This window comes from Eucyclogobius newberryi, unplaced genomic scaffold (assembly GCF_026437365.1).
Source record: "Eucyclogobius newberryi isolate DKJ021-1_F unplaced genomic scaffold, fEucNew1.0.hap1 SCAF_37, whole genome shotgun sequence".
NCBI classification, from domain to species: domain Eukaryota; kingdom Metazoa; phylum Chordata; class Actinopteri; order Gobiiformes; family Gobiidae; genus Eucyclogobius; species Eucyclogobius newberryi.
The window spans coordinates 268855-338593 of NW_027316023.1; the positions used below are offsets into that span (position 1 = coordinate 268855).

Below are 69739 nucleotides of genomic sequence, written 5' to 3' on the forward strand. Positions count from 1 at the left end.
TTTAGTCCTGGTTTAGACCTGGTTTAGTCCTGGTTTAGAACTGGTTTAGTCCTGGTTTAGTCCTGGTTTAGACCTGGTTTAGTCCTGGTTTAGACCTGGTTTAGACCTGGTTTAGTCCTGGTTTATTCCTGGTTTAGTCCTGGTTTAGACCTGGTTTAGTCCTTGTTTAGACCTGGTTTAGTCCTGGTTTAGTCCTGGTTTAGACCTGCTTTAATCCTGGTTTAGTCCTGGTTCAGTCCTGGTTTAGTCCTGGTTTAGTCCTGGTTTATTGCTGGTTTAGACCTGGTTTTGACCTGGTTTAGTCCTGGTTTAGACCTGGTTTATACCTGGTTTAGTCCTGGTTTAGTCCTGGTTTAGTCCTGGTTTAGACCTGGTTTAGTCCTGGTTTAGACCTGGTTTAGACCTGGTTTAGTCCTGGTTTATTCCTGGTTTAAACCTGGTTTAGTCCTTGTTTAGTCCTTGTTTAGACCTGGTTTAGTCCTGGTTTAGTCCTGGTTTAGACCTGGTTTATTCCTTGTTTAGTCCTGGTTTAGTCCTGGTTTAGTCCTGGTTTAGTCCTGGTTTAGTCCTGGTTTATTGCTGGTTTAGACCTGGTTTTGACCTGGTTTAGTCCTGGTTTAGACCTGGTTTATACCTGGTTTAGTCCTGGTTTAGTCCTGGTTTAGTCCTGGTTTAGACCTGGTTTAGTCCTGGTTTAGTCCTGGTTTAGTCCTGGTTTAGACCTGGTTTAGTCCTGGTTTAGACCTGGTTTAGTCCTGGTTTAGTCCTGGTTTAGTCCTGGTTTGGACCTGGTTTAGACCTGGTTTAGTCCTGTTTTAGTCCTGGTTTAGTCCTGGTTTAGACCTGGTTTAGTCCTGGTTTAGACCTGGTTTAGACCTGGTTTGGACCTGGTTTAGTCCCTGTTTAGTCCTTGTTTAGACCTGGTATAGTCCTGGTTTAGTCCTGGTTTAGACCTGGTTTAGTCCTGGTTCAGTCCTGGTTTAGTCCTGGTTTAGTCCTGGTTTATTGCTGGTTTAGACCTGGTTTTGACCTGGTTTAGTCCTGGTTTAGACCTGGTTTATACCTGGTTTAGTCCTGGTTTAGTCCTGGTTTAGTCCTGGTTTAGACCTGGTTTAGTCCTGGTTTAGACCTGGTTTAGACCTGGTTTAGTCCTGGTTTATTCCTGGTTTAAACCTGGTTTAGTCCTTGTTTAGTCCTTGTTTAGACCTGGTTTAGTCCTGGTTTAGTCCTGGTTTAGACCTGGTTTATTCCTTGTTTAGTCCTGGTTTAGTCCTGGTTTAGTCCTGGTTTAGTCCTGGTTTAGTCCTGGTTTATTGCTGGTTTAGACCTGGTTTTGACCTGGTTTAGTCCTGGTTTAGACCTGGTTTATACCTGGTTTAGTCCTGGTTTAGTCCTGGTTTAGTCCTGGTTTAGACCTGGTTTAGTCCTGGTTTAGTCCTGGTTTAGTCCTGGTTTAGACCTGGTTTAGTCCTGGTTTAGACCTGGTTTAGTCCTGGTTTAGTCCTGGTTTAGTCCTGGTTTGGACCTGGTTTAGACCTGGTTTAGTCCTGTTTTAGTCCTGGTTTAGTCCTGGTTTAGACCTGGTTTAGTCCTGGTTTAGACCTGGTTTAGACCTGGTTTGGACCTGGTTTAGTCCCTGTTTAGTCCTTGTTTAGACCTGGTATAGTCCTGGTTTAGTCCTGGTTTAGACCTGGTTTAGTCCTGGTTTAGTCCTGGTTTAGCCCTGGTTTAGACCTGATTTAGTCCTGGTTTAGACCTGGTTTAGTCCTGATTTATTCCTGGTTTAGACCTGGTTTAGACCTGGTTTAGACCTGCTTTAGTCCTGGTTCAGTCCTAGTTTAGACCTGGTTTAGTCCTGGTTTATTGCTGGTTTAGACCTGGTTTTGACCTGGTTTAGTCCTGGTTTAGACCTGGTTTATACCTGATTTAGTCCTGGTTTAGTCCTGGTTTAGTCCTGGTTTAGACCTGGTTTAGTCCTGGTTTAGTCCTGGTTTAGTCCTGGTTTAGACCTGGTTTAGTCCTGGTTTAGACCTGGTTTAGTCCTGGTTTAGTCCTGGTTTAGTCCTGGTTTGGACCTGGTTTAGACCTGGTTTAGTCCTGTTTTAGTCCTGGTTTAGTCCTGGTTTAGACCTGGTTTAGTCCTGGTTTAGACCTGGTTTAGACCTGGTTTGGACCTGGTTTAGTCCCTGTTAGTCCTTGTTTAGACCTGGTATAGTCCTGGTTTAGTCCTGGTTTAGACCTGGTTTAGTCCTGGTTTAGTCCTGGTTTAGCCCTGGTTTAGACCTGATTTAGTCCTGGTTTAGACCTGGTTTAGTCCTGATTTATTCCTGGTTTAGACCTGGTTTAGACCTGGTTTAGACCTGCTTTAGTCCTGGTTCAGTCCTAGTTTAGACCTGGTTTAGTCCTGGTTTATTGCTGGTTTAGACCTGGTTTTGACCTGGTTTAGTCCTGGTTTAGTCCTGGTTTAGACCTGGTTTTGTCCTGGTTTAGTCCTAGTTTAGTCCTGGTTTAGACCTGGTTTATACCTGGTTTAGTCCTGGTTTAGTCCTAGTTTAGTCCTGGTTTAGACCTGGTTTAGTCCTGGTTTAGTCCAGGTTTAGTCCTGGTTTAGACCTGGTTTAGTCCTGGTTTAGACCTGGTTTAGTCCTGGTTTAGAACTGGTTTTGTCCTGGTTTAGTCCTGGTTTAGACCTGGTTTAGTCCTGGTTTAGACCTGGTTTAGACCTGGTTTAGTCCTGGTTTATTCCTGGTTTAGTCCTGGTTTAGACCTGGTTTAGTCCTTGTTTAGACCTGGTTTAGTCCTGGTTTAGTCCTGATTTAGTCCTGGTTTAGTCCTGGTTTAGTCCTGGTTTAGTCCTGGTTTAGACCTGGTTTAGTCCTGGTTTAGACCTGGTTTAGTCCTGGTTTAGACCTGGTTTAGTCCTGGTTTAGACCTGGTTTAGACCTGGTTTTGACCTTGTTTAGACCTGGTTTAGTCCTGGTTTAGTCCTGGTTTAGACCTGGTTTAGTCCTGGTTTGGACCTGGTTTAGTCCTGGTTTAGTCCTGGTTTCGAACTGGTTTAGTCCTGGTTTAGTCCTGGTTTAGACCTGGTTTAGACCTGGTTTAGTCCTGGTTTAGTCCTGGTTTAGTCCTGGTTTAGTCCTGTTTAGACCTGGTTTAGTCCTTGTTTAGACCAGGTTTAGTCCTGGTTTAGTCCTGGTTTAGACGTGGTTTAGTCCTGGTTTAGTCCTGGTTTAGAACTGGTTTAGTCCTGGTTTAGTCCTGGTTTAGTCCTGGTTTAGTCCTGGTTTAGACTTGGTTTAGTCCTGGTTTAGTCCTGGTTTAGTCCTGGTTTAGTCCTGGTTTAGACCTGGTTTTGACATGGTTTAGTCCTGGTTTAGACCTGGTTTAGTCCTGGTTTAGAACTGGTTTAGTCCTGGTTTAGACCTGGTTTAGTCCTTGTTTAGACCTGGTTTAGTCCTGGTTTAGTCCTGGTTTAGACCTGGTTTAGTCCTGGTTTAGACCTGGTTTCGAACTGGTTTAGTCCTGGTTTAGTCCTGGTTTAGTCCTGGTTTAGTCCTGGTTTAGACCTGGTTTTGACATGGTTTAGTCCTGGTTTAGACCTGGTTTAGTCCTGGTTTAGAACTGGTTTAGTCCTGGTTTAGAACTGGTTTAGTCCTGGTTTAGACCTGGTTTAGTCCTTGTTTAGACCTGGTTTAGTCCTGGTTTAGTCCTGGTTTAGACCTGGTTTTGACATGGTTTAGACCTGGTTTTGACATGGTTTAGTCCTGGTTTAGACCTGGTTTAGTCCTGGTTTAGAACTGGTTTAGTCCTGGTTTAGACCTGGTTTAGTCCTTGTTTAGACCTGGTTTAGTCCTGGTTTAGTCCTGGTTTAGACCTGGTTTAGTCCTGGTTTAGACCTGGTTTAGACCTGGTTTAGACCTGGTTTTGACCTGGTTTAGTCCTGGTTTAGTCCTGGTTTAGTCCTGGTTTAGACCTGGTTTAGACCTGGTTTAGACCTGGTTTAGTCCTGGTTTAGTCCTGGTTTAGTCCTGGTTTAGACCTGGTTTAGTCCTGGTTTAGACCTGGTTTAGTCCTGGTTTGGACCTGGTTTATACCTGGTTTAGTCCTGGTTTAGTCCTGGTTTAGACCTGCTTTAGTCCTGGTTTAGTCCTGGTTTAGACCTGGTTTAGACCTGGTTTAGACCTGGTTTAGTCCTGGTTTAGACCTGCTTTAGTCCTGGTTTAGTCCTGGTTTAGACCTGGTTTAGACCTGGTTTAGACCTGGTTTAGTCCTGGTTTAGTTCTGGTTTAGTCCTGGTTTAGTCCTGGTTTAGACCTGCTTTAGTCCTGGTTTAGTCCTGGTTTAGTCCTGGTTTAGACCTGGTTTAGTCCTGGTTTAGACCTGGTTTTGACATGGTTTAGACCTGGTTTTGACATGGTTTAGTCCTGGTTTAGACCTGGTTTAGTCCTGGTTTAGAACTGGTTTAGTCCTGGTTTAGACCTGGTTTAGTCCTTGTTTAGACCTGGTTTAGTCCTGGTTTAGTCCTGGTTTAGACCTGGTTTAGTCCTGGTTTAGACCTGGTTTAGACCTGGTTTAGACCTGGTTTTGACCTGGTTTAGTCCTGGTTTAGTCCTGGTTTAGTCCTGGTTTAGACCTGGTTTAGACCTGGTTTAGACCTGGTTTAGTCCTGGTTTAGTCCTGGTTTAGACCTGGTTTAGTCCTGGTTTAGACCTGGTTTAGTCCTGGTTTGGACCTGGTTTATACCTGGTTTAGTCCTGGTTTAGTCCTGGTTTAGACCTGCTTTAGTCCTGGTTTAGTCCTGGTTTAGACCTGGTTTAGACCTGGTTTAGACCTGGTTTAGTCCTGGTTTAGACCTGCTTTAGTCCTGGTTTAGTCCTGGTTTAGACCTGGTTTAGACCTGGTTTAGACCTGGTTTAGTCCTGGTTTAGTTCTGGTTTAGTCCTGGTTTAGTCCTGGTTTAGACCTGCTTTAGTCCTGGTTTAGTCCTGGTTTAGTCCTGGTTTAGACCTGGTTTAGTCCTGGTTTAGACCTGGTTTAGTCCTGGTTTAGTCCTGGTTTAGTCCTGGTTTAGACCTGGTTTAGACCTGGTTTAGACCTGGTTTAGTCCTGGTTTAGTCCTGGTTTAGTCCTGGTTTAGACCTGGTTTAGAGCTCCTTCTGAACATCACTCACATGGAAGTACAAGGCCTGTGATGTGGCTCTCTGTCATTTTGGACAGAAACTGTTGTAGCACAAATAGAAAAAACGCCTGTGGATTTAGCAACTTTTTATTGTAAATAGTTGTTTATTGCTTGTATATATCACAAGAATACTTTTATATGTTCATATTTGCACCTTGTGGTTCACTTTGAACCTTTTTAAACGCTTGGTTGAGCATGTTTGAGGGTTTTATAATGAAAAAAACATAATTTTTCTAGACTTTGTGTTTTCTGTGTGTGTTTAGGTCCAGTATGTTGAAATAGTATGTCAAAGTGAAAAACTAACTGAACATATTGATGAGGTTGTGCTGGAAAAAAGATACCCAACATTGGTCTGGTAAACATTTCTTAATGTAGTATATCAGGGCAAAATTGAAGGTACCCAAGAACGGCCAAAAAAGCTTCGGACCCCGAAGGGTTAAAGTATATTTAGCAACGGTAACTGAAAAAATACACTAAATGTCAGGAAAACTATTTAATGACAACAATGAAGAAGCACTGCAGACATACAAACCGTGTAAGAGAAGGCAGGTAAATAACACAACAGTTATGGTAAAATAACACAACAGTTATGTTAAAACAACACAACAGTTATGTTAAAATAACACAACAGTTAAGTTAAAATAACACAACAGTTATGTTAAAATAACACAACAGTTATGTTAAAATAACACAACAGTTATGTTAAAATAACACAACAGTTATGTTAAAATAACACAACAGTTATGTTAAAATAACACAACCGTTATGTTAAAATAACACAACAGTTATCCTTAACACAGACAATAACAGTAGAGAACAAACCTGGAAGTGTGAGCTAAAGCTGGTACATTCTACATCACAATTATCTCTAACACAGATACTGTACTGCTCTCAGATCTGCTCTCTACGCGTTGAATAGTTGTGTATTTGAAACGCAGATCAAGACAGCTTACAATGATTTACAATTGTGGTGTGAAAAGTTCGAATGAAACTGAAAAACAAACATAAATAAGTCTACATTAGCATCATAAGTGTATCAACAAATACACCAGGAAGAAGCCAGCGCCACAAAATGCTAAACATGATGCTTATTATGTCGTAAATACGTGTGAATAAAGTTATGGTCGGCACCAGATCATCATGCATGGATCTATTATAATATCTGGATAGGGCGTGGCTCGCTGCAGCATGTCGCAGACTCCCCCAGTGGCCATTTTGTATTGTTTTATTTTGTACATAATATTTGGCCCACGATTTGAGAAAGAGTTTGGTTTGATGGAAACTGTGGCTCATGCAACTTATTCTATATTTTCAAGGCCTGAGGCGAAACTTAACCTCCTTAAACGCTCCACGTGTGTTTGTGTTTAATGGTGAGTCAGTTCAGGTGTAAAGAGAACTACAGAGAACTACAGAGAACTACAGATGACTACAGAGAACTACAGAGAACTACAGAGAACTACAGATGACTACAGAGAACTACAGAGAACTACAGAGAACTACAGAGAACTACAGATGACTACAGAGAACTACAGAGGACTACAGAGGACTACAGAGAACTACAGAGAACTACAGAGAACTACAGAGAACTACAGATGACTACAGAGAACTACAGAGGACTACAGAGAACTACAGATGACTACAGAGAACTACAGAGAACTACAGAGAACTACAGATGACTACAGAGAACTACAGAGAACTACAGAGAACTACAGAGAACTACAGATGACTACAGAGAACTACAGAGGACTACAGAGGACTACAGAGAACTACAGAGAACTACAGAGAACTACAGATGACTACAGAGGACTACAGAGAACTACAGAGAACTACAGAGAACTACAGAGAACTACAGATGACTACAGAGAACTACAGAGAACTACAGAGAACTACAGATGACTACAGAGAACTACAGAGAACTACAGAGAACTACAGAGAACTACAGATGACTACAGAGAACTACAGAGGACTACAGAGGACTACAGAGAACTACAGAGAACTACAGAGAACTACAGAGGACTACAGAGAACTACAGATAACTACAGAGAACTACAGAGGACTACAGAGAACTACAGAGGACTACAGAGGACTACAGAGAACTACAGAGAACTACAGATGACTACAGAGAACTACAGAGGACTACAGAGGACTACAGATGACTACAGAGAACTACAGAGAACTACAGAGAACTACAGAGAACTACAGAGGAATACAGAGAACTACAGAGAACTACAGAGGACTACAGAGAACTACAGAGGACTACAGAGAACTACAGAGAACTACAGAGGACTACAGAGACCTACAGATAACTACAGAGAACTACAGAGAACTACAGAGGACTACAGAGAACTACAGAGACCTACAGAGAACTACAGAGAACTACAGAGGACTACAGATGACTACAGAGAACTACAGAAAACTACAGAGAACTACAGAGAACTACAGAGAACTACAGAGACCTACAGAGAACTACAGAGAACTACAGAGAACTACGGAGAACTACAGAGAACTACAGAGGACTACAGAGGACTACAGATGACGACAGAGAACTACAGAGAACTACAGAGAACTACAGAGAACTACAGAGGACTACAGATGACTACAGAGAACTACAGAGGACTACAGAGAACTACAGAGGACTACAGAGAACTACAAAGGACTACAGATGATACAGAGAACTACAGAGAACTACAGAGGACTACAGATGACTACAGAGAACTACAGAGAACTACAGAGGACTACAGAGAACTACAGAGGACTACAGAGAACTACAGAGAACTACAGAGAACTACAGAGGACTACAGAGAACTACAGAGAACTACAGAGAACTACAGAGGACTACAGAGAACTACAGAGAACTACAGATGACTACAGAGAACTACAGAGAACTACAGAGAACTACAGAGAACTACATATGACTACAGAGAACTACAGAGGACTACAGAGAACTACAGAGGACTACAGAGGACTACAGAGAACTACAGAGGACTACAGAGAACTACAGAGAACTACATAGGACTACAGATGACTACAGCGAACTACAGAGGACTACAGAGAACTACAGAGGACTACAGAGAACTACAGAGAACTACAGAGAACTACAGATGACTACAGAGAACTACAGAGAACTACATATGACTACAGAGAACTACAGAGGACTACAGATGACTACAGAGAACTACAGAGGACTAGAGAGAACTACAGAGAACTACAGAGAACTACAGAGAACTACAGAGGACTACAGAGAACTACAGAGAACTACAGAGAACTACAGATGACTACAGATAACTACAGAGAACTACATATGACTACAGAGAACTACAGAGGACTACAGATGACTACAGAGAACTACAGAGGACTACAGAGAACTACAGAGAACTACAGAGGACTACAGAGAACTACAGAGGACTACAGATGACTACAGAGGACTACAGAGAACTACAGAGAACTACAGATGACTACAGAGAGCTACAGAGGACTACAGATGACTACAGAGAACTACAGATGACTACAGAGAACTACAGAGAACTACAGAGGACTACAGAGGACTACAGATGACTACAGAGAACTACAGAGGACTACAGATGACTACAGAGAACTACAGAGGACTACAGAGGACTACAGATGACTACAGAGAACTACAGAGAACTACAGATGACTACAGAGAACTACAGAGGACTACAGATGACTACAGAGAACTACAGATGACTACAGAGAACTACAGATGACTACAGAGAACTACAGAGGACTACAGATGACTACAGAGAACTACAGAGAACTACAGAGAACTACAGAGGACTACAGAGGACTACAGATGACTACAGAGAACTACAGAGAACTACAGAGGACTACAGAGAACTACAGAGAACTACAGATGACTACAGAGAACTACAGAGAACTACAGAGAACTACACAGAAGTGGAAATGTTACTTAGTACTTTTAAAAGGTTTTTTTTAGATCTTGAGAAGTTTATTTTGTTAATTCAAATACAATATTTAACTATATTTAACAATAGACTAAATGTTTATCTCTGTAGATCAACTCTGAACTTGTGATGCTCATAAACTGAAGCTCAGAGTTGGTGAAATGACACTTGTTTTTCTAAATACATTTCAGTTTATGAGAACAAACGTGTTTGTAATTTCTTTTAATTGAGCCAGTAATTGCTTGAAAAACAGCGTAGGCTTTATAAAGCTATTTATTTCTTATATTTTGTATTGTTTTATTTTTTACGTTGTGTTCGGCCCGCGACCCAATTGAGTTTGACCCCCCTGGTCTAGACCAATCAGAGCGCGTGTAGGTGACGTGAACGGGCGAGGTGCCGTGGGTGAGCCCAAATGCCTCGAATAACCTACAGGCGTAAAACTATGATCCATGAGTTTAATAACTGAACATATCATCAAACTGATGACCACCACGGGCCTGAGGGCCGTGGGTCTGAGGGCCTCTGAGGGCCGTGGGTCTGAGGGCCGTGGGTCTGAGGGCCTCTGAGGGCCGTGGGTCTGAGGGCCTCTGAGGGCCTCTGAGGGCCGTGGATCTGAGGGCCGTGGGTCTGAGGGCCTCTGCGGGCCGTGGGTCTGAGGGCCTCTGAGGGCCTCTGAGGGCCGTGGATCTGAGGGCCGTGGGTCTGAGGGCCGTGTAATAAATGCTATGGAAATGGAATGTTTTGCCAGGTATAAACTAATCGATGTTACGTCCCGTGCTCCACACTCTCTGCTCGCCCGTCCTCAGGTCTTTTACTCGGCTCCCTGAGCTTGGACTATACAGGCCTCTAGTGGCCGGTTGTAAACTCTGCATCCTCACAGTCTGCAAACATATAAACATGATCGATTGACGGACTCAGGCCCGTATCCAACGGCCAGTCTCAGGTTCATAACGTTTGGGCGGGTTCATACTTCCCAACTTATTTACCATCCCGGGGGGAGATAATGCATAAAGAAGCAGAAGATTGTTTTGAGCAGAGGGGGTTGTCTGGGCTGTGACAGCTCTGGATGTGGACTAAAGACAACAGAAAGATGTTACAATGTCTTGGACTCATTTTGGGCCCAAAATCAAGTTATGATTTTGTTCTAATATATTTAGTTGACCAGTACATTCAATATTACCTCCAAGTGCCCATTTTCAGGTTCACTGCTAAAGTTGGTCTTTTCATTTTGTAAATGTCCAGTTACTTCAGTTCAGTCCATTTCATCCATATAATCACCATACAAATGATAAAGGGCTGTGATTTCAGGTACTCTTGAGTCTTGTTTTGTCTTTATATCCAGAAGTTAAAACTGTCTAAATCCAGTTAAATCCCATATTATCTTCACTCTCTGGTGGTGGATGTGATCACTGGTCATTTATCTGTGAATTTAAGTCACAGATAGAGCTCCCATTTATATATATATATATATATATATATATATATATATATATATATATATATAAAATACAATATATATCTGAGACAGTTCATAGCCACGCTGTAGATCTACGGTTTTATTCTACTTTTTCCAGTTTTAATAATTTAGGATCAAACGAGGTGTAACCATGAGAAAAGATAATGCTCTTCTGCACATGTGTGTGGCTCTTAAAAGAGCCGTTGTTGTTGTTGTCGTGTTCAGTCAAGTGTCGTTTAACCTCCGAAGCCGTACAGAGTGCGGCCCTGTCTCTTCAGGGCGTACACCACGTCCATGGCGGTCACGGTCTTCCTCTTGGCGTGCTCGGTGTAGGTGACGGCGTCACGGATCACGTTCTCCAGGAAAACCTTGAGCACTCCGCGGGTCTCCTCGTAGATCAGACCGGAGATACGCTTCACGCCGCCGCGGCGAGCCAGACGGCGGATAGCGGGCTTGGTGATGCCCTGGATGTTGTCACGGAGAACTTTGCGGTGGCGCTTGGCGCCTCCTTTACCGAGTCCTTTTCCTCCTTTGCCGCGTCCACTCATGTTTACTGTTTCTTGGTGGAAGAGTCAGATGTGGCTCTAACGGCCGCTCCAATGGTGTTTATCCTGCTTTTGCGGACGCAGGTGAAGACAGTCTGTGGGCGTGGCCGTTCTTCCACCAATAGGAACGTGCCTCCCAAAGGTCGTTTACGCAGAACAATACTTTTGCTTTTTTTAGTCTTAAAAGAAAAAAACGTACACATTTCTCACGATATTAACAAACTGAAAAACGATGCCCTTTCACTTAAATGAAAATACTGTTCATTCACAGCATACAATTAACTCCACAATAAAGTGCGTAAGTGCTCATCTTTCCACTTTTGAAACATTTCACAAAAATCTAAGTATATACATTATTAATAATATGGGCCTACATTAAATATGCTCATCTACGAGGTTGTAACATTTGTGAATGAATACTTAACATTTCCATTTACAATAGAGTATAACACTCCAGTAACTAACTTTACATATTTAGTTTACTGCTTTATTCAGAGCATGATTCATTTCAAGTCCGTCAAACAATCTTTGAATTTAACCAGACGTTGCAAATTTAGAGCGGTTTAACCAACCTAATTTTACTCTGGGTGGAGACCTCTTATCTAATTATATATATATATATATATATACATATATAAAAGCAAGTGGTAGACGTTCATCTTTGTCAGATGTGGGTGGCCCTGAGAAGGGCCGTTGTTGAAAGGTTGGAGCACACTGGGGTTTACTTGGAGCTGGTGTACTTGGTCACGGCCTTGGTGCCCTCGGACACGGCGTGCTTGGCCAGCTCTCCGGGCAGCAGGAGGCGCACGGCGGTCTGGATCTCTCTGGAGGTGATGGTGGAGCGCTTGTTGTAGTGCGCCAGGCGGGAGGCCTCTCCGCCGATCCTCTCGAAGATGTCGTTGACGAAAGAGTTCATGATGCCCATGGCCTTGGAGGAGATGCCGGTGTCGGGGTGGACCTGCTTCAGCACCTTGTACACGTAGATGGCGTAGCTCTCCTTCCTGGACTTTCTCCTCTTCTTGCCGCCTTTCCCAGCGGTCTTGGTCACGGCTTTCTTGGAGCCCTTCTTGGGCGCGGCCTTGGCGGGTTCAGGCATCGTGAGCTGTTCTGAGGACAGACGGACGAATGACTTGAGAGCGCGCCGCCCCGCGCTTTAAAGCAAGCCTCATGCAGATAAGCTGTGCTGTTCCTCGAAGCTGATTGGTGGATTATAAGAAGTGGTGTTTTCTCTTTTACAATTCCTCTGGGAAATATTGAAATAAAGAACTAAAGGATTTCTAAAATATCTAAATAAAAAAAAAGAAAAGAAAATCTCAGATGAAACTACTAAATTCAGAACTATCATTTAATAAAACCAAAAGTACACATATTGATAATAATGCTCAATTCTTACTAAATCACAAGAAATAATTACAAGGTAAATTCATAGCTTCAATCCAGTTGTTTGTAAATACAAAATATTATGCATTCCCTTTTTCATATATTTTACATTGTATGTTGCACCTTTGATGCCAAAGCATTTCCCAGTCTGTGAATTCTGTAATTGACCCTAACCCTTTCTTAGTTAGAACACGTGTTTATTTTGTTTTCTGATACAGTAAATGTATTTTCAAAGCAGTTGATCTCATCACTGATGGTACTTTACTGTGTATTAAACAACTCAACAAAAATAACTGCAAACCACACAATTAACAAACACAGTTCTTTCACAGAAGTGCTTGTGGGATCTACAAACTTTAACTAATATTATAGTTGTTTTTACTATTGAATAAACACTAAAATCTAAAGTTTAGCCCAATTATCAAAACCTTACAGTCAAGGAGCAAAACTGGGCCTCAGATCTGCACCACTGTAACACAATAAGTCAGTTCACACTTTGTGCAAAACAACACACACAGTGATTTACAACACTGAACACACTTGTATGTATTTAAGACACAGAAGTTTATCAAAATGTCACTTCTTTGCAATGCTAAAGCACTGACTGTCAAATGACCACACCCATGTGCCAAATGACCACACCCATGTGCCAAATGACCACACCCATGAGCCAAATGACCACACCCATCTGGTGTGTAACTGGTGTGTAACTGGTGTGTAACTGGAGTGTATCTGGTGTGTAACTGGTGTGTAACTGGAGTGTATCTGGTGTGTAACTGGTGTGTAACTGGTGTGTATCTGGTGTGTAACTGGTGTGTAACTGGTGTGTAACTGGAGTGTATCTGGTGTGTAACTGGTGTGTATCTGGAGTGTAACTGGTGTGTAACTGGTGTGTATCTGGTGTGTAACTGGTGTGTAACTGGTGTGTATCTGGTGTGTAACTGGTGTGTAACTGGTGTGTAACTGGTGTGTATCTGGTGTGTAACTGGTGTGTAACTGGAGTGTATCTGGTGTGTAACTGGTGTGTATCTGGAGTGTAACTGGTGTGTATCTGGTGTGTATCTGGTGTGTAACTGGTGTGTAACTGGAGTGTATCTGGTGTGTAACTGGTGTGTATCTGGTGTGTAACTGGTGTGTAACTGGTGTGTAACTGGAGTGTATCTGGTGTGTAACTGGTGTGTAACTGGTGTGTATCTGGTGTGTAACTGGTGTGTAACTGGTGTGTAACTGGAGTGTATCTGGTGTGTAACTGGTGTGTAACTTGTGTGTATCTGGTGTGTATCTGGTGTGTATCTGGTGTGTATCTGGTGTGTATCTGGTGTGTAACTGGTGTGTATCTGGTGTGTATCTGGTGTGTAACTGGTGTGTAACTGGTGTGTATCTGGTGTGTAACTGGTGTGTAACTTGTGTGTATCTGGTGTGTAACTGGTGTGTATCTGGTGTGTATCTGGTGTGTAACTGGTGTGTAACTGGTGTGTATCTGGTGTGTAACTGGTGTGTAACTGGTGTGTATCTGGTGTGTATCTGGTGTGTAACTGGTGTGTAACTGGTGTGTATCTGGTGTGTAACTGGTGTGTAACTGGTGTGTATCTGGTGTGTAACTTGTGTGTAACTTGTGTGTATCTGGTGTGTAACTGGTGTGTAACTGGTGCAAACATAGATAAGTCATATGCAACATGTGTGTTTCATATGGTAAAAAAATATGGTTTTGATCAATTAGTGAAGAGTTTTTACAAGAGTGGTTCATTTTGCAAAGGAGCTAAGGTGTTTTGCTAATTGGGTTTGTGGTTGTGCTAATTGTGTGTAGGGTTTTGCTAAATGAAACAAAACAATCAAAATTGTGTTTATTTAATCGTAAAAAAATGTAATATATATATATATATATATAAATGGGAGCTTTGTCTGTGACTTGAATTCACAGTTAAATGACCGTCAGTGATCAAATCCACCACTAGAGAGCGAAGATAATATGGCATTTAACTGGATTTAGACAAGTTTTAACTTTTGGATAGACAAAGCAAAACAAGACTCAAGAGTACCTGAAATCACAGCACTTTATAATTTATATGGTTTAATTCAATTCGGTTGTTGGAATATTTAACAGGCTTTTAGTTTTGGGATTTGACCAATTCATCACTGTTAGTTTTGACCAGTGAGACGTTTGACAATTATTTTCTTTGCCATGTTTGACATATTCTCACCCATTTGTAAGTCACTAAAATGTGGACAAGTTGACCTGCAAACAAGTTTCAGTTAGAAATCAGGCAACAGTTTTGTTTCCTTCTCTGGAGTGGGTGGCTCTTAAAAGAGCCGTTGTGTTGTTATCCGGGTCTGGCTTTACTTGGCCTTCTCGGTCTTCTTGGGCAGGAGCACGGCCTGGATGTTGGGCAGCACGCCTCCCTGGGCGATGGTCACTCCTCCCAGCAGCTTGTTCAGCTCCTCGTCGTTGCGGACGGCCAGCTGCAGGTGGCGGGGGATGATCCTGGTCTTCTTGTTGTCTCTGGCGGCGTTACCGGCCAACTCCAGGATCTCAGCGGTCAGGTACTCGAGCACCGCGGCCAGGTAGACGGGAGCTCCGGCTCCGACGCGCTGGGCGTAGTTACCCTTCCTCAGCAGCCTGTGCACACGGCCCACGGGGAACTGCAGCCCGGCTCTGGAGGAGCGGCTCTTTGCCTTTGCTCTGGCTTTACCGGCGCCCTTTCCTCTTCCAGACATGTTTGTAGTATCAGATGATTTCACACGAGGGAGAAACTGTTCTCTGTGGCCGCTCACAGGCGGTATATATAGCAGCAGTGCTGACTTCTGATTGGTCGGCTGAGCGTTAGTTTGATTCTCCAATCAGAGCACGGACATCCTCTCCGCTTTACCAAAGTAACAATACATGAAACAATACATTCAAGTTCACGACTGTACATTTAGGACAAGAGAACTTACAATGGGGAACAACACTGTGGCTATAACACTACTACTAAATTGTAATGTTGATAATTGTATCCTGTAGCAGATTAGAATTGTTTTTCGTTTTGAGTTTATAAAAGTTGTTTTATCATTGTACATTTTTGTTTTATTTATTTTTTTACTTTTGTTAAGAATATAAGGTTTTTCTTTTTTTCCTTTTGTAAGGGCTCCTCTATTTGCACATGAATTGCAATTACTGTGAAATGCATGTGCAGTCTATGTGCTGTCGTGACACATATGCATGTGCAATTACTGTCGTGATCACATGCAATGGTATTTATGTATTTATTTATTTGTCTATGGGAGTTTTTATTTATTTATAGGAGATCTTCTACTGAAAGTGTTTTTCAGACTTCCTATAAGTGATCTGTATCTACCAACGTTGCACCAATGAAATTTCCCCATGTGGGACAATAAAGGAATATCTTAACTATTAAAAGTGTAAGTTATCTGATGTCTCACTTCTGTACCTATGTTGTAACACTGACATTTCCCCACTGTGTGGATTATTAAAGGTTTATCTTAATCTTATGTTCGTGAATTCAGTTCATTGGCAATGGCAAAAAAAAAAAATGTCTTATAAATATATGATATAACATACGTGTTAGGCTGAATTAACTTTAGGAAGTATGAGAAAAAAAACTTCTTATAGACTAAATACTAATACAGTTACGTACACTCTTACATCAGTTATAGGCACATGAACTTGGCCTTAATTGCTTGAGAGTATAATTGCACATGAACATGACAGTTTCACCTAATTGAGTTGGTATTTAATATGTTTTTTTAAAGGTGGCCCTATTTAGGATTCCAAGCAATGTTCTGGTCAAGTGTGGCTCTTAGAATGTGTTGGTGGCTCTTAAAAGAGCCGTTGCTTTGGGTTCACTCGGGGTCAGTTTAAGCCCTCTCTCCGCGGATGCGTCGGGCCAGCTGGATGTCCTTGGGCATGATGGTCACTCTCTTGGCGTGGATGGCGCACAGGTTGGTGTCCTCGAACAGACCCACCAGGTAGGCCTCGCTGGCCTCCTGCAGAGCCATGACGGCAGAGCTCTGGAAGCGCAGGTCGGTCTTGAAGTCCTGGGCGATCTCCCTGACGAGGCGCTGGAAGGGCAGCTTGCGGATGAGCAGCTCGGTGGACTTCTGGTAGCGGCGGATCTCCCTCAGGGCCACGGTGCCGGGCCTGTAACGGTGAGGCTTCTTGACGCCGCCGGTGGCCGGGGCGCTCTTGCGGGCCGCCTTGGTGGCGAGCTGCTTCCTGGGAGCCTTTCCTCCGGTGGATTTACGCGCTGTCTGCTTCGTTCTGGCCATTTTCTCTGCTCTTGGGTCAGTGTCAAACCTGAAACTCTTTGCTCTCTCAGCCAGCGGCAGCGGGCTTTATACAACCAGGGCGAAGCCGATTGGCTGAGCTGGGCTCGCGCTCTGAATTCAAACATTAACCACGCCTCTGTCCCACGCGCCCCGTGTTCTGTCCCTTTCATTCTATAACTTCATAAATAACGTGATCAGATTTTAGTTTGAGTTTCTTCAAGGCTTTTGAAACTGTAACAGTTCATTTTGAGTTGTCCTCATCAAACATATTAAACACTTTGTTCGTCAAAAACGTCACAATGCGTCCATGTTTCAGGATCACATAGAATAATATATTGTAGTGATATAAGATCACAAGCCTTTATTTGTCCCACAATGTGGAAATTCCACTGTTGCAACACAAAGTAGGTACAGAAGTGAAAAATAACGGATGAAAACAACTCGAAAAGCTCTTATAAAAAAAGCTCTTATACTATATAATAACAATAGTGACACTCTTATTTACAGCTGTTTCATGGACAGAGAATATTGAAAACATAATAATAAAAAATACAAAATATATACTATTTTTATAAATGTATAAAAACGTGAAACTGATGAAATAAAGCAAGACAACGTGCCTATTGCACTGCCTTGTAAAGTACTATAGTATTGTTTTATAATTCTGTTCTTCTGTGGGTGAGTCTCACAGAAGAACCGTTTTGTGTCAATGTTGTGCTATTTACGTTCACAGAAATGACCAGCACAATCAAAAAGGAGCAGAGAAGAAAACAAATATATAAAAACAACAACAAAACAAGATGGTTTTGAACACATTTTGTTTAAGACAACTTGTTTAACGTTTCTCATTTACGACATGCCACACTTCAATGGTTCAGTCATTTTTTTTCCCTTTTCAAATTAATATGATTTTGTTGTTGCTTTAAACTGATAAATATAGAGAGATTAGGTGATGTTTTTGAGTGACAATCCAATGAGTCCCAAAGTTTTACCCGAGCCACAGATATTGTCATTGTGGCGCCCCCTGCAATCCCTGTAATTGTCTTCAATGAATATGGTCTATGGTTTGGAAGTTCTTTTTGAGGTCGATATAAAGTGCTAGAGCGCTGTTTATTTTCAATTGCTGTGGTGATATGTTCTGTTTTCTGTGGAAGTGCTAAAGATGTAGGTCGTTCTTTCCTGAAACCAAACTGACTCTCCCAGTAATAAACATAATGTGTTTCATGATTACTGTGATTGTGATTCTGCAACATTGATATTCAAGGGAAGAGCTGCTCTTTAGAGAGAGTGGTGGCTCTTAAAAGAGCCTTTTGAGGGTCGTGGTGGTCGCTGTGACTTTACTTCTTGGCCTTCCTTGCCGGGGCCTTCTTTGCGGGGGCCTTCTTCGCGGGGCTCTTCTTCACTGCCTTGGCGGCCTTCTTGGGCGCAGCTTTCTTGGGGCTCTTGGCGGGCTTCTTGGCTGCCACTTTCTTGGGGCTCTTGGCGGGCTTCTTCGCCGCTTTCTTGGCCGGGGACTTGGCCTTCTTGGCGGGCGCCTTCTTCACCACCTTCTTCTTGGGGGAAGCTGCCTTCTTCGCCGCCGCCGCGGGCTTCTTGGCTTTAACGGGGCTCTTCTTCTTCGCTGCGGTCTTGGGCTTGGCCTCCTTCGTGGCCAGTTTGAAGGAGCCGGAGGCCCCCGTGCCCTTGGTCTGGCTCACGGTGCCTGAGGCCACCATCTTCTTCAGAGTGGTGTTGATGCGCTTGTTGGCTTTCGCCACATCGACGCCCTTTGCCGCCAGCGCCTTCTTCACCGCGGCCACGGAAGTGCCCTTGCGCTCCTTGGACTCGGCGATGGCGTCGGTGATCAGCTTCGTGAGGCTGGGGCCCGCGTCCTTCTTCTTGGCCGCGGCCTTCTTCTTGGGGGCCTTGGCTTTGGCCGGAGCCGGGGCTGCTGCGGGAGCGGTCTCTGCCATGATTCGTGTCGGTTAGATCTGTGTCTGGAGCCGGGGCGCGCGCGGAGGATCCTTATAACGGACATGAGAACCGTAGAGACTCAACCCTCTCTGCTGAGCGGCGCCGGCTCCGCTTTGTGTTTTCTCTTCGCAGTTTAGAGTTAAAAATACAGTAACGTGACTAATTTTTTGCAAACTATTTGACACGAATCTTTAGAACAAAGTCACATCTAGTTGTCTAATGCAGTCATAGACTGACAGAGTCTTGTGTTTTTAAGAACGAGCCATCAAACCCTGGCCATGTCCACACCAGCGAGACACTCGGCATCGACTTTTTCCTACATTTAGCTTTAAAGTGGACTAAACTTTGATACATAAGAAACTATTTGTATTTAGACAAACAAAAGAGATGTCAAGGAGTAAATACACAAACTAAACTTGTAGTGTGGCTTCAGTGTTTAGTTGTAATTAACCGAGTTTGTGGCGGTAGTAAACACAAAGCTGAGGAGCCTTTCTGTGTCAGTCTGCGCTGGGGCAATGGTATAATTCTGTTCATGTACATAACTATATGTGTTTACACGAGTGTGATGTGTGGAAACTGTGTGGAGAAAGGTTTTGGAACAAATTAAGGAATATCAGAAATCAACATGTACATTTCAAACCATGGCGACTTGGTTAATTGCTGAATTTGTGTTAGAAGGATATAATGTATTTGATGTACACAGGCATTGTAAGTACAAGCACAATATTGTAGGTAAATCACTGATGGCTCAGTTATACATTAAGTAATGGAACATTTGCCTTAAAAACAGATGACAGTCAAAGTATACGTCCATGCCCGGGCACATTTTATACATGAGTTACCAACGGTGCATGACAAATTAAGTATTAAGATGTAAAGTGAGATGTTCAGTTTTGGATTAAAACCCAAACCAACACAAATAAGTGGAGATTGTGCTATAATATAATAGGATCATATATTTTACAAACAGTTATGATACGACCATAAGTGATCATATGTTAATGATCATTTCCTGGTGTCAAATTGTCAAAATAAAAAAAAACAAAAAGTGTTAAAAATATATACCGCTCCATTGTCTAAGGACAGCTGTAACAATCGAGGCCTTTTAAACAGAAGTATTAAATATTGATTGAAGGTGTTTTTGATGATGATCCAAATGAAGCCAACGTGGCTTTTATAATTGTCCAATTCTGGTTTATCATCAAAAAGACAAAGGCATAAGAAAAACTTAGATGACGCTTGAAAGTGAATATAAACTTTAAAAAACTAAGTTCCTCAATATTAAAAAAAGCAGCAACAACTTTATGTGTTCACTGCCATCAGCCTAAGGTCAGGAAACGTATTTAGACGCTTGATTACGTTTGTAGCTCCTCAGAAACAACGCTGCACATGGATCTCGAGATATTTATTAGCCTTTTTGATAGTAAAACGCCGTGAAAATTACAGACAGAACAAAAACAGTACATTTAGACACTCCCCATAATCATTGTTAAACACAGTATAATACAAACAGCTACCTCGTGGCCGCCTGTCACTGCGGAGGTCTTTTACTTGCTGGTACCATATAAGTGCATTTCATGCTGTTTATGACTTGATATAGTTAACATGACACAAATTCGCAATCACATCATTTTTTCATACAAAAGGTTCCTTGATCATTGGGCTGGGCTATTGCTTGTGCTGCCTTCAGCGTGGCACTGGTTCTGCCTTTCCTGCATGTGCGTGATAATCAATCCCATCTATGAAACAAAAATGCATTAACTATTTACTGACAGTTACAACGTTTATAGATGAATTTTTCAGCACCATAAATTGCCTCTATTATTAGTTTGTATAGCATTTCAGAAGTTAAGCCTCTGTAAATCAAGTTTATGTTAATGAGTAAAATCACCATATATAAGTTTGTCCCTGCCCACCATCTTTTTTCCAGAGTTTGAGGTTCCCCACCCAAGGAGTTCTTAAAGTTTCATGTCTAAATTAATTAATGTAGAAAAATATTCAGTTGTAGTCATCTAGACTCGGATGAGTCGAAACGTATCAGAGTCAGAACTACAATGGAACACTCCTGGACGAATGAGGGACACACCCACATGTTTCTGATTTTGATGAAATGTACAGCCACATTTTGCTTGTTTTGGCAGAGGACGGATTGAACATAACAAATTAGTTTTGAAAACAAAAATAAAATATAATTATTCTTAATTGCAAAGTTATTTGTCCGTTTTCCCATTTATTAAATAATGTTGTATTGTGTCATTTACAGTTCCTGAGGTCTTTGTTTTCCTCTGATCCAGACGCTTCAGTTTTGAATTTGAAGCATTTTCATAAATAAACTGCAGATAAGCAACAATATTCATATTATAGACTTGTTGGAGGTAATGCAATATTTTACTTTGTCTGGAACTGTAGGTCCTCTTGGTTCCTTAAGACATTAAATTTATAAAGAATTATATACTATGTTTCCCCTGTAAAGCAGGATTAGTGTCTCATTCGGACCAGAAGGTTTCTCTTCATGTTCTGTGTGTGGCTCTTAGATCCATTAATAAGCAGAAGATTTAAGATGAGATAAGATATTCCGTTATTGTCCCACATGGGGAAATTTCATTGATGCAACGCAGGACGATACAGAGGAAGAGAACAGATCACTTATAGGAAGTGTGAAAAGCACTGAAAAAATAAAGATAAAAATAAATACCATTGCATTTGATGTTAGAGAACTGAGATGACTTTTGAAAGTTTACCTTCATCATACACAAGATGGCGACATCAACCAGATCGTCTGCTGACGGTTTTAGTGAATTCAGTAAAGTAGCTTTGTTAAGCACAAAACACTCAGTTTTTGTCAAGTGAGAAACGACTCGCGCGTGATTTAGAGAATGGTTTAATGACACGATTATTTCTAGATTTGCTTTAAGAGATTCGTTTACATTGATGTGACAATTCTGCGGGTGGAAACGCGAAAGTCTAGAAGTTGCTCTTCTGCACATGTGTGTGGCTCTTAAAAGAGCCGTTGTTGTTGCTGTCGTGTTCAGTCAATGTCGTTTAACCTCCGAAGCCGTACAGAGTGCGGCCCTGTCTCTTCAGGGCGTACACCACGTCCATGGCGGTCACGGTCTTCCTCTTGGCGTGCTCGGTGTAGGTGACGGCGTCACGGATCACGTTCTCCAGGAAAACCTTGAGCACTCCGCGGGTCTCCTCGTAGATCAGACCGGAGATACGCTTCACGCCGCCGCGGCGAGCCAGACGGCGGATAGCGGGCTTGGTGATGCCCTGGATGTTGTCACGGAGAACTTTGCGGTGGCGCTTGGCGCCTCCTTTACCGAGTCCTTTTCCTCCTTTGCCGCGTCCACTCATGTTTACTGTTTCGTAGTAGAAGAGTCGGATGTGGCACCATTGGCCGCTCCATGGAATTTAAACTGCTTTTCCGGACGTAGGTGAAGACAGTCTGTGGCGGGGCAGTTCTTCCACCAATAGGAACGGGCGAAGGGGAGATGTCCCGGAACAAACAATACTTTTGCTTTTTTCGACAATGCTTTTATGACTTTTATGACAATACAGCTGTATTTATCTAAGTATGCACTGTTCACAGCATAAATTAACTTCACATTAATATTAATATGCTGAACTGTGTTACCGGCCTGGCTGACCCTTTAAGAGAGAGCGGGGCATTGTGGGTAACCGGAAGTGTGCTGTTGTTTTTGGTCGTGTTTTTCGGCGCGCGTATTACTATCACAGTGTACGCCTCATTATAAACGTGTTACCTAATTTCCATATGAACTGCTGCAGCGCTTTTGTTATTTTTCGACCAATCAGCTGCACAAAGCGATACACATGGCTACTTATTCTGGCTCACGCTCTGGCTTTAGCACTACTATAGAAGCATTGAACCGAGTCGCAGAATAATAGTGCAAATGCAGAATCACAACTATATTAGACAGTTACTGTATGAATAAACACAAATGTCTTAATCAAATGTCACATGTCTTAATCTAATCTCTCTCTGTCTTCTACAGATGCACTTTCCCTCAAACCCTCTGCAGCCGGGGCCAATGTATTTCCTGTCTCCACGACAATGTGGCCTTTTTGGTGTCTCCTGTGAAGGGATGCAGAAGCAGGTCAATTTCCTGATCGATGAAGGCATGTCGTCAAGTAAGGGAAGCAATGAAGTCATAAGCTACATGCATCATTTCTTCAACAACTTTGGTGTTGGAGAAAAATACGTGGATCTTCATTGTGACAACTGCAGTGGCCAAAACAAAAACAGTTTCATGTTGTGGTATGCTGCCTGGCGTGTTGGACACAAGCTTCACCACACAATGGACATCCACTTCCCCATTGCTGGACACACCAAATTCTCCCCTGATTGTGGCTTTGGACTTATCAAGCGAGCATACATGAAGACCAGGGTCGACACTCTGGAAGACATCGCTCAGGTTAGTTTATATTATTTGACTACTATAATGTGTAAACATTAGCCTGGCAAAACTTATTTTTCTTCTGTTCTCATTTTTTTTACATTTGTCGCTCTTGTCATCAGGTAGTGGAAAACAGCTCTCCTGAGTTAATTGGTTAATGATGGTGTTTTATGATAAATAGTTTGCTATTTCTTAAATGTCCTGTTAATTGTTTACAGCTTTGATGCCGAGAGACCAGGTGTGGTGCTTGCAAAAAGTCACTGTGAAGCAGAACCTGTGGAATTTCAGCTACTGCGCAATTCAGCTGATCTGCCTCCGGTTGACTGTCTTCCTGTCCTGGTCCCACCTGGACTGAACTTTGACAGGCAGACCTATCTGCATGAAAAAATCAGGCCTTTCTGTGCTGACCAGGCTAAAGACATCACATGCCCAGCTCCAAGAGTCACTACAGAGAAGAATATGCGGAAGAGGATGCGGATGTGATCTCTGATGTAATTGGACTCTCCTTCACAACCTCTTGCTTGCTATGTTAGCCCTTTTGCACAGCCTCTCCCTCCAACAGCCTGGACTAAATTCACTTTACTCTAGTTCTGACTTATTGTGTTGCCTCCAAAGTCTACTGACTTAAAACTGCACTGTGTATTAATGCATGTTATTCAATCAAAGCATTTCCATTTTAATAAAGTACCTTGTAATTCTGATTCAAGTCCTAATGAAAATAACACTACATCAATATTAACAACACTACAATTCTTGAGTCTTCAGTGACACCTGTAGAGGGAAGAACTACAGATACCAGATGTCAGTGTGACTAATGACAGTAGTCACAGTTTACACTGACTAACTGTTCAAACCTATAATGTACTCACGGTCTTCAGAGGTGGAACAAACTTCTCTGGCCACTAGGAGTTTGAGTCTTTGGTAGTGACTGTGCTTGGATGAATGCCTCTGTATTTGTACTTTATCACCCAGAGAATCACTGGCTCTATCACTGCTGCCCTGGTCCTTTCACCTGCACAGAGCCTTTTGCTTGGAACATGTTGCAGAAAAACTGAACATGGACAGTATTCCTGTCCATTAGAGACGGCCTCGATCATGTCCAGAATATGAATAATCTGTGATCGATCAAATTATTAATTTAAAGTAATCCCAAGGGACCCCTCAAATAAAGATGAAGAAATAGAATAAGAAGCTTTGTGTTACGTGTACGTGGCCCATTCTGAGCAGTATATTTAGAGTCCTGTATATTCTATTTATTCTAGACTTAGTAATTTGAATTGAAAAAAAATAATTCTAGCTATTTTGATCAATTAAACAGTTCTCTAAAAAAACGTCAGTCAAATCCTCTGAGATCACTTTTAAAAGTTTACCTTCATCATTATCAATCTTATACATTCAAGTCTGCAGCGTGTGTGAAACTTACTCTGTTCTGCCACAAGAGGGCGACATCCACCAGACCCTCTGCAAATGTCCTCAATAAGACCACAAAATATGACAATCACCATTTGATTCGGCACAATTATCAAATCGCAAAGGCTGACATTATTTAGATGGAATTTTATCTTCAAACAACAAAATGTCTCAATCTACAGTCAAATCTGAATCTAACTTACTGCAGCGAAACAACAATAGAACAGACATTTCTGATTCAAACCACAAGGAGGCGCAGACAGAAGGTGAAGATGTTTTTGAGGAGCACGATCCAGATCTCATGTTTTAGACCTAAACTGTCTCTTCTGCTGTAAACATATTCTAAATTATATGTGTGAGTGAATTCAGCAAATTCAAAGTCGACAAAAAATATCCCTTTTTCCCTCCAATAAAGGGATAAAACAATCAACTTCATTAAATACATTTTAATTGTTTCGGATTTGAGTGACACTATTGAATCACTGAAAATGTGCAGTATAGAAATAAACACATGGCATAAGAAAAAAAAAAACTTTTTGGCGTACAGCTCCTACCAATAAATCCACCTTTACAAAAATATATATAAACTAGATATTGTGCAATGGTTGAAGCCATTGAGAGTGTCTGCATTCTTGCATAAAAGTACTACATGTGTAGTAAAGACTTTATTCTTGTTCGGCTCGAGCCATGGAATGAGCATTGAGGATGAGGAGGAAGAGGATGTTATAACGTGCTTTGAACTCATGGGCTTTGAAACACCAAAGTAATGGAAGGCGATGTAACGCTTGGAAACCAACCGCCATAAAACAACAACAACAACAAAACTGAAAGGATCAGGATCATTGCTAAAGCTACAGGAAGATTCCTTGGAACAAAAGAGCTGGATTGGGCAGAAATAAAAAACAGGCTAAAGGTGCTAAATGGGAGTCGGAGTGATGGAGGTTCTACTTTTGGGGAGTCAGAGTGATCAGAGTGAAGAACTGGAGGTGGGCGTGGTCTCCTGTCCTCGCCCAGTCTCGTAGATGCACGGCTGCCAAGCAACGACATCAGTGGAAATATCAAAGCCTAAAGAATAAAGCTGTGGCAGAAGCACCGAACGTCAAAGGAGAGGAAGATGAAGGAGTCAGTCCTGGAATAAAGCCGGTCGGACTCTGACAAATGAAGTCGAAAGAATAAAGTCTGGCGGTGATGCAACACTTGGATACCAACCGCCATAAAAACAACAACAACAACAACATGTAGTTTAGTTGTGACACGTGTGTCAGAGTACTACATGAGTTGTTGAACATTTTCAATATTTGCTGATATATATTCAGCCTGCCGCCCGTCCATGTTTTCTGCTGCGTTTTGTGACATACCAAACGACGCTCAGTAATTCACAGATTGCGTAGTTTGCGACTCAAATAGTAGTTTGTCCTGACAAATTGCAAGATCGTGCTGAACGCAGACCTGAGCAGGGAGAAAGAGAGAGCCTCTGTGACCCGGCTGCACCCCCTCCTCCCTGTAGAGACGCTTAGCATTAGCAATTTACTTTTGCAAATACTGAAAAATATTCTGGTATGTAAAAAATGTCTAAAGCAACAGCCCCTAAGACGGTGAAAGTGTGAAGGAGCTGAAACGCGTCAAAAAACCTACAATGAACATATAGTGTCTGTTTATGATAATCATAATAATATGATAATCATAAGCAGACACTCATTATAATACATTTGTGACATATTCCAGTGTCATTCTGAACGAGGTCGTAAAACGTGCGGATATTTATATTTTTTATGAAAGAAACTTGAGCCGGTCGAAGTGTTTAGCGTCGCGTCTGTAAAGATTCCACCTGTCACATATAAAGTGTTAAACATGTGTCACATATAAAGTGTTAAACATGTGTCACATATAAAGTGTTAAACACGTGTCACATATAAAGTGTTAAACACGTGTCACATATAAAGTGTTAAACACGTGTCACATATAAAGTGTTAAACATGTGTCACATATAAAGTGTTAAACATGTGTCACATATAAAGTGTTAAACATGTGTCACATATAAAGCGTTAAACACGTGTCACATATAAAGTGTTAAACACGTGTCACATATAAAGTGTTAAACACGTGTCACATATAAAGTGTTAAACATGTGTCACATATAAAGTGTTTAACACTTTATATGTGACACATGTTTAACATGTGTCACATATAAAGTGTTAAACATGTGTCACATATAAAGTGTTAAACACGTGTCACATATAAAGTGTTAAACACGTGTCACATATAAAGTGTTAAACACGTGTCACATATAAAGTGTTAAACATGTGTCACATATAAAGTGTTAAACATGCCCCGTGTGGTGAGGAGGTGCTCTGCTGAGAGCGAGGAGACTCTGAGGGACTGCTTCAGCACCACTGTCTGGACTGAGCTCTATGGCCCACATGGGGAGGACATCAGCACCATCACAGAGCATCAGGACTACATCAACTTCTGTTTTGAGAACACTGTTCCCTCCGGACGGTGTTTTCCATACAACAAGCCGCGGAACATGAGCCTGAAGCTGAGGGTGGTACCACAGGTCTGAAGACCTCTTGTCTGGTACCTGTGCCCAAGACACCACACGCCAAAGACCTCAACAGCTTCAGGCCGGTGGGTCTCACGTCCTGATGAAGACACTGGAGCTGGTCCTGGACCACCTCCGCTCCACCGTGAGCCCAGCCATGGACCCGCTGCAGTTTGCATATCGGCCTGACATCGGAGTGGAGGACGCCGTCATCTCCTGCTGCACCGCTCTCTCTCTCACCTGGAGAAGCCTGGCAGCTCTGTGAGGATCCTGTTCTTTCATCTCTCCAGCGCCTTCAACACCATCAGCTCCTGAGGGACAAGCTGGAGACGGCTGGTGTGGAGTACGACCTGCAGAGTGGATCCTGGACGACCTCACAGACCGACCCCAGTTTGTGAGAGCCCGGGACTGTGTGTCTGACACTCGGACCTGCAGTGTGGGACCTGCAGTGTGGGGGCCCTGCAGTGTGGGGGCGCCCCAGGGCACCATCCTTGCGCCCTTTCTCTTCACCCTCTACACTGCAGACCTCAGACACGACACGGACAGCTGTGTCCTGCAGAAGTTCTCTGACCACTCTGCCATCATCGGACTCATCACGGACGATGATGATGTGGAGGACAGAGGACTGGAGCAGGACTTTGTGGACTGGTGTCAGCGGAACCACCTCCTCATCAACGCGGGGAAGACCAAGGAGATGGTGGTGGACTTCCACAGAGGCCACGCCCCCCTCACCAGAGAACATCCAGGGACGGGACATTGAGAGAGTGACTCATACAAGGACCTGGTGTTCATCTGAACCACAAACTGGACTGGACTCATAACACAGACTGTACAGGAAGAGCCAGAGTGGGCTCTACCTCCTGAGGAGACTCAGGTCTTTTGGAGTGACAGGGCCACTCCTGACAGGGCCACTCCTGAAGACCTTCTCTGACTCTGTGGTGCATCAGCTCCTGTAGGTGTGGTCTGCTGGAGCAGCAGCATCACAGAGAGGGAGAGGAAGAAGCTGGACAAAGCTCCGTCCTGGGCTGTCCTTTGGACTCGGTGCAGGAGGTGGGGGACAGAAGGGTCCTGGCTAAACTCACATCTATGCTGGACCATGAGTGTCGCCCCCTGCAGGACACTCTGCCCCCTGCAGGACACTCTGTCCACTCTGGAGAGAACCTTCAGTGACTGATCCACCCTCGCTGTGTGAAGGAGACGTTTCACAGTCTGTCCTTCTGCTGCTGTCACACTCTTCAACACACACTGTCATACCCATGTGCAATACTGTCATACCCATGTGCAATACTGTCATACACATGTGCAATACTGTCATACCCATGTGCAATACTGTCACACCCATGTGCAATACTGTCATACCCATGTGCAATACTGTCACACCCATGTGCAATACTGTCATACCCATGTGCAATACGGTCACACCCATGTGCAATACGGTCACACCCATGTGCAATACTGTCACACCCATGTGCAATACTGTCATACCCATGTGCAATACTGTCATACCCATGTGCAATACTGTCACACCCATGTGCAATACTGTCATACCCATGTGCAATACTGTCACACCCATGTGCAATACTGACATACTCATGTGCAATACTGTCATACCCATGTGCAATACTCTCACACCCATGTGCAATACTATCATACCCATGTGCAATCCTGTCATACCCATGTCCAATCCTGTCATACCCATGTGCAATACTGACATACCCATGTGCAATACTGTCATACCCATGTGCAATACTGTCATACCCATGTGCAATACTGTCATACCCATGTGCAATGCTGTCATACCCATGTGCAATACTGTCATACCCATGTGCATATAACTGATGTAAATAAGAGTGTTTACTTTACCATTATTATTAGTATTATTTGTCTAATGCCAGCTATTATTATTATTATTATTATTGAGATTTTTATAAGAGATCTTCTACTGAGAGTGTTTTTCAAACTTTCTATAAGTTATTTGTTCTTTTCTTCTGTATCTACCTCTGTATCTACCTGCGTTGCATCAATGGAATTTCCCCATGTGGGACAATAAAGGATTATCTTATCTTATCTTATCTTATCTTATCTTATTTTATCTTTATTTTTATTTTCTTCCCTCCATTCCCTATTAAGATATGAGAGGACCTGTTTACAGGAGTTTTGTTAATAAGAGTTTTTTTTTTTTTTCTTTATAAGAATTCTTCTATTAAGAGTGTTTTTTTTAACTTCCTATAAGTTTTCTGTTCTTTACCCCTGTATCTACTGCGTTGCAACATCAAAATTTCCCCATGTGTGGACAATAAAGGCTTATCTTACCTTATCTTATGTGGGACAGAGCATGAAAGACTGTGGCATGTTTACAGCGTCATGAACATGCTCCGCCCACCAACTCACACTCATGAACATGCTCCGCCCACCAACTCACACTCATGAACATGCTCCGCCCACCAACTCACACTCATGAACATGCTCCGCCCACCAACTCACACTCATGAACATGCTCCGCCCACCAACTCACACTCATGAACATGCTCCGCCCACCAACTCACACTCATGAACATGCTCCGCCCACCAACTCACTCATGAACATGCTCCGCCCACCAACTCACACTCATGAACATGCTCCGCCCACCAACTCACACTCATGAACATGCTCCGCCCACCAACTCACTCATGAACATGCTCCGCCCATCAACTCACACTCATGAACATGCTCCGCCCACCAACTCACACTCATGAACATGCTCCGCCCACCAACTCACACTCATGAACATGCTCCGCCCATCAACTCACACTCATGAACATGCTCCGCCCACCAACTCACACTCATGAACATGCTCCGCCCACCAACTCACACTCATGAACATGCTCCGCCCACCAACTCACACTCATGAACATGCTACGTCTGAGTAAAGTTTTGTGTAAATCCACCTAATAAAACCGAAGTAATGATCATTTCAATTCCATTAAAAATGTGCGGAAAAATATGCGCTCTTTTATGCGCGCGTTGCATTTATTATAATAACTTTGTCGTCTTTTGTGATAAAAAGGATCTGAAAAAAACGTTAGCTTGTGCTAACCCGGATGTTCAGGACGCACACGAGTAATGTAAACATTAGTCACATGACAAATAGTCCTGGTTTAGACCTGGTTTAGTCCTGGTTTAGTCCTGGTTTAGTCCTGGTTTAGACCTGGTTTAGTCCTGGTTTAGTCCTGGTTTAGAACTGGTTTAGTCTTGGTTTAGACCTGGTTTGGTCCTGGTTTAGTCCTGGTTTAGTCCTGGTTTAGTCCTGGTTTTGACCTGGTTTAGTCCTGGTTTAGTCCTGGTTTAGAACTGGTTTAGTCCTGGTTTAGTCCTGGTTTAGTCCTGGTTTAGACCTGGTTTAGACCTGGTTTAGTCCTGGTTTAGTCCTGGTTTAGTCCTGGTTTAGACCTGGTTTTGACCTGGTTTAGTCCTGGTTTAGTCCTGGTTTAGTCCTGGTTTAGACCTGGTTTACACCTGGTTTAGTCCTGGTTTAGTCCTGGTTTAGTCCTGGTTTAGTCCTGGTTTAGACCTGGTTTGGTCCTGGTTTAGTCCTGGTTTAGTCCTGGTTTAGTCCTGGTTTTGACCTGGTTTAGTCCTGGTTTAGTCCTGGTTTAGAACTGGTTTAGTCCTGGTTTAGTCCTGGTTTAGTCCTGGTTTAGACCTGGTTTAGACCTGGTTTAGTCCTGGTTTAGTCCTGGTTTAGTCCTGGTTTAGACCTGGTTTTGACCTGGTTTAGTCCTGGTTTAGTCCTGGTTTAGTCCTGGTTTAGACCTGGTTTACACCTGGTTTAGTCCTGGTTTAGTCCTGGTTTAGTCCTGGTTTAGTCCTGGTTTAGACCTGGTTTAGTCCTGGTTTAGACCTGGTTTAGTCCTGGTTTAGACCTGGTTTAGTCCTTGTTTAGACCTGGTTTAGTCCTGGTTTAGTCCTGGTTTAGACCTGGTTTAGACCTGGTTTAGACCTGGTTTAGTCCTGGTTTAGACCTGGTTTAGTCCTGGTTTAGTCCTGGTTTAGTCCTGGTTTAGACCTGGTTTAGTCCTGGTTTAGTCCTGGTTTAGAACTGGTTTAGTCTTGGTTTAGTCCTGGTTTAGTCCTGGTTTAGTCCTGGTTTAGACCTGGTTTGGTCCTGGTTTAGTCCTGGTTTAGTCCTGGTTTAGTCCTGGTTTTGACCTGGTTTAGTCCTGGTTTAGTCCTGGTTTAGAACTGGTTTAGTCCTGGTTTAGTCCTGGTTTAGTCCTGGTTTAGACCTGGTTTAGACCTGGTTTAGTCCTGGTTTAGTCCTGGTTTAGTCCTGGTTTAGACCTGGTTTTGACCTGGTTTAGTCCTGGTTTAGTCCTGGTTTAGTCCTGGTTTAGACCTGGTTTAGACCTGGTTTAGTCCTGGTTTAGTCCTGGTTTAGACCTGGTTTAGTCCTGGTTTAGACCTGGTTTAGTCCTGGTTTAGACCTGGTTTAGTCCTTGTTTAGACCTGGTTTAGTCCTGGTTTAGTCCTGGTTTAGACCTGGTTTAGACCTGGTTTAGACCTGGTTTAGTCCTGGTTTAGTCCTGGTTTAGACCTGGTTTATACCTGGTTTAGACCTGGTTTAGTCCTGGTTTAGACCTGGTTTAGACCTGGTTTAGTCCTGGTTTAGTCCTGGTTTAGTCCTGGTTTAGTCCTGGTTTAGACCTGGTTTAGAGCTCCTTCTGAACATCACTCACATGGAAGTACAAGGCCTGTGATGTGGCTCTCTGTCATTTTGGACAGAAACTGTTGTAGCACAAATAGAAAAACGCCTGTGGATTTAGCAACTTTTTATTGTAAATAGTTGTTTATTGCTTGTATATATCACAAGAATACTTTTATATGTTCATATTTGCACCTTGTGGTTCACTTTGAACCTTTTTAAACGCTTGGTTGAGCATGTTTGAGGGTTTTATAATGAAAAAAACATAATTTTTCTAGACTTTGTGTTTTCTGTGTGTGTTTAGGTCCAGTATGTTGAAATAGTATGTCAAAGTGAAAAACTAACTGAACATATTGATGAGGTTGTGCTGGAAAAAAGATACCCAACATTGGTCTGGTAAACATTTCTTAATGTAGTATATCAGGGCAAAATTGAAGGTACCCAAGAACGGCCAAAAAAGCTTCGGACCCCGAAGGGTTAAAGTATATTTAGCAACGGTAACTGAAAAAATACACTAAATGTCAGGAAAACTATTTAATGACAACAATGAAGAAGCACTGCAGACATACAAACCGTGTAAGAGAAGGCAGGTAAATAACACAACAGTTATGGTAAAATAACACAACAGTTATGTTAAAACAACACAACAGTTATGTTAAAATAACACAACAGTTAAGTTAAAATAACACAACAGTTATGTTAAAATAACACAACAGTTATGTTAAAATAACACAACAGTTATGTTAAAATAACACAACAGTTATGTTAAAATAACACAACAGTTATGTTAAAATAACACAACCGTTATGTTAAAATAACACAACAGTTATCCTTAACACAGACAATAACAGTAGAGAACAAACCTGGAAGTGTGAGCTAAAGCTGGTACATTCTACATCACAATTATCTCTAACACAGATACTGTACTGCTCTCAGATCTGCTCTCTACGCGTTGAATAGTTGTGTATTTGAAACGCAGATCAAGACAGCTTACAATGATTTACAATTGTGGTGTGAAAAGTTCGAATGAAACTGAAAAACAAACATAAATAAGTCTACATTAGCATCATAAGTGTATCGACAAATACACCAGGAAGAAGCCAGCGCCACAAAATGCTAAACATGATGCTTATTATGTCGTAAATACGTGTGAATAAAGTTATGGTCGGCACCAGATCATCATGCATGGATCTATTATAATATCTGGATAGGGCGTGGCTCGCTGCAGCATGTCGCAGACTCCCCCAGTGGCCATTTTGTATTGTTTTATTTTGTACATAATATTTGGCCCACGATTTGAGAAAGAGTTTGGTTTGATGGAAACTGTGGCTCATGCAACTTATTCTATATTTTCAAGGCCTGAGGCGAAACTTAACCTCCTTAAACGCTCCACGTGTGTTTGTGTTTAATGGTGAGTCAGTTCAGGTGTAAAGAGAACTACAGAGAACTACAGAGAACTACAGATGACTACAGAGAACTACAGAGAACTACAGAGAACTACAGATGACTACAGAGAACTACAGAGAACTACAGAGAACTACAGAGAACTACAGAGGAATACAGAGAACTACAGAGAACTACAGAGGACTACAGAGAACTACAGAGAACTACAGAGGACTACAGAGACCTACAGATAACTACAGAGAACTACAGAGAACTACAGAGAACTACAGATGACTACAGAGAACTACAGAGAACTACAGATGACTACAGAGAACTACAGAGAACTACAGAGAACTACAGATGACTACAGAGAACTACAGAGAACTACAGATGACTACAGAGAACTACAGAGGACTACAGAGAACTACAGATGACTACAGAGAACTACAGAGAACTACAGAGAACTACAGATGACTACAGAGAACTACAGAGGACTACAGAGGACTACAGAGAACTACAGAGGACTACAGAGAACTACAGATAACTACAGAGAACTACAGAGGACTACAGAGAACTACAGAGGACTACAGAGGACTACAGAGAACTACAGAGAACTACAGATGACTACAGAGAACTACAGAGGACTACAGAGGACTACAGATGACTACAGAGAACTACAGAGAACTACAGAGAACTACAGAGAACTACAGAGGAATACAGAGAACTACAGAGAACTACAGAGGACTACAGAGAACTACAGAGAACAACAGAGGACTACAGAGACCTACAGATAACTACAGAGAACTACAGAGAACTACAGAGGACTACAGAGAACTACAGAGACCTACAGAGAACTACAGAGAACTACAGAGGACTACAGATGACTACAGAAAACTACAGAGAACTACAGAGAACTACAGAGACCTACAGAGAACTACAGAGAACTACAGAGACCTACAGAGAACTACAGAAAACTACAGAGGACTACAGAGGACTACAGATGACTACAGAGAACTAGAGAGAACTACAGAGAACTACAGAGAACTACAGAGGACTACAGATGACTACAGAGAACTACAGAGGACTACAGAGAACTACAGAGAACTACAGAGGACTACAGAGAACTACAAAGGACTACAGATGATACAGAGAACTACAGAGAACTACAGAGGACTACAGATGACTACAGAGAACTACAGAGAACTACAGAGGACTACAGAGAACTACAGAGGACTACAGAGAACTACAGAGAACTACAGAGAACTACAGAGAACTACAGAGAACTACAGAGGACTACAGAGAACTACAGAGAACTAAATATGACTACAGAGAACTACAGAGGACTACAGAGAACTACAGAGGACTACAGAGGACTACAGAGAACTACAGAGGACTACAGAGAACTACAGAGAACTACATAGGACTACAGATGACTACAGAGAACTACAGATGACTACAGAGAACTACAGAGGACTACAGAGAACTACAGAGAACTACAGAGAACTACAGATGACTACAGAGAACTACAGAGAACTACATATGACTACAGAGAACTACAGAGGACTACAGATGACTACAGAGAACTACAGAGGACTAGAGAGAACTACAGAGAACTACAGAGAACTACAGAGAACTACAGAGGACTACAGAGAACTACAGAGAACTACAGAGAACTACAGATGACTACAGATAACTACAGAGAACTACATATGACTACAGAGAACTACAGAGGACTACAGATGACTACAGAGAACTACAGAGGACTACAGAGAACTACAGTGAACTACAGAGGACTACAGAGAACTACAGAGGACTACAGATGACTACAGAGGACTACAGAGAACTACAGAGAACTACAGATGACTACAGAGAACTACAGAGGACTACAGATGACTACAGAGAACTACAGATGACTACAGAGAACTACAGAGAACTACAGAGGACTACAGAGGACTACAGATGACTACAGAGAACTACAGAGGACTACAGATGACTACAGAGAACTACAGAGGACTACAGAGGACTACAGATGACTACAGAGAACTACAGAGAACTACAGATGACTACAGAGAACTACAGAGGACTACAGATGACTACAGAGAACTACAGATGACTACAGAGAACTACAGAGAACTACAGATGACTACAGAGAACTACAGAGGACTACAGATGACTACAGAGAACTACAGAGAACTACAGATAACTACAGAGGACTACAGAGGACTACAGATGACTACAGAGAACTACAGAGAACTACAGAGAACTACAGAGAACTACAGAGAACTACAGAGGACTACAGAGAACTACAGAGAACTACAGATGACTACAGAGAACTACAGAGAACTACAGAGAACTACAGAGAACTACAGATGACTACAGAGAACTACAGAGGACTACAGATGACTACAGAGAACTACAGAGGACTACAGAGAACTACAGATAACTACAGAGAACTACAGAGGACTACAGAGAACTACAGAGGACTACAGAGAACTACAGAGAACTACAGATGACTACAGAGAACTACAGAGGACTACAGAGGACTACAGATGACTACAGAGAACTACAGAGAACTACAGAGAACTACAGAGAACTACAGAGGAATACAGAGAACTACAGAGAACTACAGAGGACTACAGAGAACTACAGAGGACTACAGAGAACTACAGAGAACTACAGAGGACTACAGAGACCTACAGATAACTACAGATAACTACAGAGAACTACAGAGGACTACAGAGAACTACAGAGACCTACAGAGAACTACAGAGAACTACAGAGGACTACAGATGACTACAGAGAACTACAGAAAACTACAGAGAACTACAGAGAACTACAGAGAACTACAGAGAACTACTGAGACCTACAGAGAACTACAGAGAACTACAGAGAACTACAGAGAACTACAGAGAACTACAGAGGACTACAGAGGACTACAGAGAACTACAGAGAACTACAGAGAACTACAGAGGACTACAGATGACTACAGAGAACTATAGATGATACAGAGAACTACAGAGAACTACAGAGGACTACAGATGACTACAGAGAACTACAGAGAACTACAGAGGACTACAGAGAACTACAGAGGACTACAGAGAACTACAGAGAACTACAGATAACTACAGAGGACTACAGAGAACTACAGAGAACTACAGAGAACTACAGAGGACTACAGAGAACTACAGAGAACTACAGAGAACTACAGATGACTACAGAGAACTACAGAGAACTACAGAGAACTACATATGACTACAGAGAACTACAGAGGACTACAGAGAACTACAGAGGACTACAGAGGACTACAGAGAACTACAGAGGACTACAGAGAACTACAGAGAACTACATAGGACTACAGATGACTACAGAGAACTACAGAGGACTACAGAGAACTACAGAGGACTACAGAGAACTACAGAGAACTACAGAGAACTACAGATGACTACAGAGAACTACAGAGAACTACATATGACTACAGAGAACTACAGAGGACTACAGATGACTACAGAGAACTACAGAGGACTAGAGAGAACTACAGAGAACTACAGAGGACTACAGAGAACTACAGAGGACTACAGATGACTACAGAGGACTACAGAGAACTACAGAGAACTACAGAGAACTACAGATGACTACAGAGAACTACAGAGGACTACAGATGACTACAGAGAACTACAGATGACTACAGAGAACTACAGAGAACTACAGAGGACTACAGAGGACTACAGATGACTACAGAGAACTACAGAGGACTACAGATGACTACAGAGAACTACAGAGGACTACAGAGGACTACAGAGGACTACAGAGGACTACAGAGGACTACAGAGAACTACAGAGAACTACAGATGACTACAGAGAACTACAGAGGACTACAGATGACTACAGAGAACTACAGATGACTACAGAGAACTACAGAGAACTACAGATGACTACAGAGAACTACAGAGGACTACAGATGACTACAGAGAACTACAGAGAACTACAGAGAACTACAGATGACTACAGAGAACTACAGAGAACTACAGATGACTACAGAGAACTACAGAGGACTACAGATGACTACAGAGAACTACAGAAAACTACAGAGAACTACAGAGAACTACAGAGACCTACAGAGAACTACAGAGAACTACAGAGAACTACGGAGAACTACAGAGAACTACAGAGGACTACAGAGGACTACAGATGACTACAGAGAACTACAGAGAACTACAGAGAACTACAGAGAACTACAGAGGACTACAGATGACTACAGAGAACTACAGAGGACTACAGAGAACTACAGAGAACTACAGAGGACTACAGAGAACTACAAAGGACTACAGATGATACAGATAACTACAGAGAACTACAGAGGACTACAGATGACTACAGAGAACTACAGAGAACTACAGAGGACTACAGAGAACTACAGAGGACTACAGAGAACTACAGAGAACTACAGAGAACTACAGAGGACTACAGAGAACTACAGAGAACTACAGAGAACTACAGAGGACTACAGAGAACTACAGAGAACTACAGATGACTACAGAGAACTACAGAGAACTACAGAGAACTACATATGACTACAGAGAACTACAGAGGACTACAGAGAACTACAGAGGACTACAGAGGACTACAGAGAACTACAGAGGACTACAGAGAACTACATAGGACTACAGATGACTACAGCGAACTACAGAGGACTACAGAGAACTACAGAGGACTACAGAGAACTACAGAGAACTACAGAGAACTACAGATGACTACATATAACTACAGAGAACTACATATGACTACAGAGAACTACAGAGGACTACAGATGACTACAGAGAACTACAGAGGACTACAGAGAACTACAGAGAACTACAGAGGACTACAGAGAACTACAGAGGACTACAGATGACTACAGAGGACTACAGAGAACTACAGAGAACTACAGATGACTACAGAGAACTACAGAGGACTACAGATGACTACAGAGAACTACAGATGACTACAGAGAACTACAGAGAACTACAGAGGACTACAGAGGACTACAGATGACTACAGAGAACTACAGAGGACTACAGATGACTACAGAGAACTACAGAGGACTAGAGAGGACTACAGATGACTACAGAGAACTACAGAGAACTACAGATGACTACAGAGAACTACAGAGGACTACAGATGACTACAGAGAACTACAGATGACTACAGAGAACTACAGAGAACTACAGATGACTACAGAGAACTACAGAGAACTACAGAGAACTACAGAGGACTACAGAGGACTACAGATGACTACAGAGAACTACAGAGAACTACAGAGGACTACAGAGAACTACAGAGAACTACAGATGACTACAGAGAACTACAGAGAACTACAGAGAACTACACAGAAGTGGAAATGTTACTTAGTACTTTTAAAAGGTTTTTTTAGATCTTGAGAAGTTTATTTTGTTAATTCAAATACAATATTTAACTATATTTAACAATAGACTAAATGTTTATCTCTGTAGATCAACTCTGAAGTTGTGATGCTCATAAACTGAAGCTCAGAGTTGGTGAAATGACACTTGTTTTTCTAAATACATTTCAGTTTATGAGAACAAACGTGTTTGTAATTTCTTTTAATTGATCCAGTAATTGCTTGAAAAACAGCGTAGGCTTTATAAAGCTATTTATTTCTTATATTTTGTATTGTTTTATTTTTTACGTTGTGTTCGGCCCGCGACCCAATTGAGTTTGACCCCCCTGGTCTAGACCAATCAGAGCGCGTGTAGGTGACGTGAACGGGCGAGGTGCCGTGGGTGAGCCCAAATGCCTCGAATAACCTACAGGCGTAAAACTATGATCCATGAGTTTAATAACTGAACATATCATCAAACTGATGACCACCACGGGCCTGAGGGCCGTGGGTCTGAGGGCCTCTGAGGGCCGTGGGTCTGAGGGCCGTGGGTCTGAGGGCCGTGGGTCTGAGGGCCTCTGAGGGCCGTGGGTCTGAGGGCCTCTGAGGGCCTCTGAGGGCCGTGGATCTGAGGGCCGTGGGTCTGAGGGCCTCTGAGGGCCGTGGGTCTGAGGGCCGTGGATCTGAGGGCCGTGGGTCTGAGGGCCGTGTAATAAATGCTATGGAAATGGAATGTTTTGCCAGGTATAAACTAATCGATGTTACGTCCCGTGCTCCACACTCTCTGCTCGCCCGTCCTCAGGTCTTTTACTCGGCTCCCTGAGCTTGGACTATACAGGCCTCTAGTGGCCGGTTGTAAACTCTGCATCCTCACAGTCTGCAAACATATAAACATGATCGATTGACGGACTCAGGCCCATATCCAACGGCCAGTCTCAGGTTCATAACGTTTGGGCGGGTTCATACTTCCCAACTTATTTACCATCCCGGGGGGAGATAATGCATAAAGAAGCAGAAGATTGTTTTGAGCAGAGGGGGTTGTCTGGGCTGTGACAGCTCTGGATGTGGACTAAAGACAACAGAAAGATGTTACAATGTCTTGGACTCATTTTGGGCCCAAAATCAAGTTATGATTTTGTTCTAATACATTTAGTTGACCAGTACATTCAATATTACCTCCAAGTGCCCATTTTCAGGTTCACTGCTAAAGTTGGTCTTTTCATTTTGTAAATGTCCAGTTACTTCAGTTCAGTCCATTTCATCCATATAATCACCATATAAATGATAAAGGGCTGTGATTTCAGGTACTCTTGAGTCTTGTTTTGTCTTTATATCCAGAAGTTAAAACTGTCTAAATCCAGTTAAATCCCATATTATCTTCACTCTCTGGTGGTGGATGTGATCACTGGTCATTTATCTGTGAATTTAAGTCACAGATAGAGCTCCCATTTATATATATATATATATATATATATAAAATACAATATATATCTGAGACAGTTCATAGCCACGCTGTAGATCTAAGGTTTTATTCTACTTTTTCCAGTTTTAATAATTTAGGATCAAACGAGGTGTAACCATGAGAAAAGATAATGCTCTTCTGCACATGTGTGTGGCTCTTAAAAGAGCCGTTGTTGTTGTTGTCGTGTTCAGTCAAGTGTCGTTTAACCTCCGAAGCCGTACAGAGTGCGGCCCTGTCTCTTCAGGGCGTACACCACGTCCATGGCGGTCACGGTCTTCCTCTTGGCGTGCTCGGTGTAGGTGACGGCGTCACGGATCACGTTCTCCAGGAAAACCTTGAGCACTCCGCGGGTCTCCTCGTAGATCAGACCGGAGATACGCTTCACGCCGCCGCGGCGAGCCAGACGGCGGATAGCGGGCTTGGTGATGCCCTGGATGTTGTCACGGAGAACTTTGCGGTGGCGCTTGGCGCCTCCTTTACCGAGTCCTTTTCCTCCTTTGCGTTTTTAAACAACTTTATTAAAGTTTCACATGTTTACATAAATTTACAGTGTATACAAAATTTCAGAAGTACATATCTATGTACAAATACAAATACAATTATAAATTCAAGATGTCCCAGGAAAAGGACGTGTTGAGTGTCCTTCGTCTCTTGAGTTCAGTGATTATCTGTCTGAATACAGTTGAACTGTTAATAAAAGTTTGTTGAAAGATACACTTTGTCCGTGTTTTCCAGATCTGAATTGTACAGATGGAGATGATGAGCTGAAAAAGTTCTGTTCGCTTTGGGGTGAAGGATTCCTGTAAGTGAGCGTACACCACGGAGCAGTAATTCAAGTGGAAATTGAGTCCTATTGTTTTTAGACGGTCCCATATTTCCTTAGTTCTATAACAGTCCATGAGAAGGTGCTCCAGAGTCTCTTCCTCTTCACAATTGGGCATGGGACATAATTTAGTTGTCACATAACAGCTCCACGACACAACAGCTCGCACAGGGAGTCTGTTCACTGCCATTAGCCACCTTTTGTCTCTGATGCTTTGTTCAGAGCATTTATTTAATCGTTTTATTACATTTATAGATTGATTTTCTGTTAATTGTTTAAAAATCAGCATGTCCCCATAAAGTGTTTCTATTATTAAATTGTACAGCATTTTAGAAGTTAATCCATTAAAATCCAGTTTATGTTTGTCAGTAAAATCACCGTATAGAAGTTTGTAAGCGGGGCCTTTACGTGCCCTCCCAAACCGCCTTTTCCACAGTTTGAGGTCCCCCACCCAAGGAGCACCTCGGGCAATGGCCAGGGAAGTGTTTTTTATGAAGGTTATTGTAAATTTAACTTCCAAATTAGTTGCTCCTAAACCGCCGACACTTTTATCTTTAAATAATAAATGTCGTTTTGTCACTTCACGAGTCGTGCCCCAGATGAAGTTTACACACAGTTTAGTTAGATGTTGTACAGTTTGTTTTGGAGGAGGAAAGATTGTAGCTAGGAATATTAGTTTTGAGAGAATAAACATTTTAATTATATTTATTCTTAGTTGGTAAGTCGTCTTTTTGTTTTCCCATTTTTTAAATTCTTCTTTCGTTTGATCAGTTTTTAGTTTCCAGTTTCTGTCAGAGCTGTTGTTGCATATGATTAGTCCTAATACTCTGATTTCTTCTTGAGGGTTTATGTTTATAATGACTTTTCTGTTTTCCTCTCCGATCCAGACGGCTTCAGTTTTATTGAGATTTAGTTTCGCGCCTGAAGCATTTTCATAGATTTTAAGAATTGAGTTTAAGTGTTCTACTTCCGTTTGGTTTTGAATAATCACAGTGATGTCATCTGCATAGGCCATGGCTTTAACTTTAAACGAGTCATGAAGATCTATTCCTTCGATATTTGTACATTTATTGATAGTGGATATTAGTGGATTAATGGCTATAACGTAAAGTGCTGCACTCAGAGGACATCCTTGTTTTACCCCACGACACACATTGAACGATTTAGTTAAAACACCATTTACATTAACACATACAGTGGATTTAAAGTACAAACATTTGATCATATTAATAAATTCTGTAGGAAAACCATATCTAGACAATACGTGCCATAAATATTCCTGTGACACAAAATCAAAGGCTTTTTTTTGGTCTAGGCCTAAAACATAAAAATTCTGGTCTTCCTTATTTAAATTCAAAACTTCTCTTAAAGTGCATAGATTGTCCCACATGACCCGCCCTTTAATCGCACACGTTTGTTCCTTTTCAATTATTTCTTCGAGTAAATCGTTCATTCTATTTACAATAATTTTTGCCAGTATTTTATAATCAGTATTCATGATTGTTAAGTGCCTGTAGTTATTGATGTCACATTTGTCTCCTTTTTTATACAGTAAATTCATGACCCCTTCGTAGAGAGTGTCCCCCAAACAGTCCCGGGACAGACCCTCATTATACACACGAGTTAAAAGTTCACTTATATCATTTACAAATAATTGATATAATTCAGAGGAAAGTCCATCTGGACCAGGACATTTTCCTCGATTTAGTTGTAAAATTGCCTGTTTGACTTCTGACTCTTGTATTTCTTGAGTGAGCGGGTTGAAGTCCAGGTGGCTGTACGTGGGGACGTCTCTTAATATTGTTTGAACATCGAAATATTTTGGGTTTATTCTTTTGTAGTTTTCTGCACATATTAGTTTTATTGTTTCACGTTTTTCTTTCTCTTCAGAAATAATGGAGCCATTTGGGGCTTGGACAGAAGCAATAAATTTATCTTTTAATTCTTTGGTGTAATTTAAAACAGCTTGATCAATATTTCCGTTATTGTCAATATTTGTTGTTTTAGTTATGTTAAATAATAATTCAGAATTAATATGTTTAATCTGAGATTTTATTTCTTTGATCTTAGTTATATCATCATCATTATTATCAGGATTGTGTTTCAGATTTATGTACTCAGTAATTAAATTTTCATAATATGCATTTTTTATTTTGTTTAATTCTTTACTTTGATTTTTAAGAAAACGTTTAATTCTTGATTTAAACATTTCCCAGAGAGAGATGTAAGAGTTGGTTAAACATTTTAAAGAGATTATTCTATGGATTTCTAGTTTTATTTCATTTATTGCATGTAGATTTTGAAAACATTGATTAACTTTCCAGTATCCTTTCTGTTCAGACGGGCCGTGAGTGAGTGACGTCTGGACGATCAAGTGGTCAGAGAATTCAGTTAATATTGTTTTGTAGTTAAAGGCTTTAATATTTGAAGAAGTATAAATACGATCAATTCGAGTTTTGGTTTTGGTGTCGAAACGTGTAAAATCAATATTATTGGGGTACAGTGCTCTGTAAACATCAATTAAATCTTCAGTGACATCTTTTAAAAGTTTTCCCTCTTTGGTCATTTGTGTTGGAGTGTTTGCTATTCTGTCTTTCACGTCTGTCACAGTATTAAAATCACCACATAAAATTACATTATAACTAACAAGTAAACATTCTTTTAACTTCCGGAATAATGTACATTTGCTATGTCTTGCCTGTGCAGTGTAAACATTGATAATTCTATATTTGTTATTTCTATAAAAACAGTCTACCAACAGGAGCCTTCCAGGCATTAGGACCCTTTGTTTTATCATTTCAACATCATCATTTTTAAAAAATATCCCAACACCATCAGCACTTTCCTCCCCAATGGACACAACAGATTTCCCTTTTTTCCAAAGATTATTGACATCTTCCACGTCATTTGGAGTTTTTAGGCGCAACTCTTGTAAACACAATACATCATAGTTTGTTTTTAACAGGAAGTCTATTTTGGGTTGTCTACATTTGGTCGACTGGATCCCTCTCAGGTTCCATGTGGCCACAGTTAGAGTTGTCATTGGGGTTTAATGTCAGGGGAGACTTTATTATCAACTTTCTTATTGTTACTGTTTCTGGATCTTTTCTTCTTACGTTTCCCGTTCACCAGGATAAAATCAGTGGGGGGATAAATACCTTCTGGGGTGACAGAGGAGTCGGATTGAACCCTCTCAGGGGGCAGAGGAGAGCTGCTGCTCTGGATCTCTGAGGCAGAGCTAATCTCAGAGCTCGGGCTCTCACTCGCACTCTCGTATTGCTGCTCATGATCACTTTCAGAGATACTTAGTGAAGACTCCTCACCTTCACCCTGGGGGTCGTGGGAGTCGTCTGAGGATGGTAACGGGGGCATATTTGAGTGCGTAGAGTCGGACTCATCAATTATTAGTGGTTCGGAGTGTAAATCCTGCTCCGGACAGTTGGAGGGCGGGTCAGGAGGCCGGGCACAGATCTCTGGTGTCGGCTTGGAGATGGTTATATTTACGTTGGCTCCAGGAGGGAGCTTAGTAGAAGCGGGTCGAGAGCTGGTCTCCGGCGGCTTGGTTTTACCAGGCTGCGCACTGATCACAGGCGGCGGTTTTTTAGGCCGGGCACTGCGTTCAGGCGAATTCCCGGTGCCACTGGTCGCAGTCGGCGGCTGTTCGGACCGGTCACTGTGCTCAGTGGAGGCGCCTCGAGAGATCCCTGGCTGGCGCTGCACCTCCGAGCCTCTAGAGGGCGGCAGAGGCGGGCGGGGGTCAGGATGCTCAGATGTGGAGCTGGGCCTAGGTCTGGGTTGTTTGCTGTGGAGTGGCTTTGTAACAGGCTGCTCTGTGGTCAGATTGGATGGCTGGACTGTTGCGGCTTGTGCATAAGACATCCGGGTGTTATCAGTGTCTGCTTGTGTATTTGTGGGAGGTGCTTTGGACTTATTGTAGTGTGAGCTGGGGCAGGTGAAATATGTGTGACCATGTTCCCCACACAGGGAGCACAGAGCTTCAGACTCACAGTCCTTGGCCTTGTGTCCATTATTCCCACATCTCCAGCACTTCACCAGTGGACATTGTCTCACCTGATGGTCGAGGGACTGACAGATGAAGCAGGAGTTGATCTGTCCGGGGTAGATGATGCGGCCGTTGTAGGGACCGAGTGAGATGGAGTTAGGAATATTAACATAATGTCCATTAGAGTCTTTCAACAGTTTAACTTTATATTTCCGTATTCCGTACCAAATGCCAAATTTATCCACTGGTTTGGACATTTGGATTATATTGCAGAATCTGCGCAGGTACAGCGCGATGTCCTGATCCGCGATGCGGCCGGTCCAGAATTTCACTATAATGTTAGTTGTGTCAATCTGAATTGAGGACTCCACAGTCCAGTCTTTCCATTTTTGTTCTTTATGTTTAGCGGTGTATATTTCCAGGAATCGCCTGAGCGGCGTCTCATCGTAGAAGCAGATTTCAAAGTCCTTTTTGTTGGGAAGAGCAATGAAAGAATAAACGTTTGCTGCATTGATCCAGCAGGATTCGAGCAACAGCGTCTCTCCTACATAATCGCGGCTTGGAGGAGCCCCTCCGCCGCAGAATTTTAAGCGCACCCAGAGCTGTCCAGGGTTCAGACTAAACATTTCCTCCTTTGCCGCGTCCACTCATGTTTACTGTTTCTTGGTGGAAGAGTCAGATGTGGCTCTAACGGCCGCTCCAATGGTGTTTATCCTGCTTTTGCGGACGCAGGTGAAGACAGTCTGTGGGCGTGGCCGTTCTTCCACCAATAGGAACGTGCCTCCCAAAGGTCGTTTACGCAGAACAATACTTTTGCTTTTTTTAGTCTTAAAAGAAAAAAACGTACACATTTCTCACGATATTAACAAACTGAAAAACGATGCCCTTTCACTTAAATGAAAATACTGTTCATTCACAGCATACAATTAACTCCACAATAAAGTGCGTAAGTGCTCATCTTTCCACTTTTGAAACATTTCACAAAAATCTAAGTATATACATTATTAATAATATGGGCCTACATTAAATATGCTCATCTACGAGGTTGTAACATTTGTGAATGAATACTTAACATTTCCATTTACAATAGAGTATAACACTCCAGTAACTAACTTTACATATTTAGTTTACTGCTTTATTCAGAGCATGATTCATTTCAAGTCCGTCAAACAATCTTTGAATTTAACCAGACGTTGCAAATTTAGAGCGGTTTAACCAACCTAATTTTACTCTGGGTGGAGACCTCTTATCTAATTATATATATATACACATATATAAAAGCAAGTGGTAGACGTTCATCTTTGTCAGATGTGGGTGGCCCTGAGAAGGGCCGTTGTTGAAAGGTTGGAGCACACTGGGGTTTACTTGGAGCTGGTGTACTTGGTCACGGCCTTGGTGCCCTCGGACACGGCGTGCTTGGCCAGCTCTCCGGGCAGCAGGAGGCGCACGGCGGTCTGGATCTCTCTGGAGGTGATGGTGGAGCGCTTGTTGTAGTGCGCCAGGCGGGAGGCCTCTCCGCCGATCCTCTCGAAGATGTCGTTGACGAAAGAGTTCATGATGCCCATGGCCTTGGAGGAGATGCCGGTGTCGGGGTGGACCTGCTTCAGCACCTTGTACACGTAGATGGCGTAGCTCTCCTTCCTGGACTTTCTCCTCTTCTTGCCGCCTTTCCCAGCGGTCTTGGTCACGGCTTTCTTGGAGCCCTTCTTGGGCGCGGCCTTGGCGGGTTCAGGCATCGTGAGCTGTTCTGAGGACAGACGGACGAATGACTTGAGAGCGCGCCGCCCCGCGGTTTAAAGCAAGCCTCATGCAGATAAGCTGTGCTGTTCCTCGAAGCTGATTGGTGGATTATAAGAAGTGGTGTTTTCTCTTTTACAATTCCTCTGGGAAATATTGAAATAAAGAACTAAAGGATTTCTAAAATATCTAAATAAAAAAAAAGAAAAGAAAATCTCAGATGAAACTACTAAATTCAGAACTATCATTTAATAAAACCAAAAGTACACATATTGATAATAATGCTCAATTCTTACTAAATCACAAGAAATAATTACAAGGTAAATTCATAGCTTCAATCCAGTTGTTTGTAAATACAAAATATTATGCATTCCCTTTTTCATATATTTTACATTGTATGTTGCACCTTTGATGCCAAAGCATTTCCCAGTCTGTGAATTCTGTAATTGACCCTAACCCTTTCTTAGTTAGAACACGTGTTTATTTTGTTTTCTGATACAGTAAATGTATTTTCAAAGCAGTTGATCTCATCACTGATGGTACTTTACTGTGTATTAAACAACTCAACAAAAATAACTGCAAACCACACAATTAACAAACACAGTTCTTTCACAGAAGTGCCTGTGGGATCTACAAACTTTAACTAATATTATAGTTGTTTTTACTATTGAATAAACACTAAAATCTAAAGTTTAGCCCAATTATCAAAACCTTACAGTCAAGGAGCAAAACTGGGCCTCAGATCTGCACCACTGTAACACAATAAGTCAGTTCACACTTTGTGCAAAACAACACACACAGTGATTTACAACACTGAACACACTTGTATGTATTTAAGACACAGAAGTTTATCAAAATGTCACTTCTTTGCAATGCTAAAGCACTGACTGTCAAATGACCACACCCATGTGCCAAATGACCACACCCATGAGCCAAATGACCACACCCATCTGGTGTGTAACTGGTGTGTAACTGGTGTGTATCTGGTGTGTAACTGGTGTGTAACTGGAGTGTATCTGGTGTGTAACTGGTGTGTATCTGGAGTGTAACTGGTGTGTAACTGGTGTGTATCTGGTGTGTAACTGGTGTGTAACTGGTGTGTATCTGGTGTGTAACTGGTGTGTAACTGGTGTGTAACTGGAGTGTATCTGGTGTGTAACTGGTGTGTAACTTGTGTGTATCTGGTGTGTAACTGGTGTGTATCTGGTGTGTAACTGGTGTGTAACTGGAGTGTATCTGGTGTGTAACTGGTGTGTAACTTGTGTGTATCTGGTGTGTAACTGGTGTGTATCTGGTGTGTAACTGGTGTGTAACTGGAGTGTATCTGGTGTGTAACTGGTGTGTAACTTGTGTGTATCTGGTGTGTATCTGGTGTGTAACTGGAGTGTATCTGGTGTGTAACTGGTGTGTAACTTGTGTGTATCTGGTGTGTAACTTGTGTGTATCTGGTGTGTAACTGGTGTGTAACTGGTGCAAACATAGATAAGTCATATGCAACATGTGTGTTTCATATGGTAAAAAAATATGGTTTTGATCAATTAGTGAAGAGTTTTTACAAGAGTGGTTCATTTTGCAAAGGAGCTAAGGTGTTTTGCTAATTGGGTTTGTGGTTGTGCTAATTGTGTGTAGGGTTTTGCTAAATGAAACAAAACAATCAAAATTGTGTTTATTTAATCGTAAAAAAATGTAATATATATATATATATATATAAATGGGAGCTTTGTCTGTGACTTGAATTCACAGTTAAATGACCGTCAGTGATCAAATCCACCACTAGAGAGCGAAGATAATATGGCATTTAACTGGATTTAGACAAGTTTTAACTTTTGGATAGACAAAGCAAAACAAGACTCAAGAGTACCTGAAATCACAGCACTTTATAATTTATATGGTTTAATTCAATTCGGTTGTTGGAATATTTAACAGGCTTTTAGTTTTGGGATTTGACCAATTCATCACTGTTAGTTTTGACCAGTGAGACGTTTGACAATTATTTTCTTTGCCATGTTTGACATATTCTCACCCATTTGTAAGTCACTAAAATGTGGACAAGTTGACCTGCAAACAAGTTTCAGTTAGAAATCAGGCAACAGTTTTGTTTCCTTCTCTGGAGTGGGTGGCTCTTAAAAGAGCCGTTGTGTTGTTATCCGGGTCTGGCTTTACTTGGCCTTCTCGGTCTTCTTGGGCAGGAGCACGGCCTGGATGTTGGGCAGCACGCCTCCCTGGGCGATGGTCACTCCTCCCAGCAGCTTGTTCAGCTCCTCGTCGTTGCGGACGGCCAGCTGCAGGTGGCGGGGGATGATCCTGGTCTTCTTGTTGTCTCTGGCGGCGTTACCGGCCAACTCCAGGATCTCAGCGGTCAGGTACTCGAGCACCGCGGCCAGGTAGACGGGAGCTCCGGCTCCGACGCGCTGGGCGTAGTTACCCTTCCTCAGCAGCCTGTGCACACGGCCCACGGGGAACTGCAGCCCGGCTCTGGAGGAGCGGCTCTTTGCCTTTGCTCTGGCTTTACCGGCGCCCTTTCCTCTTCCAGACATGTTTGTAGTATCAGATGATTTCACACGAGGGAGAAACTGTTCTCTGTGGCCGCTCACAGGCGGTATATATAGCAGCAGTGCTGACTTCTGATTGGTCGGCTGAGCGTTAGTTTGATTCTCCAATCAGAGCACGGACATCCTCTCCGCTTTACCAAAGTAACAATACATGAAACAATACATTCAAGTTCACGACTGTACATTTAGGACAAGAGAACTTACAATGGGGAACAACACTGTGGCTATAACACTACTACTAAATTGTAATGTTGATAATTGTATCCTGTAGCAGATTAGAATTGTTTTTCGTTTTGAGTTTATAAAAGTTGTTTTATCATTGTACATTTTTGTTTCATTTATTTTTTTACTTTTGTTAAGAATATAAGGTTTTTCTTTTTTTCCTTTTGTAAGGGCTCCTCTATTTGCACATGAATTGCAATTACTGTGAAATGCATGTGCAGTCTATGTGCTGTCGTGACACATATGCATGTGCAATTACTGTCGTGATCACATGCAATGGTATTTATGTATTTATTTATTTGTCTATGGGAGTTTTTATTTATTTATAGGAGATCTTCTACTGAAAGTGTTTTTCAGACTTCCTATAAGTGATCTGTATCTACCAACGTTGCACCAATGAAATTTCCCCATGTGGGACAATAAAGGAATATCTTAACTATTAAAAGTGTAAGTTATCTGATGTCTCACTTCTGTACCTATGTTGTAACACTGACATTTCCCCACTGTGTGGATTATTAAAGGTTTATCTTAATCTTATGTTCGTGAATTCAGTTCATTGGCAATGGCAAAAAAAAAAAACACTTTTGACTCCGGTTCTACAGCAAGTGACATGTCTTATAAATATATGATATAACATACGTGTTAGGCTGAATTAACTTTAGGAAGTATGAGAAAAAAAACTTCTTATAGAACAAAACTCCTCTCATATCTTAATAGGGAATGGAGGAAAACCATAAATAAAAGTAAAGTAAAACTAGCTAGAATAAGACTAAATACTAATACAGTTACGTACACTCTTATTTACATCAGTTATAGGCACATGAACTTGGCCTTAATTGCTTGAGAGTATAATTGCACATGAACATGACAGTTTCACATAATTGAGTTGGTATTTAATATGTTTTTTAAAGGTGGCCCTATTTAGGATTCCAAGCAATGTTCTGGTCAAGTGTGGCTCTTAGAATGTGTTGGTGGCTCTTAAAAGAGCCGTTGCTTTGGGTTCACTCGGGGTCAGTTTAAGCCCTCTCTCCGCGGATGCGTCGGGCCAGCTGGATGTCCTTGGGCATGATGGTCACTCTCTTGGCGTGGATGGCGCACAGGTTGGTGTCCTCGAACAGACCCACCAGGTAGGCCTCGCTGGCCTCCTGCAGAGCCATGACGGCAGAGCTCTGGAAGCGCAGGTCGGTCTTGAAGTCCTGGGCGATCTCCCTGACGAGGCGCTGGAAGGGCAGCTTGCGGATGAGCAGCTCGGTGGACTTCTGGTAGCGGCGGATCTCCCTCAGGGCCACGGTGCCGGGCCTGTAACGGTGAGGCTTCTTGACGCCGCCGGTGGCCGGGGCGCTCTTGCGGGCCGCCTTGGTGGCGAGCTGCTTCCTGGGAGCCTTTCCTCCGGTGGATTTACGCGCTGTCTGCTTCGTTCTGGCCATTTTCTCTGCTCTTGGGTCAGTGTCAAACCTGAAACTCTTTGCTCTCTCAGCCAGCGGCAGCGGGCTTTATACAACCAGGGCGAAGCCGATTGGCTGAGCTGGGCTCGCGCTCTGAATTCAAACATTAACCACGCCTCTGTCCCACGCGCCCCGTGTTCTGTCCCTTTCATTCTATAACTTCATAAATAACGTGATCAGATTTTAGTTTGAGTTTCTTCAAGGCTTTTGAAACTGTAACAGTTCATTTTGAGTTGTCCTCATCAAACATATTAAACACTTTGTTCGTCAAAAACGTCACAATGCGTCCATGTTTCAGGATCACATAGAATAATATATTGTAGTGATATAAGATCACAAGCCTTTATTTGTCCCACAATGTGGAAATTCCACTGTTGCAACACAAAGTAGGTACAGAAGTGAAAAATAACGGATGAAAACAACTCGAAAAGCTCTTATAAAAAAAGCTCTTATACTATATAATAACAATAGTGACACTCTTATTTACAGCTGTTTCATGGACAGAGAATATTGAAAACATAATAATAAAAAATACAAAATATATACTATTTTTATAAATGTATAAAAACGTGAAACTGATGAAATAAAGCAAGACAACGTGCCTATTGCACTGCCTTGTAAAGTACTATAGTATTGTATTATAATTCTGTTCTTCTGTGGGTGAGTCTCACAGAAGAACCGTTTTGTGTCAATGTTGTGCTATTTACGTTCACAGAAATGACCAGCACAATCAAAAAGGAGCAGAGAAGAAAACAAATATATAAAAACAACAACAAAACAAGATGGTTTTGAACACATTTTGTTTAAGACAACTTGTTTAACGTTTCTCATTTACGACATGCCACACTTCAATGGTTCAGTCATTTTTTTTCCCTTTTCAAATTAATATGATTTTGTTGTTGCTTTAAACTGATAAATATAGAGAGCTTAGGTGATGTTTTTGAGTGACAATCCAATGAGTCCCAAAGTTTTACCCGAGCCACAGATATTGTCATTGTGGCGCCCCCTGCAATCCCTGTAATTGTCTTCAATGAATATGGTCTATGGTTTGGAAGTTCTTTTTGAGGTCGATATAAAGTGCTAGAGCGCTGTTTATTTTCAATTGCTGTGGTGATATGTTCTGTTTTCTGTGGAAGTGCTAAAGATGTAGGTCGTTCTTTCCTGAAACCAAACTGACTCTCCCAGTAATAAACAAAATGTGTTTCATGATTACTGTGATTGTGATTCTGCAACATTGATATTCAAGGGAAGAGCTGCTCTTTAGAGAGAGTGGTGGCTCTTAAAAGAGCCTTTTGAGGGTCGTGGTGGTCGCTGTGACTTTACTTCTTGGCCTTCCTTGCCGGGGCCTTCTTTGCGGGGGCCTTCTTCGCGGGGCTCTTCTTCACTGCCTTGGCGGCCTTCTTGGGCGCAGCTTTCTTGGGGCTCTTGGCGGGCTTCTTGGCTGCCACTTTCTTGGGGCTCTTGGCGGGCTTCTTCGCCGCTTTCTTGGCCGGGGACTTGGCCTTCTTGGCGGGCGCCTTCTTCACCACCTTCTTCTTGGGGGAAGCTGCCTTCTTCGCCGCCGCCGCGGGCTTCTTGGCTTTAACGGGGCTCTTCTTCTTCGCTGCGGTCTTGGGCTTGGCCTCCTTCGTGGCCAGTTTGAAGGAGCCGGAGGCCCCCGTGCCCTTGGTCTGGCTCACGGTGCCTGAGGCCACCATCTTCTTCAGAGTGGTGTTGATGCGCTTGTTGGCTTTCGCCACATCGACGCCCTTTGCCGCCAGCGCCTTCTTCACCGCGGCCACGGAAGTGCCCTTGCGCTCCTTGGACTCGGCGATGGCGTCGGTGATCAGCTTCGTGAGGCTGGGGCCCGCGTCCTTCTTCTTGGCCGCGGCCTTCTTCTTGGGGGCCTTGGCTTTGGCCGGAGCCGGGGCTGCTGCGGGAGCGGTCTCTGCCATGATTCGTGTCGGTTAGATCTGTGTCTGGAGCCGGGGCGCGCGCGGAGGATCCTTATAACGGACATGAGAACCGTAGAGACTCAACCCTCTCTGCTGAGCGGCGCCGGCTCCGCTTTGTGTTTTCTCTTCGCAGTTTAGAGTTAAAAATACAGTAACGTGACTAATTTTTTGCAAACTATTTGACACGAATCTTTAGAACAAAGTCACATCTAGTTGTCTAATGCAGTCATAGACTGACAGAGTCTTGTGTTTTTAAGAACGAGCCATCAAACCCTGGCCATGTCCACACCAGCGAGACACTCGGCATCGACTTTTTCCTACATTTAGCTTTAAAGTGGACTAAACTTTGATACATAAGAAACTATTTGTATTTAGACAAACAAAAGAGATGTCAAGGAGTAAATACACAAACTAAACTTGTAGTGTGGCTTCAGTGTTTAGTTGTAATTAACCGAGTTTGTGGCGGTAGTAAACACAAAGCTGAGGAGCCTTTCTGTGTCAGTCTGCGCTGGGGCAATGGTATAATTCTGTTCATGTACATAACTATATGTGTTTACACGAGTGTGATGTGTGGAAACTGTGTGGAGAAAGGTTTTGGAACAAATTAAGGAAAATCAGAAATCAACATGTACATTTCAAACCATGGCGACTTGGTTAATTGCTGAATTTGTGTTAGAAGGATATAATGTATTTGATGTACACAGGCATTGTAAGTACAAGCACAATATTGTAGGTAAATCACTGATGGCTCAGTTATACATTAAGTAATGGAACGTTTGCCTTAAAAACAGATGACAGTCAAAGTATTCGTCCATGCCCGGGCACATTTTATACATGAGTTACCAACGGTGCATGACAAATTAAGTATTAAGATGTAAAGTGAGATGTTCAGTTTTGGATTAAAACCCAAACCAACACAAATAAGTGGAGATTGTGCTATAATATAATAGGATCATATATTTTACAAACAGTTATGATACGACCATAAGTGATCATATGTTAATGATCATTTCCTGGTGTCAAATTGTCAAAATAAAAAAAAACAAAAAGTGTTAAAAATATATACCGCTCCATTGTCTAAGGACAGCTGTAACAATCGAGGCCTTTTAAACAGAAGTATTAAATATTGATTGAAGGTGTTTTTGATGATGATCCAAATGAAGCCAACGTGGCTTTTATAATTGTCCAATTCTGGTTTATCATCAAAAAGACAAAGGCATAAGAAAAACTTAGATGACGCTTGAAAGTGAATATAAACTTTAAAAAAACTAAGTTCCTCAATATTAAAAAAGCAGCAACAACTTTATGTGTTCACTGCCATCAGCCTAAGGTCAGGAAACGTATTTAGACGCTTGATTACGTTTGTAGCTCCTCAGAAACAACGCTGCACATGGATCTCGAGATATTTATTAGCCTTTTTGATAGTAAAACGCCGTGAAAATTACAGACAGAACAAAAACAGTACATTTAGACACTCCCCATAATCATTGTTAAACACAGTATAATACACACAGCTCAGGTCTTTTACGTGCTGGTACCATATAAGTGCATTTCATGCTGTTTATGACTTGATATAGTTAACATGACACAAATTCGCAATCACATCATTTTTTCATACAAAAGGTTCCTTGATCATTGGGCTGGGCTATTGCTTGTGCTGCCTTCAGCGTGGCACTGGTTCTGCCTTTCCTGCATGTGCGTGATAATCAATCCCATCTATGAAACAAAAATGCATTAACTATTTACTGACAGTTACAACGTTTATAGATGAATTTTTCAGCACCATAAATTGCCTCTATTATTAGTTTGTATAGCATTTCAAAAGTTAAGCCTCTGTAAATCCAGTTTATGTTAATGAGTAAAATCACCATATATAAGTTTGTCCCTGCCCACCATCTTTTTCCAGAGTTTGAGGTTCCCCACCCAAGGAGTTCTTAAAGTTTCATGTCTAAATTAATTAATGTAGAAAAATATTCAGTTGTAGTCATCTAGACTCGGATGAGTCGAAACGTATCAGAGTCAGAACTACAATGGAACACTCCTGGACGAATGAGGGACACACCCACATGTTTCTGATTTTGATGAAATGTACAGCCACATTTTGCTTGTTTTGGCAGAGGACGGATTGAACATAACAAATTAGTTTTGAAAACAAAAATAAAATATAATTATTCTTAATTGCAAATTTATTTGTCCGTTTTCCCATTTATTAAATAATTTTGTATCGTGTCATTTACAGTTCCTGAGGTCTTTGTTTTCCTCTGATCCAGACGCTTCAGTTTTGAATTTAAGCATTTTCATAACTAAACTGCAGATAAGCAACAATATTCATATTATAGACTTGTTGGAGGTAATGCAATATTTTACTTAAGACATTAAATTTATAAAGAATTATATACTATGTTTCCCCTGTAAAGCAGGATTAGTGTCTCATTCGGACCAGAAGGTTTCTCTTCATGTTCTGTGTGTGGCTCTTAGATCCATTAATAAGCAGAAGATTTAAGATGAGATAAGATATTCCGTTATTGTCCCACATGGGGAAATTTCATTGATGCAACGCAGGAAGAAACAGAGGAAGAGAACAGATCACTTATAGGAAGTTTGAAAAGCACTGAAAAAATAAAGATAAAAATAAATACCATTGCATTTGATGTTAGAGAACTGAGATGACTTTGTAAAGTTTACCTTCATCATACACAAGATGGCGACATCAACCAGATCGTCTGCTGACGGTTTTAGTGAATTCAGTAAAGTAGCTTTGTTAAGCACAAAACATTCAGTTTTTGTCAAGTGAGAAACGACTCGCGCGTGATTTAGAGAATGGTTTAATGACACGATTATTTCTAGATTTGCTTTTAAGAGATTCGGTTACATTGATGTGACAATTCTGCGGGTGGAAACGCGAAAGTCTAGAAGTTGCTCTTCTGCACATGTGTGTGGCTCTTAAAAGAGCCGTTGTTGCTGTTGTTGTCGTGTTCAGTCAAGTGTCGTTTAACCTCCGAAGCCGTACAGAGTGCGGCCCTGTCTCTTCAGGGCGTACACCACGTCCATGGCGGTCACGGTCTTCCTCTTGGCGTGCTCGGTGTAGGTGACGGCGTCACGGATCACGTTCTCCAGGAAAACCTTGAGCACTCCGCGGGTCTCCTCGTAGATCAGACCGGAGATACGCTTCACGCCGCCGCGGCGAGCCAGACGGCGGATAGCGGGCTTGGTGATGCCCTGGATGTTGTCACGGAGAACTTTGCGGTGGCGCCTCCTTTACCGAGTCCTTTTCCTCCTTTGCGTTTTTAAACAACTTTATTAAAGTTTCACATGTTTACATAAATTTACAGTGTATACAAAATTTCAGAAGTACATATCTATATACAAATACAATTATAAATTCAAGATGTCCCAGGAAAAGGACGTGTTGAGTGTCCTTCGTCTCTTGAGTTCAGTGATTATCTGTCTGAATACAGTTGAACTGTTAATACAAGTTTGTTGAAAGATACACTTTGTCCGTGTTTTCCATATCTGAATTGTACAGATGGAGATGATGAGCTGAAAAAGTTCTGTTCGCTTTGGGGTGAAGGATTCCTGTAAGTGAGCGTACACCACGGAGCAGTAATTCAAGCGGAAATTGAGTCCTATTGTTTTTAGACGGTCCCATATTTCCTTAGTTCTATAACAGTCCATGAGAAGGTGCTCCAGAGTCTCTTCCTCTTCACAATTGGGCATGGGACATAATTTAGTTGTCACATAACAGCTCCACGACACAACAGCTCGCACAGGGAGTCTGTTCACTGCCATTAGCCACCTTTTGTCTCTGATGCTTTGATCAGAGCATTTATTTAGTCGTTTTATTACATTTATAGATTGATTTTCGGTTAATTGTTTAAAAATCAGCATGTCCCCAAAAAGTGTTTCTATTATTAAATTGTACAGCATTTTAGAAGTTAATCCATTAAAATCCAGTTTATGTTTGTCAGTAAAATCACCGTATAGAAGTTTGTAAACGGGGCCTTTACGTGCCCTCCCAATCCGCCTTTTCCACAGTTTGAGGTCCCCCACCCAAGGAGCCCCTCGGGCAATGGCCAGAGAAGTGTTTTTTATGAAGGTTATTGTAAATTTAACTTCCAAATTAGTTGCTCCTAAACCGCCGATACTTTTATCTTTAAATAATAAATGTCGTTTTGTCACTTCACGAGTCGTGCCCCAGATGAAGTTTACACACAGTTTAGTTAGATGTTGTACAGTTTGTTTTGGAGGAGGAAAGATTGTAGCTAGGAATATTAGTTTTGAGAGAATAAACATTTTAATTATATTTATTCTTAGTTGGTAAGTCGTCTTTTTGTTTTCCCATTTTTTAAATTCTTCTTTCGTTTGATCAGTTTTTAGTTTCCAGTTTCTGTCAGAGCTGTTGTTGCATATGATTAGTCCTAATACTCTGATTTCTTCTTGAGGGTTTATGTTTATAATGACTTTTCTGTTTTCCTCTCCGATCCAGACGGCTTCAGTTTTATTGAGATTTAGTTTCGCGCCTGAAGCATTTTCATAGATTTTAAGAATTGAGTTTAAGTGTTCTACTTCCGTTTGGTTTTGAATAATCACAGTGATGTCATCTGCATAGGCCATGGCTTTAACTTTAAACGAGTCATGAAGATCTATTCCTTCGATATTTGTACATTTATTGATAGTGGATATTAGTGGATTAATGGCTATAATGTAAAGTGCTGCACTCAGAGGACATCCCTGTTTTACCCCACGACACACATTGAACGATTTAGTTAAAACACCATTTACGTTAATACATACAATGGATTTAAAGTACAAACATTTGATCATATTAATAAATTCTGTGGGAAAACCATATCTAGACAATACGTTCCATAAATATTCCTGTGACACAAAATCAAAGGCTTTTTTTTGGTCTAGGCCTAAAACATAAAAATTCTGGTCTTCCTTATTTAAATTCAAAACTTCTCTTAAAGTGCATAGATTGTCCCACATGACTCGCCCTTTAATCGCACACGTTTGTTCCTTTTCAATTATTTCTTCGAGTACATCGTTCATTCTCGTTACAATAATTTTTGCCAGTATTTTATAATCAGTATTCATAATTGTTAAGTGCCTGTAGTTACTGATATCACATTTATCTCCTTTTTTATACAATAAATTCATGACCCCTTCGTAGAGAGTGTCCCCCAAACAGCCCCGGGACAGACCCTCATTATACACACGAGTTAAAAGTTCACTTATATCATTTACAAATAATTGATAAAATTCGGAGGAAAGTCCATCTGGACCAGGACATTTTCCTCGATTTAGTTGTAAAATTGCCTGTTTGACTTCTGACTCTTGTATTTCTTGAGTGAGCGGGTTGACGTCCAGGTGGCTGTACGTGGGGACGTCTCTTAATATTGTTTGAACATCGAAATCATTTGGGTTTATTCTTTTGTAGTTTTCTGCACATATTAGTTTTATTGTTTCACGTTTTTCTTTCTCTTCTGAAATAATGGAGCCATTTGGGGCTTGGACAGAAGCAATAAATTTATCTTTTAATTCTTTGGTGTAATTTAAAACAGCTTGATCAATATTTCCGTTATTGTCAATATTTGTTGTTTTAGTTATGTTAAATAATAATTCAGAATTAATATGTTTAATATGAGATTTTATTTCTTTGATCTTAGTTATATCATCATCATTATTATCAGGATTGTGTTTCAGATTTATGTACTCAGTAATTAAATTATCATAATATGCATTTTTTATTTTGTTTAATTCTTTACTTTGATTTTTAAGAAAACGTTTAATCTTGATTTAAACATTTCCCAGAGAGAGATGTAGGAGTTGGTTAAACATTTTAAAGAGATTATTCTATGGATTTCTAGTTTTATTTCATTTATTGCATGTACATTTTGAAAACATTGATTATTAACTTTCCAGTATCCTTTCTGTTCAGACGGGCCGTGAGTGAGTGACGTCTGGACGATCAAGTGGTCAGAGAATTCAGTTAATATTGTTTTGTAGTTAAAAGCTTTAATATTTGAAGAAGTATGAATACGATCAATTCGAGTTTTGGTTTTGGTGTCGAAACGTGTAAAAATCAATATTATTGGGGTACAGTGCTCTGTAAACATCAATTAAATCTTCAGTGACATCTTTTAAAAGTTTTCCCTCTTTGGTCATTTGTGTTGGAGTGTTTGCTATTCTGTCTTTCACGTCTGTCACAGTATTAAAATCACCACATAAAATTACATTATAACTAACAAGTAAACATTCTTTTAACTTCCGGAATAATGTACATTTGCTATTTCTTGCCTGTGCAGTGTAAACATTGATAATTCTATATTTGTTATTTCTATAAAAACAGTCTACCAACAGGAGCCTTCCAGGCATTAGGACCCTTTGTTTTATCATTTCAACGTCATCATTTTTAAAAAATATCCCAACACCATCAGCACTTTCCTCCCCAATGGACACAACAGATTTCCCTTTTTTCCAAAGATTATTGACATCTTCCACGTCATTTGGAGTTTTTAGGCGCAACTCTTGTAAACACAATACATCATAGTTTGTTTTTAACAGGAAGTCTATTTTAGGTTGTCTGTATTTGGTCGACTGGATCCCTCTCAGGTTCCATGTGGCCTCTGAGGCGGAGCTGATCTCAGAGCTCGGGCTCTCACTCGCACTCTCGTATTGCTGCTCATGATCACTTTCAGAAATACTTAGTGAAGACTCCTCACCTTCACCCTGGGGGTCGTGGGAGTCGTCTGAGGATGGTAACGGGGGCATATTTGAGTGCGTAGAGTCGGAGTCATCAATTATTAGTGGTTCAGAGTGTAAATCCTGCTCCGGACAGTTGGAGGGCGGGTCAGGAGGCCGGCTTGGAGATGGTTGTATTTACGTTGGCTCCAGGAGGGAGCTTAGTAGAAGCGGGTCGGGAGCTGGTCTCCGGCGGCTTGGTTTTACCAGGCTGCGCACCGATCACAGGCGGCGGTTTTTTAGGCCGGGCACTGCGTTCAGGCGAATTCACGGTGCCACTGGTCGCAGTCGGCGGCTGTTCGGACCGGTTACTGCGCACAGTGGAGGCGCCTCGAGAGAGCCCTGGCTGGCGCTGCACCTCCGAGCCTCTAGAGGGCGGCAGAGGCGGGCGGGGGTCAGGGTGCTCAGATGTGGAGCTGGGCTTAGGTCTGGGTTGTTTGCTGTGGAGTGGCTTTGTAACAGGCTGCTCTGTGGTCAGATTGGATGGCTGGACTGTTGCGGCTTGTGCATAAGACATCCGGGTGTTATCAGTGTCTGCTTGTGTATTTGTGGACGGTGCTCTGGACTTATTGTAGTGTGAGCTGGGGCAGGTGAAATATGTGTGACCATGTTCCCCACACAGGGAGCACAGAGCTTCAGACTCACAGTCCTTGGCCTTGTGTCCATTATTCCCACATCTCCAGCACTTCACCAGTGGACATTGTCTCACCTGATGGTCGAGGGACTGACAGATGAAGCAGGAGTTGATCTGTCCGGGGTAGATGATGCGGCCGTTGTAGGGACTGAGTGAGATGGAGTTAGGAATATTAACATACTGTCCATTAGTCTTTCAACAGTTCAACTTTATATTTACGTATTCCGTACCATATGCCAAATTTATCCACAGAATTTTGGGCGCACCCAGAACTGTCCAGGGTTCTGACTGAACATTTCCTCCTTTGCCGCGTCCACTCATGTTTACTGTTTCGTAGTAGAAGAGTCGGATGTGGCACCAGTGGCCGCTCTATGGGATTTAAACTGCTTTTCCGAACGTAGGTGAAGACAGTCTGTGGCGGGGCAGTTCTTCCACCAATAGGAACGGGCGAAGGGGAGATGTCCCGGAACAAACAATACTTTTGCTTTTTTCGACAATGCTTTTATGACTTTTATGACAATAAAGCTGTATTTATCTATGTATGCACTGTTCACAGCATAAATTAACTTCACATTAATATTAATATGCTGAACTGTGTTACCGGCCTGGCTGACCCTTTAAGAGAGAGCGGGGCATTGTGGGTAACCGGAAGTGTGCTGTTGTTTTTGGTCGTGTTTTTCGGCGCGCGTATTACTATCACAGTGTACGCCTCATTATAAACGTGTTACCTAATTTCCATATGAACTGCTGCAGCGCTTTTGTTATTTTTCGACCAATCAGCTGCACAAAGCGATACACATGGCTACTTATTCTGGCTCACGCTCTGGCTTTAGCACTACTATAGAAGCATTGAACCGAGATGGATCAAGCAAGCTGTATTGCAGAGGAGCTCAAACGTGGTTCTCACAGCACAACTCTGTGGGAGTACTTCTGCGACAAGCCGGATGCTTCAGGTTATCCAGATGGTAATCTAACTTCTGAATCTGAAGATGAGTGCACGGATGATGAGAGCGATTTCATCAAACTGGAGAACATCCCTAATCTACAGCTGACCTTAGACGACGACGAAGACGAGGAAGAAACTTTCGGCCTCGCAGCAGAGGCGCTGGAGCGTGACATATCAGACGCTATCTCTACTGTAACATTTGAAGGGGAGAAAGACGAAATGGAGAAAATCCGTAACTTTGACTGCAAATGCTACGCAAGAAGAAAGGAGGAGTCTCTCCTCGGGAGACATTCGTGTAGCGACAGACTTTCCCCAGAGCTTATGTACAACCTAAGGAGTGATTCTTTAGCAGCCGCAAAAGAGTGGCAGGACATGCGAATCATTGGACATCTTGAGGCAAACAGACGTACAGTAGCTACTTCGGAGATGACCACATCCACCAACAAGCCTCAGGTGAAAAGAAAGTGCCCCCGGACCACGTATTTCATCGGAGGCAATGAAGTCTGCAGAAATACTTTCCTGTTCCTCATGGCGTAAGTAGTCATAAGATACATTGCAATCCCTGCTACATGCTAAAATGATATGCACATCTAAACTATGCTGTTGGCATGACTCATTATGTGAAACTTCTTTGTTTTCCTTTTCAGAATTGGCAAAGACACCCTGACTGATATAACTAAACACTATGAGGACAATGGGGCGAGACCACGGTTTTTGAGGAAGAAGCGCTCTCAGCCACATAAAGCCAGGTTCATCAGCCGCAAAGTAATCCACACAGTTGTGGATTTCATCAAAAACTATGCAGAAGTCCATTCCATCATGTTGCCGGGCCGACATCCGGGCCATAAGGACTGGCATGTGAAGTTGCTCCCAACCCATGTGACTAAGGCCTCAGTTTGGCGTCTCTACATGAAGTCTGCTAAGGAGCTTGGTAAGTGTAAAACATTATTTCAGTGATTTTCATGATTTAATGATTAGCAATTACAGTTTAATTAACCATAAGCAACATCTGTTTTTCAGGTGAGCCTGTAGTTTGTAAATCAAGCTTCAGATCACTGTGGAACCAGCTTCTCCCACACATCAGAAGCTGCAGGCCACGTGCAGATCTCTGTTGGCGGTGTCAGAGCAACAACGAGCAGCTGATACAAAGTGCAAACTTTCCAGATGAAAGAAAATCTGAAGTGGTCCAGAAGCAAGTGCATCATCTTGCCCTTGTGCAAAATGAGAGGACTTTCTACAACTCTTTGATTGCTGCCTGCAGACAGACAACAGAATCTAATGTGCTGTCTTTCGGACCCTCACCGCCAGCAAGCAAAGACATCAGGATGCATTACAGCTTCGACTTTGCACAGCAGGTACTATTTATCACACATCATTTACTTCACTTTATTAAATGTCCCCTAGAAGGGTGATTTTGTCACTGTACAATAAAAGTGCTCAGAGAATAAGTCGCAGAATAATAGTGCAAATGCAGAATCACAACTATATTAGACAGTTACTGTATGAATAAACACAAATGTCTTAATCAAATGTCACATGTCTTAATCTAATCTCTCTCTGTCTTCTACAGATGCACTTTCCCTCAAACCCTCTGCAGCCGGGGCCAATGTATTTCCTGTCTCCACGACAATGTGGCCTTTTTGGTGTCTCCTGTGAAGGGATGCAGAAGCAGGTCAATTTCCTGATCGATGAAGGCATGTCGTCAAGTAAGGGAAGCAATGAAGTCATAAGCTACATGCATCATTTCTTCAACAACTTTGGTGTTGGAGAAAAATACGTGGATCTTCATTGTGACAACTGCAGTGGCCAAAACAAAAACAGTTTCATGTTGTGGTATGCTGCCTGGCGTGTTGGACACAAGCTTCACCACACAATGGACATCCACTTCCCCATTGCTGGACACACCAAATTCTCCCCTGATTGTGGCTTTGGACTTATCAAGCGAGCATACATGAAGACCAGGGTCGACACTCTGGAAGACATCGCTCAGGTTAGTTTATATTATTTGACTACTATAATGTGTAAACATTAGCCTGGCAAAACTTATTTTTCTTCTGTTCTCATTTTTTTTACATTTGTCGCTCTTGTCATCAGGTAGTGGAAAACAGCTCTCCTGAGTCTCACCTCAATATCCCACAGCTTGTTGGAACGGCGGATGGCAAAGTGTTTGTCAAGAACTTGGACTGGCAGAAGCATCTGAGTCCCTTCTTCAGACGGCTTCCAAAGATCAAGAGTTATCAGCACTTCAGGTGTTTATATTGAAACTCTCATATTGTGTTCATATAAAATTAATTGGTTAATGATGGTGTTTTATGATAAATAGTTTGCTATTTCTTAAATGTCCTGTTAATTGTTTACAGCTTTGATGCCGAGAGACCAGGTGTGGTGCTTGCAAAAAGTCACTGTGAAGCAGAACCTGTGGAATTTCAGCTACTGCGCAATTCAGCTGATCTGCCTCCGGTTGACTGTCTTCCTGTCCTGGTCCCACCTGGACTGAACTTTGACAGGCAGACCTATCTGCATGAAAAAATCAGGCCTTTCTGTGCTGACCAGGCTAAAGACATCACATGCCCAGCTCCAAGAGTCACTACAGAGAAGAATATGCGGAAGAGGATGCGGATGTGATCTCTGATGTAATTGGACTCTCCTTCACAACCTCTTGCTTGCTATGTTAGCCCTTATGCACAGCCTCTCCCTCCAACAGCCTGGACTAAATTCACTTTACTCTAGTTCTGACTTATTGTGTTGCCTCCAAAGTCTACTGACTTAAAACTGCACTGTGTATTAATGCATGTTATTCAATCAAAGCATTTCCATTTTAATAAAGTACCTTGTAATTCTGATTCAAGTCCTAATGAAAATAACACTACATCAATATTAACAACACTACCTGGTTTAGACCTGGTTTAGTCCTGGTTTAGTCCTGGTTTTGACCTGGTTTAGTCCTGGTTTAGAAATGACAGTAGTCACAGTTTACACTGACTAACTGTTCAAACCTATAATGTACTCACGGTCTTCAGAGGTGGAACAGACTTCTCTGGCCACTAGGAGTTTGAGTCTTTGGTAGTGACTGTGCTTGGATGAATGCCTCTGTATTTGTACTTTATCACCCAGAGAATCACTGGCTCTATCACTGCTGCCCTGGTCCTTTCACCTGCACAGAGCCTTTTGCTTGGAACATGTTGCAGAAAAACTGAACATGGACAGTATTCCTGTCCATTAGAGACGGCCTCGATCATGTCCAGAATATGAATAATCTGTGATCGATCAAGTTATTAATTTAAAGTAATCCCAAGGGACCCCTCAAATAAAGATGAAGAAATAGAATAAGAAGCTTTGTGTTACGTGTACGTGGCCCATTCTGAGCAGTATATTTAGAGTCCTGTATATTCTATGTATTCTAGACTTAGTAATTTGAATTGAAAAAAAATAATTCTAGCTATTTTGATCAATTAAACAGTTCTCTAAAAAAACGTCAGTCAAATCCTCTGAGATCACTTTTAAAAGTTTACCTTCATCATTATCAATCTTATACATTCAAGTCTGCAGCGTGTGTGAAACTTACTCTGTTCTGCCACAAGAGGGCGACATCCACCAGACCCTCTGCAAATGTCCTCAATAAGACCACAAAATATGACAATCACCATTTGATTCGGCACAATTATCAAATCGCAAAGGCTGACATTATTTAGATGGAATTTTATCTTCAAACAACAAAATGTCTCAATCTACAGTCAAATCTGAATCTAACTTACTGCAGCGAAACAACAATAGAACAGACATTTCTGATTCAAACCACAAGGAGGCGCAGACAGAAGGTGAAGATGTTTTTGAGGAGCACGATCCAGATCTCATGTTTTAGACCTAAACTGTCTCTTCTGCTGTAAACATATTCTAAATTATATGTGTGAGTGAATTCAGCAAATTCAAAGTCGACAAAAAATATCCCTTTTTCCCTCCAATAAAGGGATAAAACAATCAACTTCATTAAATACATTTTAATTGTTTCGGATTTGAGTGACACTATTGAATCACTGAAAATGTGCAGTATAGAAATAAACACATGGCATAAGAAAAAAAAAAACTTTTTGGCGTACAGCTCCTACCAATAAATCCACCTTTACAAAAATATATATAAACTAGATATTGTGCAATGGTTGAAGCCATTGAGAGTGTCTGCATTCTTGCATAAAAGTACTACATGTGTAGTAAAGACTTTATTCTTGTTCGGCTCGAGCCATGGAATGAGCATTGAGGATGAGGAGGAAGAGGATGTTATAACGTGCTTTGAACTCATGGGCTTTGAAACACCAAAGTAATGGAAGGCGATGTAACGCTTGGAAACCAACCGCCATAAAACAACAACAACAACAAAACTGAAAGGATCAGGATCATTGCTAAAGCTACAGGAAGATTCCTTGGAACAAAAGAGCTGGATTGGGCAGAAATAAAAAACAGGCTAAAGGTGCTAAATGGGAGTCGGAGTGATGGAGGTTCTACTTTTGGGGAGTCAGAGTGATCAGAGTGAAGAACTGGAGGTGGGCGTGGTCTCCTGTCCTCGCCCAGTCTCGTAGATGCACGGCTGCCAAGCAACGACATCAGTGGAAATATCAAAGCCTAAAGAATAAAGCTGTGGCAGAAGCACCGAACGTCAAAGGAGAGGAAGATGAAGGAGTCAGTCCTGGAATAAAGCCGGTCGGACTCTGACACCAAAGAAGAAGAACAAGAACAACACAACAACGAACAATACCTCGTGCACTTGGATGCCAACTGCCGAACAACAACAACAACACAACAACGAACAATACCTCGTGCACTTGGATGCCAACTGCCATAAAAAACTACAACGACAACAGTTTGGATATTACGACAACATAGAGGAACGCCTCGGTCCGTATGATGGGGAAGAAGAAGAGGAAGCGTGACCTGGTCGGTGACGATATGAACAGCGGGGAGGACTCCCCTGGAGCCACTGATCCTGTGCAGCGTAGGGCGTCTTCTTGCTCGTCTATGGAGGGCTCTCTCAGTGAGGAGCAGGGCGGGGGGGTTGCAGATGTCGGGGATGTGAGTTCAGAGTGTAAGGTGTTCATAAAGCTCGCGCAGGATAATGCGTCCTTTAAGGGGTGGGATCCGATGGCGTTGACAAGGAGCCTGACTGTAGCTGTGGGAGTGGTCAAGCATGCGAGTGTCCTTAGGGATGGCTCGCTGCTGGTTGTGTGCAAGGACGTGGCTCAGCAAAGGAAGGCGATTGAAGCTAAGTGTCTGGGGGGGAAGGACATTCTTGTGTCTGATGCTGTAAGAGGCACGGTCAGGGGAGTTATAGTAGGCGTCCCTACGACGACATCTGTGGATGACATAAAGGAGAATTTGACTGGAGCTAAGGTGGTGGATGCTAGGCGGTTGAAGATGACCCGGGATGGGGTAAGGTGTGACAGCCTGTCGATAATGATTAGATTTGAAGGTGGGATCCTGCCTCGTGTGGTGTGCGTTGGGTACATGCGCTATGGCGTACGCCCATATGTTCTGCCGCCCCTGCGTTGCTTCAAGTGCCAGCGCTTTGGGCATATTGCAGCGGTCTGTAGAGGGAAGCAGAAGTGTGGTAAATGTGCAGGAGACCACGAGTATGGGAAGTGTGACGACGGAGCAAAACTCAAGTGCTGTAACTGTGGGGGAGAGCATAGCTCTGCCTACGGGGGATGCGTGTTCAGCAAGAGGGCTGCGGAGGTGCAAAAAGTTAGAGCCTCTCAAGGCATATCCTACGCGGATGCGGTCAAGAAGGTGTCTGGTAGTCAGGTGACGGTGGATGCAGTGGGGGCTGCCAGTGCTGCTGGTGTCCTAGGCGACAGGGGAGGGGGCAGCGTTGCCCGCAGCCAGGGGGAGGTCCCCACTGGGATGCCCGTGAGTGTGGCTTCCACGGGCAGAGGCCCTGTGGGTGCGGAGGATGTACTGGTTGTGAAGAGGAAAGATTTCTTCCTCTTTATAGTGGAAGTGATTAACTGTACTGGGCAAACCAAGAAGAGATCCGAAAAGACTAAGATCATCGCTAAGGCTGCAGGGAAGTACTTTGGAGCTGGGGGCCCCGAGTGGACGGAGATAGAGGATGCGCTGCGGGAGGGCGCCCTGCCCCATTCTGGCAGTGGGAGTGGGGGGGCTCCCGATGCGCCGTCAGGTTCCGGGGGCTCATAATGGCGGTGGTTGTCTTGCAATGGAATGCGCGTAGTCTTCGTGCTAATGGCCAGGAATTTAAGCATTTTGTCTCTACCTTGTTGAACAAGCCTCACGTTATGTGCGTGCAGGAGACTTGGTTACGACCTAGGTGGGGTTTTGGGATACAAGGGTATGTGTGTGTTAGGAATGATAGGGAGCAGGGTAGAGGCGGAGGTGTGGCTGTGTTTGTCCGAGATGACCTAAATTACGTTGTTGTCAGTGTGAGTAAAGCGCCGGAGGCCCTGGCGGTGAGGGTCTGGCTGGGTGGTGAAGCTGTTACTGTGGTTAACCTTTATAATCCGTGTGGTGAGTTAACGCTAGAGTCCTTACATAGTATCGGTAAGGATGTTCGGGGAAAGGCCGTGTGGTGTGGGGATTTTAATGCGCATAGCGCTTTGTGGGGCGGTAGTGGTACCGATAGGTATGGGCAGGTGGTAGAGGGTTTTATCAATCAAAGGGAGTTGGTTTGTCTGAATGATGGGGGTGGGACCCGCTATGATATGGGGACCGGTGCGGAAAGTGCAATAGATCTTACACTTGTGTCCAAGGAGTTAGCTGGTGTTTGTAGTTGGGAGGTTCTTGGTAATCTTTCTTTTGGTAGCGATCACTATCTAGTCCGCACCGTGATTGGCTTTGGGAGCTGTGTGGTCAGGGGGACGAGGATCCAGAGGTGGCAGTTGGCAAGGGCGAACTGGGGGGCTTTCCTGAGGAAAGCTGATGATGGTTCTAGGGTTCTGCAGGAAGGAGGATTGACTCAGGTGGATGATCTCAATAGTGCAATTGTCTCGCTCATCACGCAGTCAGCGGTAGGCACGATTCCTAAGAGTGGTGGTAGTGGACATAGGAAGCGGGTGCCGTGGTGGGCTGAAGCATGTGGTCATGCTGTTAGGGCGAGAAATGCGGCGTTTCGCCGGCTAAGGGTTGCCCACACTGAGGGTGCCCTCATTGACTACAAGAGGGCCCGCGCTGTTGTGCGGAAAACTGTGAGAACGGCCAAGAGTGCCTATTGGAGGCGGTATTGTTCCAAAATTGGGAGAGAAACGCGTCTCGGGGATGTTTGGGGGATGATTAAGCGGATGCATGGGGTTGAGCGCCGTCGTGGGACCCCGGTCCTAATACTGAATGGTGTTGAAGCAGTCAGCGACGTTGACAAAGCTGAACTGTTGGCCAGCACCTTTGTGTCGGTGCACAGCTCTGACAATCTCTCACCTGCGGAAGGGCACTACAGGGAGAGTACTTTGGCCCAGAATTCTGAGCTGATTGGGCACCAGCCTTCGACTCATGATGACCTTGACCTTCCGTTTAGTTTGTTTGAGCTAAGGAGAGCACTTTCTAAGGCGAAACAGACAGCCCCGGGTAAAGATGAGGTGTGCTATGACATGCTCTCTCATTTGACTGATGACACGCTTGGGCTAGTCCTGGGTCTTTTCAACCGTGTTTGGGATTCAGGTTGTGTTCCATCTGCGTGGAAACAGTCTACGGTGGTGCCGGTTCTGAAGCCGGGTAGGCCAGCGTCTGACCCTTCAAGTTATAGGCCGATTGCCTTGACGTCGCAGCTCGGGAAAACGATGGAGCGCATGGTTACCGAGCGGTTGGATTACTTCTTGGAGAGTCAGGGTTTGCTTCCCGCGCACCAGAGTGGTTTCCGTAGGGGCAGGAACACCATGGATTCCGTGTTGTGTTTGGAATCTGATATCCAGCTGGCCAGGGCTCAGAAAGAAAAGGTTATTGCGGTGCTCTTTGATGTGGAGAAGGCGTACGATATGGTTTGGAAGGATGGGCTCCTCATTAAGCTGCGGAAGTGTGGTGTGAAGGGTAAACTGTTTAACTGGGTCCGGAGCTTTCTGTCTGGCCGGCGTATCCAAACCAGAGTGGGCGCTGCTTACTCTGGGGTCTATGGGGTGGAGAATGGGATCCCGCAGGGGAGTGTGTGTAGCCCTATCTTGTTCAATGTTATGATTAAGGACATCTTTGACAACGTGGATGGGTCTGTTGGGAGGAGCCTTTATGCTGACGATGGCGCTCTATGGGTGAGAGGGAGGAATCTCCGGTTTTACGTGGCGAAACTGCAAAGGGCAATACAGCAGGTGGAGCAGTGGACCCTGAAGTGGGGGTTTAAACTGTCCGTACGGAAGTCTCAAGTGATCTGTTTCTTCAATGGACATAGGGACGTCTCCCTTCGACTGCATGGGCAGGTGCTCGAACAGGTCAGGGAGGTGAGGTTCTTGGGGGTCACCTTTGACGAGAGGCTTAGTTGGCGTCGGCACATTGATGAGGTCAGTGGTAAATGCAAAAGGGTGAATAACTTGCTTCGTTGTCTATCCGGCCAGGACTGGGGGGCCAGCAGAAGGTCGCTCCTGGGTATTTATCGGGCCGTCATGAGGGCGGCTATTGATTATGGCTGTATAGCCTACATGTCTGCGGCTGAGACTAACTTAAAGAAGCTTGATGTGGAGCAAGCCCAGGCCTTGCGCATCTGCTGTAGGGCTTTTAGGACCTCCCCTGTCTCGGCGCTG

The 69739-nt window shown here is 42.6% G+C and overlaps 11 protein-coding genes and 1 long non-coding RNA gene across 12 annotated transcripts; 2 read left to right on the plus strand and 10 right to left on the minus strand.

Moving 5' to 3' along the window:
* Positions 1-10779: 10779 nt before the first annotated feature.
* LOC140376611 (histone H4) lies at positions 10780-11113 on the minus strand. Its single transcript, XM_072462095.1, has one exon. The coding sequence runs from the start codon at positions 11107-11109 to the stop codon at positions 10798-10800; it is 312 nt and encodes a 103-aa protein (XP_072318196.1). The 5' UTR covers positions 11110-11113; the 3' UTR covers positions 10780-10797.
* Positions 11114-11758: 645 nt separating this feature from the next.
* LOC140376570 (histone H2B 1/2) lies at positions 11759-12219 on the minus strand. The gene has a single exon (XM_072462048.1). It carries the CDS (start codon positions 12200-12202, stop codon positions 11828-11830), a length of 375 nt encoding a protein of 124 aa, XP_072318149.1. The 5' UTR covers positions 12203-12219; the 3' UTR covers positions 11759-11827.
* Positions 12220-14764: 2545 nt separating this feature from the next.
* Positions 14765-15232, minus strand: LOC140376567 (histone H2A-like). The gene has a single exon (XM_072462045.1). The coding sequence runs from the start codon at positions 15199-15201 to the stop codon at positions 14824-14826; it is 378 nt and encodes a 125-aa protein (XP_072318146.1). The 5' UTR covers positions 15202-15232; the 3' UTR covers positions 14765-14823.
* A 1093-nt stretch (positions 15233-16325) lies between these two features.
* On the minus strand, positions 16326-16773 carry LOC140376566 (histone H3). Its single transcript, XM_072462043.1, has one exon. It carries the CDS (start codon positions 16750-16752, stop codon positions 16342-16344), a length of 411 nt encoding a protein of 136 aa, XP_072318144.1. The 5' UTR covers positions 16753-16773; the 3' UTR covers positions 16326-16341.
* Positions 16774-18067: 1294 nt separating this feature from the next.
* LOC140376562 (histone H1-like) lies at positions 18068-18763 on the minus strand. Its single transcript, XM_072462040.1, has one exon. It carries the CDS (start codon positions 18702-18704, stop codon positions 18090-18092), a length of 615 nt encoding a protein of 204 aa, XP_072318141.1. The 5' UTR covers positions 18705-18763; the 3' UTR covers positions 18068-18089.
* A 2984-nt stretch (positions 18764-21747) lies between these two features.
* Positions 21748-22066, minus strand: LOC140376615 (histone H4). Its single transcript, XM_072462099.1, has one exon. The coding sequence runs from the start codon at positions 22057-22059 to the stop codon at positions 21748-21750; it is 312 nt and encodes a 103-aa protein (XP_072318200.1). The 5' UTR covers positions 22060-22066.
* A 336-nt stretch (positions 22067-22402) lies between these two features.
* LOC140376638 (uncharacterized) lies at positions 22403-23802 on the plus strand. Its single transcript, XR_011929836.1, has 3 exons — positions 22403-22648; positions 22719-23138; positions 23339-23802. It is a non-coding gene; the product is annotated as an uncharacterized lncRNA (long non-coding RNA).
* A 22184-nt stretch (positions 23803-45986) lies between these two features.
* Positions 45987-46555, minus strand: LOC140376598 (histone H2B 1/2). Its single transcript, XM_072462077.1, has one exon. The coding sequence runs from the start codon at positions 46536-46538 to the stop codon at positions 46164-46166; it is 375 nt and encodes a 124-aa protein (XP_072318178.1). The 5' UTR covers positions 46539-46555; the 3' UTR covers positions 45987-46163.
* Positions 46556-48639: 2084 nt separating this feature from the next.
* On the minus strand, positions 48640-49107 carry LOC140376597 (histone H2A-like). Its single transcript, XM_072462076.1, has one exon. It carries the CDS (start codon positions 49074-49076, stop codon positions 48699-48701), a length of 378 nt encoding a protein of 125 aa, XP_072318177.1. The 5' UTR covers positions 49077-49107; the 3' UTR covers positions 48640-48698.
* A 1206-nt stretch (positions 49108-50313) lies between these two features.
* Positions 50314-50761, minus strand: LOC140376602 (histone H3). The gene has a single exon (XM_072462084.1). It carries the CDS (start codon positions 50738-50740, stop codon positions 50330-50332), a length of 411 nt encoding a protein of 136 aa, XP_072318185.1. The 5' UTR covers positions 50741-50761; the 3' UTR covers positions 50314-50329.
* A 1294-nt stretch (positions 50762-52055) lies between these two features.
* On the minus strand, positions 52056-52751 carry LOC140376595 (histone H1-like). Its single transcript, XM_072462074.1, has one exon. It carries the CDS (start codon positions 52690-52692, stop codon positions 52078-52080), a length of 615 nt encoding a protein of 204 aa, XP_072318175.1. The 5' UTR covers positions 52693-52751; the 3' UTR covers positions 52056-52077.
* Positions 52752-60734: 7983 nt separating this feature from the next.
* LOC140376624 (uncharacterized) lies at positions 60735-63853 on the plus strand. Its single transcript, XM_072462110.1, has 6 exons — positions 60735-61549; positions 61664-61947; positions 62037-62371; positions 62587-63006; positions 63111-63265; positions 63377-63853. Exons 1-6 carry the CDS (start codon positions 60930-60932, stop codon positions 63639-63641), a joined length of 2079 nt encoding a protein of 692 aa, XP_072318211.1. The 5' UTR covers positions 60735-60929; the 3' UTR covers positions 63642-63853.
* Positions 63854-69739: the final 5886 nt, after the last annotated feature.

Excerpts from the sequence above, each read along its gene's own strand:
- LOC140376611 (XM_072462095.1), bottom strand. The coding sequence starts at position 11,109 with ATGAGTGGACGCGGCAAAGGAGGAAAAGGACTCGGTAAAGGAGGCGCC.
- LOC140376570 (XM_072462048.1), bottom strand. The coding sequence starts at position 12,202 with ATGCCTGAACCCGCCAAGGCCGCGCCCAAGAAGGGCTCCAAGAAAGCC.
- LOC140376567 (XM_072462045.1), bottom strand. The coding sequence starts at position 15,201 with ATGTCTGGAAGAGGAAAGGGCGCCGGTAAAGCCAGAGCAAAGGCAAAG.
- LOC140376566 (XM_072462043.1), bottom strand. The coding sequence starts at position 16,752 with ATGGCCAGAACGAAGCAGACAGCGCGTAAATCCACCGGAGGAAAGGCT.
- LOC140376562 (XM_072462040.1), bottom strand. The coding sequence starts at position 18,704 with ATGGCAGAGACCGCTCCCGCAGCAGCCCCGGCTCCGGCCAAAGCCAAG.
- LOC140376615 (XM_072462099.1), bottom strand. The coding sequence starts at position 22,059 with ATGAGTGGACGCGGCAAAGGAGGAAAAGGACTCGGTAAAGGAGGCGCC.
- LOC140376598 (XM_072462077.1), bottom strand. The coding sequence starts at position 46,538 with ATGCCTGAACCCGCCAAGGCCGCGCCCAAGAAGGGCTCCAAGAAAGCC.
- LOC140376597 (XM_072462076.1), bottom strand. The coding sequence starts at position 49,076 with ATGTCTGGAAGAGGAAAGGGCGCCGGTAAAGCCAGAGCAAAGGCAAAG.
- LOC140376602 (XM_072462084.1), bottom strand. The coding sequence starts at position 50,740 with ATGGCCAGAACGAAGCAGACAGCGCGTAAATCCACCGGAGGAAAGGCT.
- LOC140376595 (XM_072462074.1), bottom strand. The coding sequence starts at position 52,692 with ATGGCAGAGACCGCTCCCGCAGCAGCCCCGGCTCCGGCCAAAGCCAAG.
- LOC140376624 (XM_072462110.1), top strand. The coding sequence starts at position 60,930 with ATGGATCAAGCAAGCTGTATTGCAGAGGAGCTCAAACGTGGTTCTCAC. Across the intron at positions 61,550-61,663 it reads ACTTTCCTGTTCCTCATGGC|AATTGGCAAAGACACCCTGA; the intron begins GTAAGTAGTCAT and ends TTTCCTTTTCAG. Across the intron at positions 63,007-63,110 it reads CTCTGGAAGACATCGCTCAG|GTAGTGGAAAACAGCTCTCC; the intron begins GTTAGTTTATAT and ends TCTTGTCATCAG.